Source organism: Cervus elaphus, chromosome 14 (genome assembly GCF_910594005.1).
Source record: "Cervus elaphus chromosome 14, mCerEla1.1, whole genome shotgun sequence".
Taxonomy (NCBI): Eukaryota; Metazoa; Chordata; class Mammalia; order Artiodactyla; family Cervidae; genus Cervus; species Cervus elaphus.
Window position 1 is genome coordinate 19,045,360 of NC_057828.1, and position 72,089 is coordinate 19,117,448.

Below are 72,089 nucleotides of genomic sequence, written 5' to 3' on the forward strand. Positions count from 1 at the left end.
CTTCCAAGGAGTAAGTATCTTTTAATTTCATGGCTGCAATCACCATTTGCAGTGATTTTGGAGCCCAAAAAATAAAGTCTGACACTGTTTCCACTGTCTTCTCATCTATTACCCATGAAGTGTTAGACCAGATGCCATGACCTTAGTTTTCTGAATGTTAAGATTTAAGCCAACTTTTTCACTCTCCTCTTTCACTTTCATCAAGAGGCTCTTTAGTTCTTCTTCATTTTCTGCCATAAGGGTGGTGTCGTCTGCATATCTGAGGTTACTGATATTTCACCTGGCAATCTTGATTCCAGCTTGTGCTTCATCCAGCCCAGCATTTCTCATGATGTACTCTGCATATAAGTTCAATAAGCAGGGTGACAATATACAGCCTTGACGTACTCCTTTTCCTATTTGGAACCAGTCAGTTGTTCCATGTCCAGTTCTAGCTGTTGCTTCCTGACCTGCATATAGGTTTCACAAAAGGCAGGTCAGGTTGTCTGGCATTCCCATCTCTTTCAGAATTTTCCACAGTTTATTGTGATCCACACAGTCAAAGGCTTTGGGATAGTCAATAAAGCAGAAATAGATGCTTTTCTGTAACTCTTGCTTTTTCAATGATCCAGCTGGTGTTGACAATTTGATCTCTGGTTCCTCTGCCTTTCCTAAAACCAGCTTAAACATCTGGAAGTTCACGGTTCACATATTGCTGAAGCCTGGCTTGGAGAATTTTGAGCATTACTTTACTAGCATGTGAGATGTGTGCAATTGTGTGGTACTTTGAGCATTCTTGGCATTACCTTTCTTTGAGATTGAAATGGAAACTGACCTTTTCCAGTCCTTTGGCCACTGCTGAGTTTTCCAACTTTGCTGGCATATTGAGTGCAGCACTTTCACAGCATCATCTTTCTGGATTTGAAATAGTTAAACTGGAATTCCATCACCTCCACTAGCTTTGTTTGTAGTGATGTTTCCTAAGGCCCACTTGACTTCACATTCCAGGATGTCGGGCTCTAGGTGAGTGATCACACCACTGTGATTATCTGGGTCATGAAGATCTTTTTTGTACAGTTCTTCTGTGTATTCTTGCCACCTCTTCTTAATATTTTCTGCTTCTTTTAGTTCCCTACTATTTCTGTCCTTTATTGAGCCCATCTTTGCATGAAATATTCCCTTTCAATTGTTTCTTTCAATTCTGTTTCTTTTATCTCTGCTTGGATTTTTATTATTTCTTTCCTTCTACTAATTTTGGGTTTTTTAACTCTTCTTTTTCCAGTTGTTTTAGGTGTGAAGTTAGGTTGTCTATTCAATATTTTTCTTGTTTCTTGATGTAGGATTTTATTGCTCTAAACTTCCCTCTTAGAACTGCTTTTGCTGCATCCCATAGGTTTTGGGTTGTTGTGTTTTCATTGTCATTTTTTTCTAGAATTTTTTTTTTATTTCCCTTTTGATTTCTTCAGTAACCTGTTGGTTACTTAGAAATGTATTTTTTGATCTCCATGTGTTTGTGTTTCTTACAGTTTTTTTCTTATAATTGAAATCTAGTCTCATAGTGTTGTGGTTGGAGAAGTGTTATGCCCGATGTTCGAATCCCCGAGCGGGAAGAGAGAAGGCCTCCAAGACAATGCAACTCGCAGGAAGGGAAATTTATTACTGACTCGAGCCAGGACTCTCCGCCTGCAACCAACGCAGTGGTGCGAGTCAGGGAGCCCCGAGCCCAAGCTGTTACACAAATTTATAGGGTGAGAAGCGGATTGCTTACACGTTTGCAAAGCAATTTCATTGGTCAATACTTTCATGTGCGCAGGACTTTCCTGGGGGTTTCCGCCCCGTTCCTAATTTCCTAATTGGCAACCAGCTGTCAGTATTAAGTGAAAGCTAATTGGTCCTAATTGGCTAATTGGTTGTATCCAGGTGGCCTGATAATCTTACCAAGTAGGAAGGCCTACTCCTAATCTAAGCTGCGTTACTTCTGCTCGCCTCACAAGAAGATGTTTGACATGATCTCAATTTTCTTAAATTACTGAGGTTTGATTTGTGACCATGATGTGCTCTCTCCTGGAGATGTCCCATATGCACTTGGGAAGAAGGTGTATTCTTCTGCATTTGGATGGAATGACCTAAAGATATCAATGAGATCCATCTCATCTAATGTATCAATCATTTAAGACTTCTGTTTCCTTATTAATTTTCTGTTCTGATGATTTGTCCATTGGTGTGAGTGGGCTGTTAAAGTCTAAAGTCTCCTACAATTATTGTGTCAATTTCTCCTTTTATGTCTGTTAGTGCTTTTCTTACCTATTGAGGTGCTGCTATGTTGGGTGAATAAATATTTACACTTGTTATGTCTTCCTCTTGGATTAATCCATTGATCATTGTGTAGTGTCCTTCCTTATCTCTTGTAATCATCTTTATTTTAAGGCCTGTTTTGTCTGATATAAGGATTGCTAGTCCAGCTTTCTTTTGCTTGCTCCATCCTCTGTTTCAGTCTACATGTGCCTTTAGGTCTGAAGTGGGTTTCTTGTAGACAGCACATATATTTATATATGGGTCTTGTTTTTGTATCCATATAGCCAGTCTGTGTCTTTTGGCCGGAGCATTTGATCCATTTACATTTAAAATAATTATTGATATATATGTTCCTATTGCTATTTTCTAAATTGTTTGGGTTGATTTTGTAGATCTTTTCCTTCTTTCATATTTCTTGACTAGAAAAGTCCCTTTAGCATTTGTTGTAAAGCTGGTTTGGTGGTACCGAATTCTCTTAACTTTTGCTTGTTTGAAAAGCTTTTTGTTTCTCCATTAATTTTGAATGGGATCCTTGCTGGTTACAATAATTTTGGTTGTAGATTTTTCCCTTTCAGTACTTTAAATATATTCTGACATTTCCTTCTGGCCTGCAGAGCTTCTGCTGAAAGATGATCTGTTAAACGTATTGGACTTCCCTTCTATTTTGCTTGTTGCTTTTCCCTTGCTGTTTTAAATATTCCTTCTTTGTGTTTAGTCTTGGTTAGATTAGTATGTGTCTTGGCATGTTTCTCCTTGGGTTTATCCTGTATGGGACTCTTTGCCTTCTTGGACTTGACTATTTCCTTTTCCATGTTGGGGAAATTTTCAACCATAATCTCTTCAAAAATATTCTCATACCCTTCCTTTTCCTCTTCTTCTTCTAAGACCCCTATAATTTGAATGTTGCTGCATTTGATATTATCTCTGGTGGCTCTGAGACCATCCTCAGTTCTTTTCATTCTTTTGACTTTATTCTGCTCTTCAGAAGCTATTCCCACCATTTTCTCTTCCAACTCACTGATTTGCTCTTCTGCTTCAGATATTCTGCTGTTGATTCCTTCCAGAGTATTTATAATTTCAGTAATTGTGTCGTTTGTCTCTGTATGTTTATTCTTTAATTCTTCTAGGTCTTTGTTAATTGATTCTTGCATTTTCTCCATTCTGTTTTCCAGGTTTGTGACCATCTTTACTGTCATTATTCTGAATTCTTTCTCAGGTAGTTTGCATAGTTCCTCTTCTTTTATTTGGACTTTTGTGTTTCTAGTTTGTTCCTTCATTTGTGTAGTATTTCTCTGCCTTTTTATGATTTTTTTAAAGAAACAATTTTATTTTATTTATTTATTATTTAACATAAATAAATGTTTGAGGTATCCTTTCCCCAGGCTTTAAGGTTGAATTCTTTCTTCCTTTGGGTTTCTGCCCTCCTAAGGTTGGTCCAGTGGCAAGTATAAGCTTCCTACAGGGTGCGATTTGTGCTGAGTTTTTGTTTGTTTCTTTTTCCTTTGATGAGCAAAGCTGAGTGAGGTAGTAATCCCATCTGCTGATGTTTGGGTTTGTATTTTTGTTTTGTTTGTTGTTTAGGTGTTCCTGCACAGGGTGCTACTGGTGATTGGGTGATGCTGGGTCTTGTATTCAAGTGGTTTCCTTTGTGTGACTTCGTCACCATTTGATACTCCCTAGGATAAGAAGCAGTGGCTGTGCTTTGCTGGAGCAGCTGTGAAGAGATAGCCCACGTCAGAGGTAAGAGAAACCCAAGTAAGATGCTAGGTGTTGCGAGAGGGCATCAGAGGGCAGACACACTAAAACCATAATCACAGAAAACTAGCCCATCTGATCACAGGACCACAGTCACGTCTAACTCAATGAAACTAAGCCATGCCGTGTGGGGCCACCCAAGACGGTTGGGTCATGGAGAAGAGGTCTGACAGAATGTGGTCCACTGGAGAAGGGAATGGCAAACCACTTCAGTATTCCTGCCTTGAGAACCCCATGAACAGTATGAGAAGGCAAAATGATAGGATACTGAAAGAGGAACTCCCCAGGTCAGTAGGTGCCCACTATGCTACTGGAGATCAGTGGAGAAATAACTCCAGAAAGAATGAAGGGATGGAGCCAGAGCAAAAACAATACCCTGTTATGGATGTGATTGGTGATAGAAGCAAGGTCCGATGCTGTAAAGAGCAATATTGCATAGGAACCTGGAATGTTGGGTCCTTGAATCAAGGCAAATTGGAACTGGTCAAATAGGAGATGGCAAGAGTGAATGTCGACATTCTAGGAATCAGTGAACTAAAATGGACTGGAATGGGTGAATTTAATTCAGATGACCATTATATCTACTACTGTGGGCAGGAATCCCTTAGAAGAAATGCAGTAGCTATCATGGTCAACAACAGTCCAAAATGCAGTACTTGGATGCAATCTCAAAAATGACAGAATGGTCTCTGTCCGTTTCCAAGGCAAATCATTAAATATCACGGAATCCAAGCCTATGCCCCAACCAGTAACGCTAAAGAAGCTGAAGTTGAACGGTTCTATGAAGACCTACAAGAACTTTTAGAACTAACACCCAAAAAAGATGTCCTTTTCATTATAGGGGACGGGATTGCAAAAGTAGGAAGTCAAGGAACACCTGGAGTAACAGGCAAATTTGGCCTTGGAGTGCAGAATGAAGCAGGGCAAAGGCTAATAGAGTTTTGCTAAGAGAACGCACTAGTCATAGCAAACACCCTCTTCCAACAACACAAGAGAAGACTCTACACGTGGACATCACCAGATGGTTGACACTGAAATCAGATTGATTATATTCTTTGCAGCCAAAGACGGAGAAGCTCTATACAGTCAGCAAAAACAAGACTGGGAGCTGACTGTGGCTCAGATCATGAACTCCTTATTGCCAAATACAGACTTAAACTGAAGAAAGTAGGGAAAACCACTAGACCATTCAGGTATGACCTAAATCAAATCCCTTATGACTATACAGTGGAAGTGAGAAATAGATTTAAGGGACTAGATCTGATAGACAGAGAGCCTGATTAACTATGAACAGAGGTTCATGACATTGTACAGGAGACAGGGATCAAGACCATCCCCATGGAAAAGAAATGCAAAAAGACAAAATGGTTGGCTAAGGAGGCCTTATAAATAGCTGTGAAAAGAAGAGAAGCTAAAAGCAAAGGAGAAAAAGGAAAGATATTCCCATTTGAATGCAGAGTTCTAAAGAATAGCAAGGAGAGATAAGAAAGCCTTCCTCAGCAATCAATGCAAAGAAATAGAGGAAAACAACAGAATGGGAAAGACTGGGGATCTCTTTAAGAAAATTAGAGATACCAAGGGAACATTCCATGCAAAGATGGGTTCGATAAAGGACAGAAATGGTAGGGAACTAACAGAAGCAGAAGATATTAAGAAGAGGTGGCAAGAATACACAGAAGAACTGTACAAAAAAGATCTTCATGACCCAGATAATCACAATGGTGTCATCACTCACCTAGAGCTAGACACCCTGGAATGTGAAGTCAAGTGGGCCTTAGAAAGCATCACTACGAACAAAGCTAGTGGATGTGATGGAATTCCAGTTGAGCTATTTCAAATCCTGAAAGCTGATGCTGTGAGAGTGCTGCACTCAATATGCCAGCAAATTTAGAAAACTCAGCAGTGACCACAGGACTGGAAAAGGTCAGTTTTCCTTCCAATTCCTAAGAAAGGCAATCCCAAAGAATGCTCAAACTACTGCACAATTGCACTCATCTCACATGCTAGTAAAGTAATGCTTAAAATTCTCCAAGCCAGGCTTCAGCAATACATGAACCGCGAACTTCCAAATGTTCAAGGTGGTTTTAGGAAAGGCAGAGGCGCCAGAGGTCAAATTGCCAATATCCACTGGATCATCGGAAAAGCTAGAGAGTTCCAGAGAAACATCTATTTATGCTTTATTGGCTATGCCAAAGCCTTCGATTGTGTGGATCACAAAAAACTGTGGAAAATTCTGGAAGAGATGGGAATACCAGACCACCTGACCTGCCTCTTGAGAAACCTGTATGCATGTCAGGAAGCAACAGTTACAACTGGACATGGAACAACAGATTGGTTCCAAATAGGAAAAAGAGTATGTCAAGGCTGTATATTGTCACCCAGCTTATTGAACTTATATGCAGAGTACATCATGAGAAACGCTGGGCTGGAAGAAGCACAATCTGGAATCGAGATTGCTTGGAGAAATATCAATAACCTCAGATATGCAGATGACACCGCCCTTATGGCTGAGAGTGAAGAGGAACTAAAAGCCTGTTGATGAAAGTGAAAGAAGAGAGTGAAAAGTTTGGCTTAAAGCTCAACATTCAGAAAACTAAGATCATGGCATCTGGTCCCATCACCTCATGGGAAATAGATGGGGACACAGTGGAAACGGTGTCAAACTTTATTTTTTTATTTTTGGGGGCTCCAAAATCACTGCAGATGGTGACTGCAGCCATGAAACTAAAAGATGCTTATTCCTTGGAGGGAAAGTTATGACTAACCTAGATAGCATATGAAAATGCAGAGACATTACTTTGCCAACAAAGGTCCGTCTTTTGAACTGTGGTGTTGGAGAAGACTCTTGAGAGTCCCTTGGACTGCAAGGAGATCCAACCAGTCCATCCTAAAGGAGATCAGTCCTGGTTGTTCATTGGAAGGACTAATGCTTAAGCTGAAACTCCAGTACCTTGGCCACCTCATGCGAAGAGCTGACCCATTGGAAAAGACCCTGATGCTGGGAGGGATTCGGGGCAGGAGGAGAATGGGGTGACAGAGTATGAGATTTCTAGATGGCATCACCCACTCGATGGGCATGAGTTTGAGTAAACTCCGGGAATTGGTGATGGACAGGGAAGCCTGGCATGCTGCGACTCATGGGGTCGCACAGAGTCGGACATGACTGAGCGACTGAAGTGAACTTAACTGAACTGAGGGTTAGTTCTCTGGTAGTTTAGGGTCTTGGAGTCAGTGCTCCCACTACAAAGGTTCAGGGCTTGATCTCTGAATGAAGATTCCACAAGTGGTTTGTTATGGTATTAAGTGGGATTAAAACAAGTATCGAAAAATGAGAAACAAAAGACAAACCCCAGAAAAATGGCAGTTACAAAATCAGGCAAATAATAATTAAAATAATGGAATATACACATATACATATACACCCATAATCAAAATCCAAACAGCCCAACAAAATTAAAGTATAGTAGATTAACCTGGCACACAAAGGAAACCAAAAATTGCATCTACCAGTTAAGAACAAAACTAACTAAGGCACCAACTGGAAAACAAAACTAAAGCAACATGCCAGTTGGGGAATAAAGCAATGAAAAGAAAACTAACAAATATGTTGAGAGAAAAGGAAAGAAAGTATGAATAGATATGCAAAATTAAATAGAGGTAGATGAAGATTTATATACATTAAAGGTTAACTGCAAGGGGAAAAGAACAGTAGGAAAAGCAAACAAAGGAATAAATGTAGAAAAAATAATAATAGGTTAAAAAATTTTAAGAAGAGAAAAGAAAAAAAAAGTTTCTATACTGCACAGAACTGAGATAGCCCAACATAGAGGCATAGGTTTATAATAAAAATAAAATTGTAACTGGATATACACATATACATGTACACCCATAAGAAAAATCAAAACAGTCCAACAAAAATATAGTACAATAGATCGACCTGGCTAACAAAGGAAACCAAAAATTATATCTACCATTTGAGAACAAAAACTAACTAAAGAACAAACTGGAAAACAAAATTAAAGCAAAGTGCCAATTGGGTAATAAAGGAATGAAAATAAAACTAACAAATATGTTGAGAGGAAAGGAAAGAAAGAGAAGAAAGAAAGAATAGATATGCAAAGTTAAATAGAGGTAGATAAAGAAGATTTATATATATGAAAGATTATCTGCAAGGGGAAAAGAATAGTAGGAAAAGCAAACAAAGTAGTAAATGTAGAAAAATGATAATATGTTTAAAAATTTTAAAATTAAAATTAAAAAAAGGAGGAGGGAAAAAAAGAAAGAATAACTCCACAGAACTGCAAAAGCCCAATGTAGAGACAGAGGTTTATGACAATAAAAAATGTGACTGAGGATAAAAAGAATAAAAGCTCAAAAGCTTAATTAAATTTCATAGTACCAATAAGATCAACAACTACAACATAGTGGTGGGAAAGGGAAAAAGAAAAAAGAAAACAAAATCAAAAAGAATCTACAGAACAAGTAAAAACATAAGAATAATAGATGTTTTTCTTGAGTCACTGCTGTCAGAGTCCTTTCCCTCGCTGGGAGTCACTGTCCACCTCACCTCCCTAGGACGCCCTCCAACACTGTGCTGGTCTCTGGACTGCTGTGGGGGCAGCTCAGACTCTAATCTGGTCCTACTCCTGTGTGTTCTTCCTTCCAGTGTCCTCAGCTATCAGAACTAGTACATTTTCTTTTGTGGGAGCTCTCAAGGTCCTTTTATATATCCCATAAGGACAGAGTCTGCCTAGTTTATTGTGTGGATTTAATCTGCATCTTGCGCAGCTGGTGGGAAGGGTTTGGGTCATCTTCCTTAGCCACACATCCCCTGGGTTTCAACTGTGGCTTTATTTCTACCTCTGCATGTGGGTTGTCCACTGGGGTTTGTTCCTGAGGCTGCCTTGGAGGACTTGGGTTTGCCCCTGTGAGGACCAGGTGTGGAGGTGATGCAGCTGCTTGGGTCACAGGGATTCTGGCAGCAGCAGGTACTCAGAGGAGTTGGCCGCTGTTGGCCCTTTAATGGACCGGAACCTGGTGGTTCTGAGAGTAAGAGAGAGAAAGAGGCTGCCATCCCCTGGTTTACGCGGAAAGCCAATAGAGCCCTGTTCTTAGGGCTCGCGCCGCTGCACGTAGGCACTGGGCACCCTCTCAAGTGGGTGAAGGCACAGTGCGCCTTCTCGAGAGGCTCTTAGAAGCCTGGGCAAGAAAGTGAGCTCAGCGGGCCTCCACGCTCCAAGGAATTAGCCAGAAATAGGGAAAGAGAGAGAGAAGAAAGAAAGACACAGGGACCAAAGTTCTGATGGAGCAAAGGTGTTTTAATCAACATGGCGTGGGCATATATACTGTCTTACAAGGTGGTTATTCTCAGCAAAGATAAAGATTAAAATTCCAGACTTACAAAACCTAAGATGATCCCTATCAAAGAGAGAGAGTTGCAAACAATCACCTTTTACCATTTGGCTCATAAAAAGGAAGAGGATACTTGTCACTGTAATGAGAAATGCCTGGATTCCTCAACCCCCGGGAAAGGTGTGCCTCTCCTCTTAATTCCTGAATATTCAGGAATCAATAAGGGCCAGAGGGTTCCTGACAGATCCAAAACAGCACACAGGAAGCCTCTTGTTAAATGCTTCCTGACAGGCAGCTAAGGCAGCAGGCCATGTAGTGCTCTAGAAGGACAGGGCAACCGGTATTGGCCAATACGCTCCAGTATTCTTGCCTGGAGAACCTCCCTGAGACAGAGAAATCCACAGGGTTGCAAAGAGTCCTCTGCACCAGTGAGAACTGAGCATGAAGGTGGCTCAGCTGCTTGGCTTGCAGGGACGCTGGCAGCCCAAAGTGTGCAGGGACACGCACTGCCTCTGCCCCGGGAGTTATAGCCCTATCTGAGTCTTTTTTTGAACCTCTTGTAGCTGGTGATCAGAAGGCCTCTTTGGCCAGTCTTTCTCCGTAGCTCCGCCCTTCAGTCACTTACAGGGCTCCCTTGCTTGGAGTCCTTCTCTGTTGTTCAGCACATCAGGCACAATGAGGGCCCCCCTGGCTGGGGCCCTACTCTGTAGATCGGCATGTCAGACACTTAAAGGGGCACCCTGGGTGGGGTCCTACCCCAGCATTCAGTGCGTCAGGCATTTGATGGGCCAGCCTCTCTATTGTTCAGCTGCCAATGCTGGCTGTGGGGAGTGAGAGGCTATGGTGATGGCCCCATCCCCTTGCATGACTCAGCAGTATCACCTTGCTTCCATGGTTGCCTGGCTTTCCTCCACAGGCATTTCCCACCACAATATCCTCCCTTACATCCCCTTGAGCAGAGCCGTCTCCCCACAGTCAACAGCAGGCCTCGCCCTGGGATTGCTCCACAATCCCTAAACTCCAGCTCCCAGGCGCTGCATCTTCCAGTGGACCTGCATCTCTGTCCGGGGTATGTGTGGCTGCGGCAAAGATTGCCTGATTCTCATTCCATCTAGGCTGCCACAGATCAGCTCTTTCACTCCCAGCCCTAAATGTTTCTCCTCTGACTCAGACAATTGCCCAGATGTGAGGATCAGACCCCTGCTTCAGTTTCCCACGCACTGAGGGCTGGTCCAGTCCTAATGACACTCCTGTTTTTCCCCCTAGTTCCTTTGTCCTACTAAGTTTTGCGTGGGTCTGTGTATTCTTTTCCACTGGCCAGTACTCCTTCTGCTGTCAGCTGCGTTCTGCATGCACTTCTGTGTCCGAAGGTGTATTCCTGATGCATCCGTGGGGAGAGATGTGCTCCACGTCCACTTACTCCTCCACCGTCTTGTTCTCCTCTCAATATTTTTACTTTTGATTAACTCACTTTGTAATACCTATGCCATATTGTGGATAATTAGCATATTTTAATTTTAAGATTTCTGTACATGATTATTTCATGTCAGTTTTGAGACATCCAGTAGTAATGACTACAGAGGACTATGCATTTTTTCTTTATTCCAAATCTCCCATAATTTTATTTGAATGTAGTTATTATTTAAGCAGAAATATTTTTACAACTCTGATAACCATATGGTCAAAAAACCTTGTCACAATGGATATAATGTACTCATAATAGAAATGAGGAATTGTACAGACAGAAGTAATATGCTTAATTTTAAAAGTTGAAAATTTGTCAAAATGTTTAATTTTAGTTAATAATTTATTTATTTATGGTCATGCCATGCAGCATATGGGATCTTAGTTCCCTGACCAGGGATCAAACCTATGCTCCTTGTATTGGGAGCATGGAGTCTTAACCAATGGATTGCCTGAGAAGACCACATTTAAAATTTTTATCTCAAGTATCTATAAACCAAGAGCATACAGTAAAAAATAAAGTATGCATACAAATGGCAGCAGATGTTAGTAATCATTATAATAGAGAAAATGAAAAAATCACATTTATTGAAATGATTAATTCATAAAATTTAATATTTTGCCATAATATAATAAGACATTTTTATTTAGTGTCAGAAACTTCTTTCACCTTCATAGTCAGTCTCATCATGTTTGCAAGCCATTCATTCCATATATCCCAATCCTAATCCCTTTGATTCAAAATCATGTCCACTCTTTGACAGATTATCATTGTTTCTTATTGGTATGTTTGATGACTCATTCTTCCCAATTCAGGTTCTGCACTGAAACATGGGCAATTTTGTAAATCCAACACCAATCATGTCATTCCTTTTTTTAAAACTTTCTAAAACCCCAATCTTTCATCAGATATTTTCCAAATTTCTAAACATAGTTTAAAAGGCCTATAGCTGTGACTCTAGGCTTATCACTTTTTCCACACTGAAAGTGTACCTGGTTTTGCATTTACCTTGCTTTTCTTTAGAATCAGGGACCATTGGGCCTTCCTCTGGATGTGGTCACCTCCCAACACTCCCACCTTCCTCAACTACATAAAAGAAAAAATCTTTTCAGCCTTAATTTCATTATTTCCTTGGGAAATCTGTGTCTTTTCATTGAGAGTTGATAGTAATATTTCTATGTGGTCACATGCTACTTCTATCTCATGTAGTCCAGTGCCTTCTCAAGTATTACCTGCTTGGCCCTGAGTTGGGAAAAAGCCAAGTATTTTATCTTTTTCCTTTATAATTACCTTTATTTTATAGTGTATGTATTACTCAATGGATTATATATGAAAGAAAATTAAATATAGTCGCAATTCAATGCAGATGAAAATCATAAACATTATTATTAAGTGTGCATGCTAGTGGCAGAGCAAATAAAAATAGGAAATGAGAAAACCATCAGAATCAGAATCTATTAGTCTTGAGTCTGAAATTTATATCTTTTGTTTAACAGCTCTTTCTGTCATTTTGTGTATGTGTTTCAGATTATTCCCCTGTGAAAAAGAGATAATTTCTACTACTCTGTTACTGAACATTAAATTGAGTAATATATAAAGTAGAAAAACAGCTCACCAAATATAATCATTCATTTTAGAAGTGTTTATTGATTTTCTACTCTTAGAGAATCAAATAGTTTGGTTCAGTTCAGTTCAGTCGCTAAGTCGTGTCCGACTCTTTGTGACCCACCCCATGGACTACAGCACACCAGGCCTCCCTGCCCATCACCAACTCATGGAGCTTTCTCAGACTGATGTCCATTGAGTCGGTGATGCCATCCAATCATCATCTGATCCTCTGTCGTCCCCTTCTCCTCCCACCTTTAATCTTTCCCAGCATCAGGGTCTTTTCCAATGAGTCAGTTCTTCGCATCAGGTAGCCAAAGTATTGAAGTTTCAGCTTCAGCATCAGTTCTTCCAATGAATATTCCAGACTGATTTCTATTAGGATTGACTGGTTGGATCTCCTTGCAGTCCAAGGGAATCTCAAGAGTCTCCTCCAACACCATAGTTCAAAAGCATCAATTCTTTATAGCTTTCTTTATAGTCCAACTCTCACATTCATATATGACTACTGGGAAACCCATAGCTTTGACTAGATGGATCTTTGTTGGCAAAGTAATGTCTCTGCTTTTTAATATGCTGTTTAGGGTGGTCATAACTTTTCTTCCAAGGAGCAAGAGTCTTTTAATTTCATGGCTGCAGTCAACATCTGAAGTGATTCTGGAGCCTAAAAAAATCGTCTCTCACTGTTTCCATTGTTTCCCCATCTCTTTATCATGAAGTGATGGGACCAGATGCCATGATCTTAGTTTTCTGAATGTTGAGTTTTAAGCCAACTTTTTCACCCTCCTTTTTCACTTTCATCAAGAGGCTCTTTATTTCTTCTTCCCTTTCTGCCATTAGAGTGGTGTCATCTGCATATCTGAGGTTATTGATATTTCTCCTGCAATCTTGATTCCAGCTTGTGCCTCATTCAGCCCGGCATTTCACGTGATGTACTCTGCAATCAGTTAGTAATATACTATTATACTAGTACACTATACTAGCATATGATTGGTAGTATACTATTGTGCTATACTAGTATACTATTAAGTAGTAGTACACTAACTACATTGCAAAACTCTCAAGAAACTCACAGAAAGGTGTAGAGAAAATATCAATTTGTCTCTTGTCTTTCTGCACTTTTACTTCAACTTAGGGAAGAATTTGCTCATACAACTGTTTGAAGTCAAGACTAGGCTAAAACCATGTTCTTTTATTTGTCTTCATGTTGCTAAATCTCTAAACTCAATCAATCAATCTCTCTCTGTCTTATCTTTTCAATTCCTTTCACTTTTATTCATTTCTTCTATCCCTCCTCAGTTGACCTTACTGCTTGTCCCACCATGGGCCCACAGAAATTGTATGCACTGCTTCAAATTTCTGTACTACACAACAGCACCAAAGGAACAAAATCCAAAGATTTAGATCCAGGCTTAATGAAACATACCAACTCCTTAGCTCCATTAATTATATACAAATTATCTTCCCCATTTTTTGGGAGTTTTGTGGTATTATACTATGTTTTAGCTAAATAATAAGCATATAATGATAGTATTGCATTATTAATTGGTAAATTAATAGTTTCAATAATTGAGTACAGTATCAATCCTCAGATTCTGTTGTTTCATGTAGGAATTGCTGTCTTTGTAACCTCACTGACAGCAGGTGTGAAGGTATAGGAGGAACTGAGATAAATTTCTGGACAAATGTCAACTAATACCACATCATCTCTACTTCTCAATGGAATAAACTGAAGCTTGGCTGTGTCAGTCACATTAGGTGACTTTTCAAAGCTGTTTAACATTATTTGGCTGGCTTTGCTCCAACACCACTCTTTTAAATGCCAGTTTTAGGAGTTGGCATAAAAGTAATAGAACTTGGTCCAAGAATTATTTGATTTGAGATTAATTTAATTTTTAAATAATCTATACAGCAGAATGATATTTTGCAGTAGATGTTTAGAAAAGTGGTAAGTTCATAACCATATTCAGAGAGCAGATTTCAAATAGTGGGCTTGAGCTCAGATGCTTCATGCATTGAAATGTTTTCTCTCAAACAAGATGGCTAATCTGGACAACAACATCTGCCATAAATTGCATGGCATATTACCACTTTCCTGGCCAGAAATTGTTATCATGAAGTTATTGTCCTTCGTTCTGTAAATTATTGAAGAAATGCTTGAAAGTTGTAGCGATAAAGCACGTTGACATCTGGAGTTTTGTGAGGCAGGATAAGTTGAATCATGAGGTTAATGGACTTCAAATACATGTTCTGAGAAAAAAAGTTGGTCTTTGAGACTAATTGGATGATCACAAGAAGGTATAAGAGGCACAGATGTATTGCTCAAATGACACTTCTTATTAGCTGTATTGTTACTAAAATATAGCCTCTGGCTTGACTCTTACGTGTGTGTGTGTGTGTGTGTGTGTGTGTGTGTGTGTGCGTGTGCGCGCGCGCGCTCAGTTGTGTCTAAATCTTTGTGACCTGATACATGGACTGTAGCCCACCAGGCTCCTCTGTCCATGGGATTTCCCAGGAAAGAATACTGAAGCTGGTTGCTACTTCCTCCTCCAGGGCATCTTCCCAATCCAGGGATCAAACTCACACCTCTTGCATTTCCTGCATTAGTAGGTGAATTCTTTACCACTGCTCCACCTGGGAATCCCATGACTCTTACTTGCTAAGCTAGTACATTATCAATAATGTTTCTACAGCACGAAGAGGTCAGTGATTGATATTGGCTTTACTTACTTAGAAATAGAGCCTTGTGATAAAGCTCTTAGAGGAATCCCTGTGAAATATGGCAATTAACCATGCTTGTTTACAGTGAGAATGAAGAGGGTGGGAGAGCCTTTGGGGAGCACCTAAGTTCTCAGTATGACTTGCACATAAACAAACCCAATTTCCAAATGCCAATGGTCTGTATGCCTATCTGTGTATGAGAACAGGAATTGTTTCTCATTTCTCTATCTGCAAAAAATAACCTCAGGTAGGGCCAAATATTAATTAAATATATATCTTAAAGTATATGAAACACAAACAGACACATCCTTTGGAGTTCATTTCATATCGCTATGTAATACACTTGTAGCAATCACCTCCAGGCTTCCCTTCCAGAATCTAGAAGCTAGCTCGCTGTTCCTAAACCAAATAATTTTTAATATTTGTGTTGAATAGTCATGATCATATCAAAAGTAAAATTGGGATATAATTCTTCAATATTAGCAGAAACATTGCTTCTTTAAAAAAGCAGCATAAAAAAAAAAGCAGCATAAATGATCGGTCCTCTTAATTTACCTGAACATTTGCAGTTAATGTACAGTAAAATTTGTGAATATACTGTCATAGGAGTCAGAGAATCAAGCACTCTGTAGAATGTGGAGTTTTTCAACCTCAGCATTATCTAATGTTTATGATATAAATATCACACTGTGAAGCAGTCTATTAGGCATTATTTTTTACTTGTAATGACATATTTGAGAATTCTGATGACTGTATAATGAAGTTATTAATAATGCATATTATTCATAATAAATTCAACCTTTACTCTCTAAGAATATTCCACTTTTTGACATTTATGATTTCTTATAAATGATGATTTACCACATGAAATGCAGATTTTGGCATTCTGATTAATAATTTTTCTTCTTGGATTCTTGAGATCAGATATTTAAAAGATGGTAAGAATTACGATAGTTTACTAAGATATAAAAACATGTATTAAGCATTTAGACTTGTGCTTATTCCAGCTGGTATTTGTTTGCCCTATAACACAAAATCCAAACAATGTTTACATCATTGTATGCTATCTTCACTAGCTCAAATCATAGGACACAGGATTGTTATAAAAGTTAAGAAGTAAAGATATAGAGTGACCTATCTCTAAGCATAATAAACATGATTTGCATAATTTTGTAAATTTATATAATCAGCTGAATTTTATGTAAGAATTATTTGACCTATTTATATTTCTGTTGTTATGTTAATATTGGCAAACATTATAGCTGCTAATTTTTCTTTAAGAATATTGCCTATGAGATATATTATATAGCTATTCTTTAAGAAATAATCTATAGATGGAGATTTGTTATAAAATAAGGAAAACAAAGACATAAATTGTACGCTAGTTTGGTCAATAAAATAATTAGAAAATTATAGAATTTAGGCTGAGGCTAACAAGTAAATATGTTAACTAAGGGCTATAGTATTTCTTACTATCAAAACATTATTCTAATAACATTATATATTTTTTAAGAATTTAATCATCATGTCAATCTTTCAGTCTAAAATTATTATTAAGCATGAAATTTGCATAAAGCCAAACAACTAGTAAGTTAAGTATTGAAACTTGAACCCAGCCTCTCTTCAAATCCATACGTTAAGCATTAGAAAGTAAGAAGATGATCAGTAACAAAATCAAATAATAGTAAAAGGGAAACAGGCTTATGAAGAAAGAAAAATAACTAAATGAGTATATACTTACAAATATCATATTAGTAATATTGAGAACCTAAGAAGATTTGGTAATTTGCAATATTATTAGAGATAGCATTAAAGAGGTAACATTTTAAAGTACGAATACATTTTGGAAAATTTAAAATAAGATCAGTGGGACTAGCTCAGAAAAACAACACTTTGCTAAAAAATTCTAACATGTGTTTTATATTAGTTTGATTGATTCAGACCTTGTAAGCAGAAATAATAATCAGTAATAATACTGATATCAGGTAAATGAAATTCAATCAAAAATGTTAAGATGAACAGTTAGAAAAATTTGTATTGATTAAAACCAGCTATTTTAGAATGAAAGAATCATATATGTCTATACAAATAACAAATCAACATACTATATGAAGAGTTACAACTCTTACAGGAGAGAAGATTCATCCAATTAAATAGTGACACTTTGACACTCCATCCTTATAAAAAAAAGGCAAATTAAAAAAAAATATTCTTTTAAAGTATACACAATTATTAACCAAAAAATAACCTTGGTGTGCTCCCAATGAATCTGAATATATTTTAAAGATTGCAATTATACAGTGTAAATTACCCTGAAAACAGTAGAAATAATTTGGAAATCAAGAAATAAAAGAAATCAAGAAATAAAAAGAAATCAAGAAATAAAATCAAGAATAAAGAAATAAAGAATGAAGAAATAAAATCAAGAAATCAAGAAACCCTATATATATGAAATAAAAATTGGAAAAATATCAGCAAATTCAAAGAACAAGACCAAAAGCTGTCTTATTGAAATAACTGCCAACCCATGTGGTCTAATGGACATTTATACAACCTTGCACCTGAAAATAGCAGAGTGCATGTAGCTTATAATTTCACGCTGAAGGTTTACCAACATAAACCACATTCTGAAGCTTAAAACTAGTTTAAAAAAGTGTAAACAAGTAGACATCATACAGAGTATGTTTTCTGAGAACAATGAAATTGAACCAATATTCATAACAAAAAGACATCTGGGAAAATTCCCAAATATTTGGAAAATAAAAAGATTCTAAGTAACTCATAGATCAGAATCACACAGGAAATTAGCAAATATTTTGTGGAATAAAAGCTAAAGCACAATATATTAAAATTTGTGAAGCATAACTAAAAGAGAATTAGGAGAAAAAGATTGCACCATGAAAAATGTTTATCAGAAAGGAAAGAAACTCTCCAGATATTCAAGAAACACATAACACAAGTGAGGCACAATTTTCCAGAGAAGTGGGGAGAAAAATGAAGAGAGGGAACACATTTCCACTGGTTTTAAGAGATCAGGATAAACTTATTTTTAACCACAATAAGAACATTATAAACCAGGAAAGGTCTACAGTATTCTCAGTCTGAATTTAGAAGAAAAAGCCCTGAACAATATTGTTTCAACTAAATCCACAATGTTAGATTTATTTCAGGACTGAAAGTTTGTTTTCAACATGAAAATCAATGTACAATTCACCATGTAAACAGAATAAATAAATACATAGCATTATATCAATAGATGCAGAAAAATCCTATGATAAAAAATTCAACTATATTTTATGATTTATAAACTCTCAGTGAAGCGGCATGGAAGAAACTTCTACAGACAGTAATGTCCTTGAAACAGGTACCGAAACTTTTTCACTTTCCTTCCTTTAATGACTGCTTCAATACCTGATGCACCCTAAGGGATTAATGAAATATGCTTTAATGAGAGAATAGCATTGAAACAAGTATACTATCAAGGGTGAAACAGATCACCAGCCCAGGTTGGATGCATGAGACAAGTGCTCAGGGCTGATGCACTGGGAAGACTCAGAGGGATGGGATGGGGAGGGAGGCGGGAGGGGGGATCGGGATGGGGAACACATGTAAATCCATGGCTGATTCATGTCAATATATGGCAAAAACCACTACAATATAAAATTAATAAAATAAAATGGAAAGGAGCTGGCGATGAAAAAAAAATAAAAACAACTGGACTATAAAAAGAAAGAAAATGTAAGCATGGCAAACTTTTTCCAAAAATAGTTAGAAAGAAAAAAAAATAATAAGATGCTAAGATGTGAACCTTATCAAGCCACCATAATTTAGTGAGAAAGTAATTTTTCAGTAGTAGAAAGAGGAAACCTGGGGACTCACTGATAAAGAACCCTCCTGCCAATGCAGGAGTCATGGGTTCAATCCCTGGGTTGAGAAGATATCCCTGGAGAAGGAAATGACAATCTACTCCAGTATTCTTGCCTAGGAGATCCCATGGACAGAGGAGCCTGATGAGCTATAATCCACGGGGTCACAAAAGAGATGGACACAACTTAGCAACTAAACAACAAAGACAACAGAATAGGAAAAGAAAAAGAATGCAAAAAGGCATTTTAGTGAGAGAACAAAGGAGAGTTTCAAGGACTGTTCTCATCACTGACATAGTGAAAAAGGAGTTTCCTGTTCAGGGACTACCTTCCACACTGCCATTAACAAGTTTTCAAAGAAACCCCCAGAATGACCCCACAATCATCATCACTGCATCTCTGATGTCTACCGAGACCATTTCAATATGTCCTCTTTTCCTTGTGGACGTTGGTTACTGTAATACGCCCCGCACTTCTCAATCATTGCCCCTCATGTGCTCCCAGTGTACACCAAGCCATTTGGTTTTCTCTCCAAATGTCCCATCTGTAAGCTCTTTCAGTGGGACTGCTGGAATTCATGTTCCAGCACTAAATTAACCCTCTCTGTCTTCAACCCCAGTTCTGAATATTCTGTGCATTGTTTAGTATGGACAGAAATTCAGCTCACCCCTGACTACCAAGAGGTCAGTTCTTAGCCCTCCTCTCTGTCTACATTAACTTGGGGAATACCCATTTCAGTAAGTATAATTATATTTTGCCTGCTAGATCAATGACCCAACACAGATATTTGAAGATTTCAGAAGTGGTTGTGGGTCTTTACGGTAGCACATGGTAAGTGCTGTCATCTCTCATATCTTCAAAAATATTCACTGATTTGCCCCATTACTCCTTTGGATCCCGTACCATGGTTCTTTGCTCCTCTGTATAGCAAAACACTTTTCCTCAGAAGGGTTATTTGTACTCAGTTCCCCAGTTCCTGACCCCCAATCCTTCAAGTCATTCCAATTAGACTTCAATTTCCAAGACTCAAACAAAGTTTCTCTTATCAATCTGACTCTATTGAGGGGATTACAGCCACATAGTAATTTGAACAGAGAAAGCTTAATAGTGAAAAATTGTTAGTTATAACAGTGGACTAGAGTAACAAGGGTCTAGCTATTGAGAAGTAAGAAAACACTAAATAATACAGAAATAACAGATATAAAGAGCAGCCAATACCTCTAGGACTGAGAAAGGGCACTCAAGATACCATCCCCCCACCACACCCTCAGGACTGAGACCTTCATCTTGTTGGAAAAGGCAGGACCTTGGCTCACAGGATGGCAGGGAAGTTGCTATGATGCTGCAGTGGCAGAAATTGATGAAATTCTGTCTTCATTAACTTTTTTGCAGTAGGCCCTCCAGGATGCTGAGAAAAACATTCAGACGGAGGTGCCTCACATGGAGAATAACCATCTCTCAGAGGACATACTGAGGATAGCCACCAGCCCTTGGGTCTTGCGGGCTGTTGTTGACTGCAAAAACAAGCCCTGGGAAAGCTGTGTGCACCCCAGGAGACTAGTGATAGAGAAAACCAAGTGTGATAGAGAAAACCAGAACCAGAATCAGAAAGTTTATTTTGTTAACAATTGTCTCATTTGTGCAGGATACAAAGTTTAGTTCTTACTATTACTCATTTTAGTTTTTCGGGAGAAATAAATGCATACCCCGGCCTTCCCTTGTAGCTCAGTTGGTAAAGAATCTGCCTACAATGCAGGAGACCCAGATTCGATTCCTGTGTTGGGAAGATCCCCTGGAGAATGAAATGGCAACCGACTCCAGTATTCTTGCCTGGAGAATCCCACGGATAGAGGAGCCTGGCAGCCTACAGCCCATGAGGTCGCAAGAGTCGGATCACCATCAAGAAGAACTGCATATAATTATGTTCATTTAGCTAAAGCAAACAAAATCTCCAATTACAGTGATGAGTCAATCAAAATATTGGTTCCTTTAAACCATCTGAATTTTTATCCCACTGCTTGAATTTTTGTTTCTTTAATATCATGTGACTAAAACATAAATTCATTTACAAATACCCAGTTCCTGAGAAATGGACAAAAAGGTAAGGATTTATTACCAGCTAAAAGAATGACTGAACAAATCCATAAATAAATTTATAAAGATGGCCTACATACATATGAAGTTTGATGTAGTCCCACCAGTAGTCATAGGTATAAATTTAAATAGGCACTTGTCCATACACATCAAAATAATAGAAAAAGAAAGACACACGAAAAGCTCAATAGAGACAGCCACCGTCTCTACTGCAGTCCTCTTAGGAAACACGCTGGTGACGTTTTTTAAGAACGTTAAAATATGTTCATAAACTTTGATGCTTCAATTACTATTCCAGGACTCCAAAATGAGAAAATAACTTAAACATGGACAGTAATATATAAAAATATCATGGTTGTACACTGTCATCACAAAGCTAACCAATGTCAGTATCTTTAAATTAGAAAGACAAAACACCCGATAGTAGGTGTGTCTTCAAATCTTGTTAGTATGCAGCTATTAAAAATAGTATTTTGCATTGTGTTAACTGAAGTGGAAAATGCAAATAAAATAATTTTTAAATGTTCAGGTATTTATTAATTAACACATGTGACTTGATTCAGGTTTAAAGATGCATGCACATAATCTTCAACTCAATTACCTACATAAAAAGGCACACTGGAAATCAAAACAGTTAATCAGTTATATTTTGTTTGCATTGTCCCTTGTTCTTTCATTTCTGTATAAGTGTGTGTTACATGCATAATTACACAGTATACTTAATGAACTTGCAATGAAACTGTTAAGTACCCTCAGTACATTTTGGAGGTGAGAAATATTACAAATTTTAGGCCACAGTGGTTTTATTAATGTACTTTCTATATGCATATATTTTCCCTTGTTAAGTGTTAATTTGTTAGTTTTTATTTCAAAATATTAGGAGATAGCCCAGATTTTTCTGTTAACCCACTATAAATAATGTTACAATGAACACCTCTGTACATATTTTACCATGGGTTCTGAAAGATAGTCTCCCAGAACTGAAATTGCTGATCCAAAATAAATGAACATGTTAAAATATGATCACTACATCCAAATTGTCCTCAGATATACTGTTAAATTTATACTTTTGTTAATTTTATACAATAGTACCAGTTCTTGTTTGCCTACATCCACACTAAGATTAGATGCTGTCAATCAATTAATCCTTATCTATATGAGAATAAGTGAAAGCATTTCATTGCTTCCTCAACCTAAATTTTCTGAAGACTGTGATTCCAAATATTCACTGTCATATGTGAATTCTACTTGCAATCTCATTGAATCACTGCACAATTCAAGAGGAATATAGAAGGAAACGAAAATTTTTTTCTATAAATATGTCTTCTTCTTGTATAACTGTTCTAATTAGGAAAGAATAAACCTCAGGTTTACCAGGATAATACACTGTCTTTTTCACAACAGCAATGCAATGTGACTAGAATCACACTTATAAATACCTCCCATGACAAAACAAATGCCGTATGTACTGCGATCATTCATTTTGCATTGACAAATCATTTTTTTACCAGCTACATATGGTCAATTTCTCTTTTTTATGTTGTATCTTTTTCAATTGCACCTAGGAGTCATTTTAATATAGATAATTGAATTGCAGTTAATTCTCCATCTGGTGTTCCAGATTGGTTACTTACTACTGCTGATTTGAGGCTGATATTTTTCATTTATATTACTTGATCATTTTATTCACTGACACATCTCTAACAGTATGTGACATTTACAAAGCATATCATGTGAGCACAGTTTAAAATTCCCAAAGCACAATTCCCTTTTGAAGCACTTGGAGGTCTTACACAAACCCTTATATGATTTTATTTCTGCCTTTTAAATTACTATAACTTATAATTTACTTGTGAAGTATAATCTTAAAGGAAACTTATAAACAGATATTTAGAAACTAGCATGTGATGTAGTATTTTGATGTAGAGTATGTTATAGATCCAGCAAATGGTCTTGATGAGTTGGTTTATCTGAAAATTATTTATGAAATCTGATCAGAAAACTGTAATTTGAAAATAATGCATCATTAGATATAGACCTAGTACCATGGATTCAACTGTTCTACTAATCAATCATCATTTTTAATGTTTGAACAGTGAATTACAGTTTTAAAGTACTTTCACTTGATTTGTATAAGGTAAGTTAGGGATCTTGTATTTTGGTGAAAGAATTATTTTGAGTCAGAGAAAGGTTAGTTTACTATCAACTTTTTTAATAATTTGGAAATTAGATACTCTTTTCACATTTTAGTATCACAATTGTGCTAACTATACTTCCATTTTAAGGTTTCTTTGAGGACTCAGTGACAATTGTTAAAAATAAATGGAATATGTATTTGTTATTTCATTGCTTTCTTTATTTTTCCCATTTCAGGATTCATGAATCAAGTCTTATAGAGTTTGAATTACTTGCCAAATTCAACATGTTTCAGAATCACCCAGAACCTGTTTCTCATTCTAGAAACTGCTGTGTAAAAGATGGCATAGATTATGGACAGTAAGCATTATTGGGACCAAGCTGCTTATTTTACAGCAGAAAAATCTGAGTCACAGACGTAATGAATTAACTCAAACACAGGCCACTAGACTTTGACAAGGTCACAAATAATGATTATAATTTAGTGTTGTGTTTTGAGATATATTGATGTTGTAAATATAAAAAGGATACTGAGTACATAGTATTGAATTAAAATGCAATAGGTATTAAAATATTGAAGGATATGATTAATTTTATTTTATGATAATTTATGGGAAATATTCTATTTTACATTTACCCTATTTGAAACTGTATACCTATGTATTTCCTTCACTGTACCATTAGCCCACAATGAAGCCCTCCCCCTAGCTAATTTAAATTTGCAGGATAGCCTTTGAAAAGTGTCTATATTGTGTTTATATTATATCAAGCATATATAAACTAAATTTCTCTAAACCAGGAACTCTTTCAAACATTTAAGCATATTATATGTAATTTTGGCTGAGTCCATTTGCTGTTCATCTGAAACTATCATGGTGTTAATCAACTATACCCCAATACTAAATAAAGAATTGAAAAAAAAATTGTCTTGCTTTCCTTGAAAATATATGGTATTCAGCAGAATTATTGATTTATTATAATATTCTCTGAATGAATAAATGCAACAGAAAGCCAAGTCCATTTTTGTTTTGTTTCTATTTTTTAAGTCTTAAATGCATTTTATAAGAGCTTAGCAATAATGTCTATGGTATCATTATGTCACAAATAAAACATCTAAAGGTACATGTATTTTCTTTAATATATTATTTTAATTTTCATTTGCTAAAATAAGTAATACGAGTAATTTCCATTCTTATTTTTCATCTGAAAGCATCATGGCAATTAAGAACACATTAGTAAGCACAAATGATTAAGCGTACACACACATATACTGATACACAAATGTTTGCCATTTGTGTGTGGAAATATCTAAATTAACTATCATAAGATAAAGCAAATTATCAGAGGCTACATTTCTAAGGAGTTATTTCTGATTACCTCTTTGAAGGGCTGGACATATTTGTGATTCGTGATGAAATGACCACATGTGAGCACTATATACCTTTGAAAAAGATTCTGTTCACTGATTATTAGGGATATTAGTTAATGCATTTCTGATGTCAAAACATCAGTATTTCTGCTTTGTACACTTACCTTTTCCTCATTAATCCTGAAAGCTATCCATCCTCAAGGGTGTCTTCGAGCAGTGTTTTCAAAGGACTTGGAGCTTGTGATAAGATTTCCATAGAAAAGGTCATAAAAACACCTGCATACCTACATCACAAAAAAAGAGGTAGAAAATATTTATAAAGTAAGAATAGAGGAGTAACAGGTGAATTAATTACTCAAAAATAAAGGGAGACAACATCTTTGAAAATGTGACTTCCAATATTGCATTATGTCATACCTCTGGATACTCCTGTCCTTGACTTTCAGTTATCCTTACTTTTGTTGTACTATGCTAGTTAATGTATACATGGTTTTTTATAAATAATCGCAATATTAAATTGCATATTTCTCTTTAATCTGAATTTGAGAAAGTGTATTTAAAATATATAAGGTTATATGGCAAATTATTATTTTTCTAAAGCTCAGACTGTCATAACTTAGAACAGTCATGGATTAGCATTGTAATAATTTGGCTATGATCAGAATGTGTTACCATTTCCTCCTCCAGGGGATCTTCCCAACCCAGGGATTAAACCTGCATCTCCTGGGTCTTGTGCATTGTGGGTGCATTCTTTTACCTGCTAAGCCATCAGGAAAGCTATGCTAGATGGACTAAATTCCCTAAAATTCTATCCTTGGGTTAGTAGTGGCCACAGGGATGGTTTGCATAATTAAAATGGGGCTTCAAAGCATCAGAAACATTCTTTTTACACCAGGAAGTTCAGTGCCAGGTCTTGTACTATAGAAGTCCAAGGTTGTTTTCCCTGCATTTTCTGGGTTTTCTTCCTGTCGTGGGCAACAGCCAGACCTTCTCTGCCTCTAGCTCCTGCTGGAAGTTTTTCACTGTTTTCTTCCACTCTGGGGACAGATGTATGCTTAGTTTCTTGACAAAAGGTTCTCCTGTAGGTCGCACATCTTTGAAATTGGAGACTTGGAGGCAGTGAGTAAACAAAATGTGTCCTAGCTCATTTTCATGAGTTTCTAGTTTTTTAGCCCACATCAGTCTTTTCTTCCCCCATTATCTCACTATCTACCCTGCTGACTCAGGCCCAACATCAAATGCAAAAGAGATAGTTTTGTATAAGCTGATCAATTGTTTCCCACAACTGCATAAAACCAATCCTTATAATAAATCTATATATCTACAGGTATATAGATGGATATGGGCTTATATGTACATGGTCTTCCCTGACATCTCAGATAGTAAGGATTACAATGTCATTTACCAGGGTAGCATTGAATTTCTATGAACCCAAATAAATTATTTGTCTTCTTGAAGTTGCTTCTTCACTTGTGATGATTATATTATTTTTTTTTCTTCTCATTATGATTCAGTTCAGTTCAATCACTCTATCATGTCCAGTTCTTTGTGACTCCAAGGACTGCAGCAAGCCAGGCTTCCCTGTCCATCATCAACTCCCAGAGCTTACTCAAACTCATGTCCATTGAGTCGGTGAATCCATCCAACCATCTCATCCTCTGTCATCCCCTTCTCCTCCTGCCTTCAATCTTTCCCAGCATCAGAGTCTTTTTCAAAGAGTCAGTTCTTTGCATCAGGTGACCAAAGTATTGGAGTTTCATCTTAAGCATCAGTTCTTCCAAGGAATATTCAAGATTGATTTCCTTTAGGATTGACTGGTTGGATCTCCTTGCAGTCCAAGGAACTCTCAAGAGTATTCAACATCAAAGTTCAAAAGTATCGACTCAGATTTCTTTAGAGTCCAACTCTCATATCTATACATGACTACTGGAAAAACCATAGCTTTGACTAGACAGACCTTTGTTGGCAAAGTAATGTCTCTGCTTTTTAATAAGCTGTCTAGGTTGGTTATATTTTTTCTTCCAAGGAGCAAGCCTCTTTCAATCTCATGACTGCAGTCACCATCTGCAGTGATTTTGGAGCCCCCCAAAATAAAGTCTGTCACTGTTTCCACTTCCATTTGCCATGAAGTGATGGGACCAGATGCCATGGTCTTAGTTTTCTGAATGTTGAGTTTTTTTCACTCTCCTCTTTCACTTTCATCAAGAGACTCTTTAGTTCTTCTTCACTTTCTGCCATAAAGGTGGTGTCATCTGCATATCTGAGGTTATTGATATTTCTCCCAGCAATCTTGATTGCAGCTTCTGCTTCCTCCAGCCCAGCGTTTCTCATGATGTACTCTGCATATAAGTTAAATAAGCAGGGTGACAATACACAGGCTTGATGTACTCCTTTCCCAATTTGGAACCAGTCTGTTGTTCCATGTCCAGTTCTGACTGTTGCTTCTTGACTGCAAACAGATTTCTCAGGAGGCAGGTCAGGTGGTCTGGTATTCCCATCTCTTTCAGGATTTTCCACAATTTGTTGTGATCTACACAGTCAAAGTCTTTGGGATAGTCAATAAAGCAGAAATAGATGTTTTTCTGGAACTCTCTCACTTTTTCGATGATCCAACAGATGTTGACAATTTGATTTCTGGTTCCTCTGCCTTTTCTAAATTTAGCTTGAACATCTGGATCAATATAGTTCACTATTAATGCTTTTTCATTCAGTGTATTCATTAAAAGCCTTTTTATTATGTGATTCCTTTGGCTAACATTAACTCATTTGAAATGCAAACATAATTCAGTCTTTCATGGGACAGAGAGCTGAGATGACAGTTAATCAATGATTGAATTTATCCTTAAGTTTTTCAACTGTCAAGGATAAAACATGTCAATCAGTGAGAACAAATGTACTGTCAGTTATAATTACTTGAACAAAAAAGTCACAAGTGTTCCCTCATCTTCCAAATATTAAAGCTAAGTTAGAATTATCTCTATTGAGTGTTCAGTTCCAGTGTCCTATATATTACTTTAATTAGCAAAAAGAAATATTAAGTTACATCTACCTCTCAGACCTATCCACTGATTTTTATATAAGCATTTTCTTGTCCTTGACTTAGTAGTAAGGAGATATTTATCCTCTAATTGTACCAATAGAGTACAATTCATGAAATGTACTAATTCATGAAATGATGAGAATGAAGATAGTCATGAAGCTTGGAGAGAAAACACTGCCACTTACTACTTGAATAACCTTGGGCATATCACTTCATTTTCTAAACTTCAACTTTCATATTTAGGCTATGATGATGAATAAGTTAAAATTCAAGGGTTGTTAACAGTATAAACACAGCATATCTATGAATACATCTCACAAAAGTATTATTCAGAGGAGGAAAAATAAATGTTTGAGTGCAGGAATACTTTTTTAAACCCAATAATTTAATATAGTTCTTGGTATTAAACAAAAGGTATTACAAAGTTAAGTTTAACTCATCCTTTGTGTAAGGATTAAACTTTATATTCATGTTCCAAAGAAAGGCAACCAAAATAAGACAACAGAAAATTGCATTTCATATTACAAATTTTATCTAAACAGATATACACACATGCACATACAAACTAGGAACATGGAAATTTTAATAAATAATGGAATGTTGTGACCTTAAATCAATTCTTTTTTATAAACTTTAAATACTTTGGATTTTTTTGTATTGCTTTTATTTAGCTGCTTAATTTTGGAGAGTTTTCTTGACGACATATATACTTCAACAATATCCATTACTAAAAATATTTACTTTTATAAACATTTCAGTGTAGACAGCCTTATCTATGCTGTGAGTACAAGCATTCTAAAAAATGTAACTCCTTGAAGTAACTCACTGAACAATTTGCAACCTTGAGATGTGTAATTCATCATGTCAGAAGCCAGGTACTCAGTCCCCCAGGGCCCTGGGGCCCAAGGTTATGAGGATGTGAGTTTTTGAGTACTGTAAGGAGCCAAAGGATTACAGAAATAGCCAGGCGTTCTCCATCTTTGCTTCTAGACAGCCAACACATATGGTTCCTGTCACAAGGCAATTTTTAGTAATCGTTAGAGCCTTTCAAATGGAAATTCCCTGACCTTGAGCATAGGCAGTTTGGCAACATCTGTACTTGTTCAGAAAGATCTTTGAGTAATTTGAAGTGACTCAAAACACTGTTAACTTGAGGCAAATTTTCACGCATTGCTAAAAAAACAGAAATTAAAAGTTAATGAAAGTTAGCAGTTAACATGGAAATCTGGGAAAACATATCTTCTTTAATAGAGACGACATTAAGTGTTACACCCGTGGAGAAAAAACAAGATAAAGAGGAGCTGACATTTGTGCTAGAGTACAAATTACATAATATCACTTGGATGCATACCTTTGTTTCTTCTTTGCCTGGAAAACCAATTTACAAGAGTTCTCTCTGTAGTGATGCGGCCAGGTCTGGGGTTAAGAGCACAATCAAGCAAAACTTAGAGCTAAGTAGAGTTACTATTTCTGGGCATCTTCCCTTCCTCATCCCACCTCATGACTCCCCTTTAGCTGTAATTTCCATGAATTCCGACGGTATTCATGAGATAAGAACAGATGGTAGTCTATACATATTTTAAGTAAGAACTTTTAAAAGAAAGCAATATACCACTGCCCCATAATTGTAGAATTATGCAAAATTTCAAAGCATGCTTAAAATAAATTTCAACAAAATTTAAGTTTGTCTCTTTTCTGCCTTTTTTTTTAATATTAAAATTGTTTTGTTGAATTCTTGTAGCTTTTGCCTCTCCCATAAAGTTATTAGCCCATATCTCTTTATAACCAATGATGGGATTTTCTAGGAGATGATGATTGGAGAAGCTGGACTAGGATTTTTGCTTTCTGTTTAACAGACACTTATATTAACTATTTCATCTTCATGTACCCTTTAAGTCATAGGGTGTAGCTTCAGTCACTGGCATTGGATGACGCGCTAATGGATGCATACTCTAAAGTTATGTTGCCACAGGATATCTTAGATAGCAATTTGTGTGTCCTTATTTCCAGGAATGATTAGAAAAAGGTAATAATTAAGTATAGCATTCTCAGCATTCCAAAGAGAAATATAAGAATTTTAGTGTCTAAATACATCCTAAAAATAGAAGAACACAAACATATATTTGGATGTATGCTCAGTTACTCAGTCATGTCCAACTCTCTGATACCCCATAGACTATAGTCCACTAGGCTCCTCTGTCCATGCAGATTTTCAGGCAAGAATACTGGAGTAGGTTGCCATTTTCTCTTCCAGGAGATCTTCCCAACCCAGAGATCCAACCCACATTTCTTGCACTGAAGGTGGATTCTTTACCACTGAGCCATCTGGAATGGAATATAACCACAACCAAATTATTCAAAAAAGGAAAACAAGGAAATATCCACAATTGGAAAAAAAAAAAAGAGAGAGAGAGAGAGAAAACAAAGAGCAAATGCAAACTGGCTTTGTACTTTTTTATTTAATTATTCTAGTGTATTATCCAGTTTAAAACTGAGTATTTAGGAGAGTTGGATCATAAAGAAGGCTGTGCATGGAAGAACTGATGCTTTTGAACTGTGATGTTGGAGAAGATTCTTGAGAGTCCCTTGGACTGGAAGATTGAATCAGTCAGTCCTAAAGGAAATCAACCCTGAATATATACTGGAAAGACATGCTGAAGCTGAAGCTCTGATACTTTGGGCACCTGATGCAAAGAACTGACTCATTGGAAAAGACCCTGATGCTGGGAAAGATTGAAGGCAAGAAGAGACAGGGACAACAGAGGATGAGATGTTGAATGGCATCACCGACTCAATGGACATGAGCTTGAGCAAGCTCTGGGAGATGGTGAAGGACAGGGAAGCCTGACATGCTTCATTCAAGGGGTCCCAAAGAATTGGACATGACTGAGCAACTGAACAACAAAATATGGAAATCCTAAGAAATTAGAGAAGTAGGAAAAACTCTAATGCCTTTTATTTTCCCTGTACCAAATACAATTCTGCAAACGCAGAAGAGAGGGAACATCAACATTCCTGGGCCATTTTTGGCAATATTTTACTTTTATATTGAGAAGGACAAAGTTGAATTTTATTGGACTAGTGGGTATAGTTTCATTAAGTGACCTTACAAGCTCTTCACCCATGTACTAACACAGATGAGGCACTATGTCTTGAATATTGAAACCATAATGTAACATAAATGCTATTACTTTTTTTTTTTTTTCTAGGGACACAACTTAATAAAGCTACTGTCAACCAGCTATACCACACACATAGATAAACATATTTCAGGACTGGTAAATCTAGCAAAGCTTTTGCACAACCATCTGTATTGCCAGTATTGAAGATTCATTCTTGCAGTGTATTCCTTATCACTTCAGTCTAAATGTTGAATACATTTTTCTAGCCTGCATTGACATTACTCTCTTACATAAACTCTTAGGCGATTAACTGATAATTTAAAGCCTGTGACTGCACAAAGCTCTAGCTTCCTGCCTGGGTGAAACAGCCACACTGTGTAGTTATAAGAGTAGGAGAAGAACTCAATACATCTTTACAGGAAATGTGTTTTTGATGAAAATGATATATTTAATTAAAAACAAAATTTCCAAGTTTCCATCAAGTTTTTAAATGCTTCATCTAAGCAATAAATGATGAATTAAAGTTTTCTGCTTGTAGGACAAATTAAAAAATATTTATGAGAAAAGATTTATAGAGGTTATGTAGACCAACAATATAAAGGGATATTAAATCCATTTCACAAGGCATATTTTACTAGTAAAAATACATTTTTATAATGATAATTTCAAATTATTTTACTACTAAAATCAAATTGAGAGGAAAAACTTTATCCAGGTCCTATGAGTCTTACAGAGGAATTTTTGTGTGAATCGTTGGGAAGATTTTTAAAAATATTTTAAAAATGATTTTTAATAGTGATAAGGCTTCTCAGTGGTGCAGTTGATAAAAAATCTGTCTGTCAATGCAGGAGATGCAAGAGACACAGTTTAGATCCCTTGGTTGGGAAGATCCCCTGGAGGAGGAAATAACAATCCATTCCAGTATTCTTGCCTGGAAAATTCCATGGACAGAGGAGTCTGGCAGGTCCATGGGGTCACAAAGAGTCAGACACAACTGAGCACATATGTACACATAAGGTGCACTTATAAAATTTACAATCTTAACCATTTTAAGTGTGCAGTTCATAAGTATATTCACACTCATTGACTCCTGCACATCCAATCTCCAGAACTTTTTTTTTGGCTTCAAAAATTGAAACTCTATGCCCATTAAGCATCTCTTCATCCTCCCTTCCCCATAATCTCTGGCAACCATCCTTCTATTTTCTGTCCCTATAAGTTTGACTACTATGTTCCTCAGATAGTTGGAACCATATATTTTTCTTTTGGTGACTGGCTTCTTTCACTTGGCATAATGTCCTTGAGGGTCATCCATGTTGTAGTATGTGTCAGAAGTTTTGTTTTTTTTTTTTTCCTTTTTAAGGCAAAAATAATAATTTTATATACACCACATTTTGTTTATTCATTCATCAGATGGACATTTCAATTGGTTTCACATTTTGGCTATTGTGAATATTATTTCTATGAAAATAGTTGTCAAAATATAACCTTCAGGCTCTAATTTCAATTTTTATGGGCATATACCTAGAGGTGGAATTGCTGAAGAATACAGAATTCTATATGTAAGTAGGATGTCTACTCTTAAGAAAACAGAAAATGACACATGTTGGCAAGGATTTGGAAACATTTGATTGTTGTACATGATACATGGGGATGATGCTGCTGCTCTTGAAAACAAGATCAGTTTCAGGAATTTATTTTTTTCAGATTTTTTTTCAAAAATTTTGTACATGTACAATCATGTCATCTGCAATCAAAGATAGTATTATTTCTTCTTTCCTAATTGACACACTTTTCCTTTTCCTTTCTTTTCTTTTTGCATTAGATGAAGTTGAATACAAAATATTGAAAAGAAATTATTTGATCTTATTAAAAAAATATTGTATGTGATCTTAGAGGGAAAAAGAAAAGCTTAAGCTACTCATAATGAAATTAGCTGTAAGTTCCTTCCAGATATTCTTTATCAAAGTGAGGACACTCCCCTCATTGCTAGTTTACTGCGAGCTTTTATCAAGAATGTGCACTGGGGTTTTTCAAAGAATATTTCTACCTCTACTGATAAGATCAGGCGGTTCATCTTCTTTTGTCTGTTGACATGATGGATTGCCTTAATTGATTTTGAACACTGAATCAGCCTTGGAATTTGGGGATAAATCTCGCTTGGTTGTGGAGTATAATTCCTTTTATATTTTGTTGAATTCAACTTCTCAATATTTTGTTGAGGATTTTTGCACCTAATTCACTAAAACATTGGCCTGTAGTTTTTGTTTTTTTTTTTTCCTGCAATATTTTCATCTCATTTTGGTATTAGGATAATGCTGGCCTCATAGAATGAGTCAAGGAGCAGTCCTTCTGTTTCTAGCCTATGAAAAAGTTAGTAGGGAAATGGTATATTCACTTCTTTAAAAATTTTGTAGAATTCACCAGTAAATACAATAGGAACTAGTTCTTTCTATTTTGATAGATCAATTTCTTAATAGATATTGGCCTATTTAGATTGTATATATCTTCCAGTGTGAATTTTTGCAAATTGTTTCTTTCTAGGAATTGGTCTATTTCATCTAGGTTATCAAATCAGTGGGCATAGAAAAGTTCGTTATATTCTATTATATTTTTAATGTCCATAAAATCTGTTGTGCTGCTCCTTCTTTCATTTTTATATTAGTAATTTGTATCTTTCTCTTTTTTTGTTCTTATTTGACAGATATTTACATAGATATTTACTGATATTTGCATACTTGACTGATATTTACAAAGAACCAGCATTTATTTGATTTCATTAATCTTCTTTGTAGATTTCTTATTTTAAATTTCATTGATTTCTGCTAAACTTCTTATTTTCTTCTGCTCACTTTAAAATTAATTTTTACTTCTTTTTTTATTCCTAAGTTGGAAATTTAAATTACTAATTTTAGACCTTTCTTCTATTCTAATATATCACACAATGCATAATTTTAAGTGTGTTAATTACTCAGTCCAGTCCCACTCTTCAGACCCCATGGACTGTACCCCACCAGGCTCCTCCGTCTGTAGAATTCTCCAGGCAGGAATACTGAATTGGTATCCATTTCAGGGGATCTTCCTGACCAAGGGATCAAACTTGGGTCTCCTGAATTGCAGACAGATTCATTACTATCTGAGCTACCAGGGAAGCCCAATGCAATGCATATATCATAAATTATATTTATACATTTCCTTTCAAGTACTTCCTTTCATGCATTTTACATATCATAATAAGTTGTGTTTTTATTTTCACATAATTCAAAATATTTAAAACATTTTCTTGAGATCTCTCCTTTGTCCTATGTGTAATCACCTAAACTTTAATCAGGTTATTATCATTATTATTTTATTGTTGAGTAGTAGAAATTCTCTGTGTATTCTTGATATTAATCTCTTATCAAATATATGCTTTTCAAAAATTTTCACCAGTTATACATGTTGTATTTTTATTATATTTATTGTTGTATTTTTTGATGCACAGAAGTTTGTAATTTTGACATAATCCAATTCATCTGTTTTTACTTTTGTTATATGTACTTTTGGTGCCATATCCAAGAAACCATTGTTACTGAATCCTATGTTCATGGTCTTGGCAACCCTATAACATTAAACCATATATGCAAGGGTTTATTTTTAAGCTCTCTATTCTGTTTTATTGGTCTCGTGCCTGTCTTTATGATAGTTTCACTCTTTTTATCATGATATCTCTGTAATATATTTTGAAATCAGAAAGTTTGAGATATTTTATTTATTCACTCATTTATTCATTTTATTGACCATTTTGGCTACTTGAAGTCCCTTAAGATAGAGTTTTCTATTCATCAAAAAGCATCCACCATTGAAATATTAATTGTAGTTGCAACATCTGTACATTGCTTTGAGTAGAATGATATCATAACAATATTAAATCTTTCAATCTAAGATCATATGATGTCCTTCTACTCATTAGTATCTTTTAAATTTTCTGTTAACAAAACTTTGGAGTTTAAAGAATATATTTTCTTCCTTTGGTTAAGTTTATTCTTAATTATTTTATTTCTTTTGATGCTATTGCAATTGGAATTGTTTTTTAGAATTTCCTTTTTGAATATTCATTGTTAGTAAATAGAAACACAACTGATTTGTGCATATTGATTCTGTTTCCTGTAACTTTGTTAAATACGTCTAGTAGTTTCAATAGATTGTGTGTATGTGTGTGTGAGCATTTTAAGATTTGGGGAGAATTTTTAAAGAAATTTAGAATAATCTCATGGACAGAGGACCCTGGTGGAATGCAGTCCATAGGGTTGCAAAGAGTCAGACATGACTTAAGTGACTTAGCACACACACATGAATGATGAACTTTAGAAGTCAACTTATGAATGACTATTTTTATAATCTTCCTTATCTATTTTCAAATTTCCCTGTCTCTAACATTATTAGATTCCTATTATTGTGCATTCCCATGACTTAGAAGTGTAAAGTTTACAATATCTTCAAACTTCATTTATGTAGCTTTGATTTTTTAATATCACATCTTTATTTTAAATTTTTGTCTCTCTAATTAGAAAATTACAGATAAGCTAAATATAAAATAATAATCACTGAAGAATCTGAATGATATTTTGAGCTTTACAATTGCCAGTTTTCCTATGATTATACACAGCAGAATTTTTCTTTCTCAAAAACCAAATGTTTTTAAGTATTTCATAAATGTGATTATAACTTTATCTTATTATTTGTGTTAGTTATAAAACGATATATTGTATGAAACCACCACAACATATGAAGCTGCTATATCACTGATGATCTTTTGATTATTTATGTTTGCTATCAGTAAACAGTGATATTTTTCTTTCACATGTACTTTTATGCATTTTAATGAGACTGACTTCAATGAGGACTCTATTTATCATCTGGCACCAGTATACTACCAGACTGAAAGGGGAGTCATGGTTATTTTTTGTCCTAAATTGATATACAGTCATTGTAACTTCAGATTCTGTATACTTTGAAACTATCTTTAATGTGACATTTAGATAAAAATAATCAAATGTCATTTGGGGGTAAGAATGAAGGGATATTTATTATATATGGAGACTCATAGCTTTCAATTATGAAGACTTGGTTTCCCTTTCAGTAGACGAGATCTAAGTTGGAGAACAGGGTCAGCTCTGAAAACTGCAAAGGATGGATTTTTCTTAACCACCATTGACTTTCTGTTCACCATTCTTGATCGTTTGGTTATATGGGTAAATACACAGGTCACATAGGTCATAGCAGCACCTCATTGCTGACTCTAGCCTTGTGGACCACTGTGGTCAATATAACCACTTTTCCTTTCATTTCAGGTCCTCTTGTTACCAAGCTCAGTCTTACAGCACAATCTTTATTGTCGACAGATGACCAACAAATTACAGTCCATGTTTAGCTTCTCAACAGTGCTGGGACACTCTGTCCATCACGTTTCTATAACACTAGTGAAGTGACTGACTTCCTGAGGATCTGTCAACTGGTTCGTTTCCTGTTCTTTTTTTTTTTTTTTTTTTTAGTTGGAGGCTAATTACTTCACAACATTTCAGTGGGTTTTGTCATACATTGATCCCACTCTCACAGACTCAGCCTTCGGAGTTTATTGTTCTTTCTCAAAACTGTCACAGTTATGAGGTCTTCTGTCTGTCTGTCTCTGTCTCCGGTGCCCCCTGCCTCTCTCTCTTCTATATCCTATATACTACACATTCATACACAAATACACACACATATAAAAATATATGTGTGAACCTGTCCCAAAGCTTAATAGGGGCTATTCTCATTCCTATAGTTAGGTCTGGCTGCATGTACTCTTTCAAGGCTGCTAAATCCTGAATCATAGTGATCAAAGAAAGGAATATTGGTGAAAGCAACAAACTCACACACACACACACACACACACACACACACACACAAATAATATAGCCTGTGAAATGGCAACCCACTCCATTATTCTTGTCTGGGAAATCCCATAAACAGAGGAACCTGTTGGGCTATAGTACATGAGGTTGCAAAGAGTCAAACACAACTGAACACATGGAGTATATGCTTGGTGTGCTAGGGAATCTAACTTTTAATACTACTAGACTAACAAAGCATCTTAAGAAACATTAATTCACTACTTTAACACTAATATTATAAAAATCAATTTAAAACATTAAATATTCCCTACCGCTAAAAAAGAGAACTTTTCCCTTTGTTCCTTTTCTTGGAGAATTTCCTTGAGAAAATTTGCAAGTGTAAATTCTTTTTCTGCTTCTTTAATATGTAAGTAAAAATTAATACTTTTTCAAAGCTGAGCAAACAACACCTTACTAGTTTTTACAACTCAAATGCCTTCTCTTTGAAATGCTAACATTAAAGAAGATAGATAATATCCTCTTACTGGAACTCTCCGCTTGTCCTAAAGACCAGTGAAGGTTTTCTTTTTTTCTTTTTTTTTTGGTTATTTTTAGATAAAGGCAATTAACTAGCACAGATGGCCATCCTATTATCAGGTGAAATTCAGATGAACTATATATAGCAAATGGTGTTGTCAAGTCATCTTATATGAGAACATGTTATCATTTACCTTGAGGACATGCATGTAAAGGATTGTATCTGCTTGTGATGAGAGTGATATTTCATTCGGTCTTTGCAATCTCATTAGCAGATTGCCTGTGATGCACATAACTGTCTAACTTAGGGCTTATTCAACGATAAAAATGGTTTCTTTCTTTTCTACTTTTGAGGAGAGGGTTTTCTAGTTTGTAAGAACTTTTTATTTTTAATTTTTCCCTGAATAGAATGGCAGTTGTGTATGTATGTATGTGTATATAAAATTACATATATAAATATAAAATATGTGTGCATACATATATATATATATATATATATATATGATTTGTCTAGGAGGCAATAATAACTGATGGTTTTGACAATAAAGTTTCAATGTACATGTCTTGTCAGTAAGAAAATTATTTCTGCTTAATATCAGTAGTTTTGTACACACTGCATGTATAAATAGTATAGTAATAATATGAGTTTAAAGTATACAATCTAAATAAAAGTACAAAAGTTAAATGTGTGTATATATTAGCAAACTATTATGTATAAGCAAAAGAAATAATAATAGTGATATTCATAATTATATTAATATTCTTCAAATTTTCTGTTAAAATTTATACAGAAAAAGCACAAACATGGATAGACAAAGCACGAATTTTTGAAGGTTATATGTGTGATTGTATACACAGGTCATGTGTGTTTGTATCTTGTCTGCACAAGAATATATTTGAAGATTTTATGTTGCCTGACATAAATTATTACTATTTATGATCATCATTATAACTATCATTATTGCTGTTATTATCCTTGCTTACTATACACAAAGATAATGACAATAATCAGAGAGTTAACAAGTAAAATAATTTGTTCCCAAATTATAAACCAAATATATTTTAGAATGGGAAGTTTTGTTGACTCTAACGTACACTACTTTTTCCCTTGTCACCTGTTACAGAAGCGTGTTTCTATACTTTCAAGTGTAGTTTGATAAGCAGAACAATCCCCCCTAAATCTTAACTCCTAGAACGTGCAAATATGTCACCTTATATGTCAAAAGATACTTTTAAAGTAAGGATTTTGAGATGGCAGCATTATACTGAATTATCCAGGTGGGTCCAATGAAACCACGTGAGTTCTCAAAAGGGAAAGAGGGACAGGAGAATCAGAGTCAGGGAAGGTGGTGTGATGGAAGCACAGGTCAGATTCAGAGGGAGAGATTTGAAGATGCTATGATGTTGGCTTTGACCATGGAGGAGCCATGAGCCAACAAATAGTGGTATCTGACTGAGCAACTAAGCACAGTGCAGCAAGAAGCTAGAAAGGGCAAGAAATCAGATTCTTTCTGCAAAAGGAAGGCAACTATGCAGACATTTTTATTTTAGCTGGGTGAAAGCCATTTAGACTTCTGACCTCCAGGACTTCACGAGAAATTTGTATCATTTAAGCTCCTGCACTTCCTGCACTTGTGGTAATTTGTTCCAAAAGCAAAAGAAACCTACTACCTAGGTGGATAAATATCATCCATGTACATTTTTCATGTACTCTTCTTTCTTTATCAACAGCCCCCTTGCCTTGGCAGGCTCTGCCCAATAATCATCTCACTTTCTTTAGCTTCCATTTGGGGGAGCCCATTGGAGAGCAGCAACAGGAGATTCTGAGCAGAATAGGAAGAGGGGATTATTCTGGAAAGCGGTTATTCTGTCAGCTCCACTTTGTCAGTTCACCACACATGGGCTTTATTCTTCCATTGAAGGCCAAGGCTTAGCTTACATGGCCTGCTTTTCATAGCTCTTTGAGTTTTGCCTACCACCTAACCCCTCTCCTTTCCTCTTCAGAGATAAAAGACTTCCCTCACGTGACTGGACCATGTCCTCCATTAGCCCTTAGGTAGTTTCACTACCTTTTGCTTGAACCCTTATAGAAGTCCTTCTACTGAACAGAGTAACCCATACATCTGCAAAATCATAGTACCTTCAAAATGTTCAACCACTGTCCTCCACTGTCATTACTGACCTTCAGCATTCATAGCTTGGAATAAACTTGCCTGAAGTTTCTTGCAATTCTTTTCTCTGCCTGGAACTTGTATTCCAGATATAAACTATTCTATTCTATTTAATACTGATTTATACTGATATGAGTAAATATATTTCCTATACATGCCTTTTTCTCATTCCAGTCTGGATCTTCCTCACAGTTTTGAAACAGGAGAAACGGATTTTAAGATCAGTTCTTCTACCATACAAAGTAAAACTGCTGCCGCTTTAAAGCAGAGGTTTATTTTCCACTTTGCTTCTTGCCAAATGAAGTTCTTGGACCAGTTTATTAGCTTTTTTTCCTCTACTCTGCCAAGTAATGAGACTCAAATAACTATGTAAATTCATTAATCTCATAAAGCAATTAGTGTAAAATCCAATGACTGTTAAATTATTTCAAAACGAATTAGTTACAACATAACATTTAATTTTCATGATAACCCTCATTTATTTACACAATATGATAATTTCGATTAAATAAATGCAAAGATGTAATGTATTACACAGAGCAGCTGAAAGCTTGTTCATCCCTTGTAAAAGTGCCTTCTATGACCTATGGTGAAGTGAATTAATGTATAGGAGACATTTAGTACACCGTCTGCCAAAGAGCAGGCAATCATAAATTGCACATTCCTTCATCTTTCATGCACTGTAGATAGTCACCATGGCTTGTTAAGAATGAAGTGAGATTCCATTCTAATGTACTCTAAAGAGGTTTCACTTCATTTAACTCCTGTGTAAAAAAAAAGAAACAAGAAAACCTCCAGAAACCCCTCTAATATTTCTCTATCTCTCTGAGTTTTTAACTGATGATATTTATACCACTCTAGGACTGAAGACGATGTTTATGGCCCAGTCAATTATAAAGTGTCAATAGAAACTCCCTAGGCTCTAGAGCCATGAGAAATAAATGTGTGATATTTAAAGAGACATGGAGTATATTTGGATGAGACGTGGGAATAATCCAATGTGGGGGTCAATTTCTTTTCACCATTTGAAGCAATCTTGCATGTCTCCAATTAATCAAAATATTTGTTAAAACACTTCTGCTCTGATACAGATTATGAGGGATATACTATTATAGCAGCTTAGATTGTAGAAAGATTATGATTACAATGCATGATTAATACGAAGAGCCACATACATTCATTGAGAAGAATCGGGAATAAAATTTAGCCCTTATGTAAACAATAATATAGCATTTTAGGTCTTAATTTCCTCCTTTACTATATGAATTATAGTGAGTGAGAAGAATGTGACCATGATCACATACTTACTCACAACTGTCATTCGCAACTGACATGACTATAAAAACTTACTAGAGTAATAATACATATAAGAACTCTGTAAACTAGAGAGCAATTAATAAATTTTAATGCTGGTTTGCTATTTTTGCTTATAAATACTGGTTTGCTATTTTTAAGAAATGAATTGTCTTAGTTCACTGAATAAAAAACTAATCTGGAAACATTTTAAAATGAGATGTTGGGTTTTGATTAGGGCTCTTTGGTTTATTTTTAAGTATGGAATTTGACTGGAGAAAGTGGATTGTAGATTACAAAAGAGTAAAAAAATTGCAGCTGCATAATAGTTTCCTGTTTTCCATTAAAGAATGCTTTATTTGAAAGTTATATGTAGTTCTGTTTCCAACGATGATGAAGCAGTATGCTACAGCCTTCTGCTGTGAGCAGCTATAAAAACCAGAGATCACAGTGGCCATGTTCTAACACAGTCCAACTTTCAATACAAGAAGATGGTTCTTGAAAGAAGGGAAACAGGTGAGGGAAGTTCTAGATTTCTACTTGGGTCAATTTCCAAACCACAGAGCAGACTAATACAGTCTAATTAGAAAACAGTAATACTGCTTAGTCAAAAGACAGAAATAGAAGAGCTGATGAGGTAATCAGAATTTGCAGGACAGGGTCCTGTAGAAAGGAAACTTTGCGAAGAAAAGAGCTCAGGAAATCTGCATCGACATCTTCTCCAGTCATGGTTGAATATTAAACTGCAAGAAAACAGTCCTATGAATCCTGCCTGAAAACAGCCACCACCAGCCTTTGAGTTGAGTGAAGATTCAGGAGGATGAATACAGTTAGGAGGAGTTAGAATTCTGATCAGGAAGGGTGGAGTGACCTCAAGGAAAACATTCAACTGAGATCCAAGAGAGACCATACTTTAGGAGGAAGATAAGCTAGCCCTTATGGGAAACTATGTCTTCCAGGAGAGTTTTGGAAAACCTGGACACATTTTGAGATTGCCGCGACCTGGAGGATGCTATTGGCATGTGGTACATAGAGGCCTGGGATGCTGTTATACATTCTACAATGAACACAAGAGCCCCTAGATGAAAAATCTTTCAGACCAAAATATCACTGTTGTAGAAGATTTGTTCTTGAGACTGGAAATGCTGCAGTAATAGAAGTGTTACTCTAGACATATCCGACAAAGGAACAAAATTCAGATTCTTAGTGATGCGTCATCCCTAATTTCCTTTTCACAACAAAAATGGCTGGATGCGTGAGGAAGCAGGAAACCATTGCTCAGTCAATTATAAAGTGTCAGAGATCACAGTGATTATAAACTCCCTAGGCTCTAGAACCATGATAAATAAATATGTGATATTTCAGTAACCTGCTCTAGGGTATTTTGGCCTAGCAGCCTAATCTAACTAAGACAGGAAATGCAATTTATTTTCACATTAAGAGTACACACACCCACTCTCTATATACATATGTGTGTTTGAGAGCCCAATAGCACTGAAAGCCCGATGACACTAAGGAACTCTTCTAAGTTTTATTCATGTGATTTTTCTCTGAAGCAGCAAGTGGCAAAAATCATCTTCAAGATGAGAAAATGAACTACTCAGATAAGAGTGTTAGGCAGGACTCATCAAATCCTGCTTGCAAATATCTGTTTAACCCTAGTATCACTCAGTTGCACATTATACGAAGGGAAATAGAACAGAATATCCCACTGAAGAGCAGACATTCTGTGTTACCCCTTCCCGTGTGTGTGTGTGTGTGTGTGTGTGTGTTAGTTACTTCAGTCATGTCTGATTCTTTGCAACCCCATGGACTGTAGCCCGCCAGGCTCCTCTCTGTCCATGGGATTTTCTAGGCTGGAGTGGAGTGCCATTACCTTCTCCATACCCCTTCCTCCTCACTCTTTGAAATTATCTCACAATAGAGCCTATTGTTGAAATGTTTCAAACTAAATTTCTAATGACTCACCTGTTGGGCTTAGGTGGTGGGCACCACCTCAGGGTGGTGCAGACGTGATAAAGCTTCTATTTCATACAATCTCGTGTGGGTACATCTCTTTCTCTCTCCCTCCCACTCTCCCCATAAAAATTCTAAGGGGCTGAGTAGGAGTTCTTAGCATTGCACTTTTTTATTTCTCTCCGTATAGCAATGCAAATTTCCTACTGATTCTTCTAAAACTGAACCAAATACTTTAGAAGAAGGGTGTTCCTTTGCTTTATTTTTTGAATTACTTAATTCCTACAGTAAGAGGAGTACTTATTCCCCACAATAGCTTTTCTTACTGCTTCCTACTTATGAGCCAATTTAGGTAAATTAACCCACTAATCTCTTGATGGGGTTTCTCCAAGACCAAACCTCCAAAAAAATCCCCCCAAAACAAAAACCAAAACTCAAGTCTATAATTTTACAGTAATCAATAAAATTTGTTAAATGACAGTAGAAAAAAATATACTTCAAATTTCATTATTGCTTCTTGTATGTAGAATTAATAATGCAATTGAATTTTAAGCTGGCATGATTTTGCAATGTAATAATCATCATGATAAAATATCATAGACACACATATATACACACATAAACATGCATGCATGCATTTATTTTTATAAAACTATCCTAAAGGAGGTAAATTGTTTGCAGAGCAAATGTGAGAAGTTTTCACTTAGTGTGGGTGACTTACTCCAGTCACTGCAGCTCAGCAGTGCACTAGGCATAGCTACAGGTCAAGTTCCTGCAGCGCTTGAGGATAAAATAATATACTATTTTATTTAAACTCCTTCTACGTTAAGTACAGATGAATTAGAAACGTTTAGGAGAATTCCATCTTATGGTAAAGCATGTCTTACTGAGGTGGGAGTTAACTAGAGTTTTAAGAGGTTGATAGGAGAGAACAGATATGCGTCCTCCTCACCAGTTATATGAATCTATGAAAGGTTTCCCTTGGCAGAGGAATCTGGTTCTTTTAGTAGGTACCAATAGATATGTACCCACATAATCACTTTTTCTTTGCTAAAGTAAACATAAGAAAGGGAAAAAAGAAATGGCATTCTACAGGGAAGATGTTTTTGAAGCCCCTGTCAGAAATAATAGAAAGAAACAAACGTGTCCCTTACCCACTTCACTTAGACTCAGTGGTCAGGATTACAAGGTGAGCTGCAACGTTTACAAGGATGATAAACTCTGTTCTCTTAGCATCATAGTGTCTAATGAGAAAGAGAAAAATGTGAACATAGAACTGACAAGGAACGTCCCAAAGAATGATGAAAGCAATAAAGCCATTCTCTTGTAGAAACTTGGAAAACTAAGTTCAGCTAATGACATCAGCGGGCCGTATGGGTTAGGGCGTGTCGGTCTCAAAACTACTTGACAATAGAAACTTTATGTGAACCATAAGAGAATCACTTCTCTGACAAGACCATAGCAGACCTAGTGGATTTTCTTCTATTCTCTTCCCTTTATTTCCTCCTTCATTTTTCTTTTCAGAGCTATTGTTTCAAATAAAACAAATTTAGCTAATAAACCTAAACTACTTGCAGCATGATCAATTAAATTGTGTGAATTCTGGAATTTTCCAATTCTCAAAAAAAAAAAAAAAAAAAAAAATCCTAGGATCTACCAAATTAGATTTGGCCTTATATACTTATGATTTCGACTTCCCTGGAGGCTCAGACAGTAAAGCGTCTGCCTACAATGAAGGAGGGTTCAATCCCTGGGTTGGGAAGATCTCCTGGAGAAGGAAATGGCAACCCACTCCAATATTCTTACCTGGAAAATCACATGGATGGAGGAGCCTGGTAGGCTATAGTCAGTCCGTGGGGTCACGATTTCATATTAACAAAATGCCAGGAAAATTGGAAATAGATTGGACCACCAAAAGCACCCTGTGGGGTAAAGCAAAAGTGTTACGAATACAGTGGTGTGAATAACAAAAAGAACACAAAAAAATTATGTGAACATCTAGTCATTCACTCATACCATACTTTTGATTGTATATAATGAGTGTTAAAATTGCAATTTTTTGGCTCTTTTCATTGCAATGTTCCTAAAACATGAGATCTTCATAAGCTTAACATATTAGATTATAGCAATTATTTTCATCATCCTTACCACTTTTAGTAGGTAGCAATACATGTGTATCCACATAATCATCTTTTTCTTTGCTAAAGAAAACATAATAAATGGAAAAAAAGACCTGACATTCTACAGGGGAGACATTTTTGAAGCCCCTGTCAGAAATGATAGACACAAACAAATGTGTTAAATACATTACCATTTGTTAATGTATTTAAATAATGTAAGAAATTATCAACTATATACTGAGTATTCCATAGGAGAATGGAAGAGGGAAATTCGACCTAACATGGAAATTCAAGAAAATCTTTCTTAAGCTATGATGCTTAGGTTGGGTTTCAAAAGATGACTGAGAGGTAAGAAAAAACAAAATCTATCTAAGGGAATGGGCCTTGCTGATGCCTCAGATGGTAAAGAATCTGCCTGCAATGTGGGATCCTGGGTTTGATCCCTGGGTTGGGAAGATCCCCTGAAGAAGAGGATGGCAACCCACTCCAGTATTCTTGCCTGGAGAATCCCATGAACAGAGGAGGCTGGCAGACTACAGTCTATGGGTTTGCAAAGAGTCAGATATGACTGAATGACTAAGCACAACAACAATCTAAGGGAATAAAATAGTTTATTAAATGTTTCACAATTTTATAATGTTTGATAACCTAATATTACATAAAAAGTCATTTCAATTTATTTATTTATTTTTTGGTTACAATTCTGCAGTTCAAATTGCAACATCTTCAAGTAGATTAGTTCACTTTCACTCCAGATGGTAACAGCTAGGTTCCCTTACGTGTTCAGGAGTGGTCTTGGATGGCTGGTACGACAGGGTCCTCTGTTCATTCTTTCTTTTTCTCCAAGAGGCTGCCCTATGATTTAGCACATGGAGACAAGAGAATCCCTAGGAATAAGAACAAGCAAGTCCTGATACACAAGAAGTTTACTAGCCTTTGTTAAAGTCATGTCTCTAATGTTGAAAAGCCAGAATCTATACAGAAAACAACATAGAAACGTGACTCACGAGGGACAATTATTAGTATAGACAATCTGCCACATATGCCTTGACAAGAGAAGGGGTCCAAGTGGTTGCTACTTAGAGACTAAGTTGTGTAGGGATTTGTGTGTTAAGATAAGGGAATAGACTTCAGCCTTTAATGATCTGAAAGTCATTGAAATGTCTCTAATAATAATAATATTACACCCCCTATATAATGAAAAGTCCTTGAAATATTCTCCCAGATGACTCATTACAGGAGAATATATGAATAAGCCCTCTATTTTTTTGAGAGTAAGACTTACATTAGTTTCTTTGTTCAATAGAATAAAACAGTTTTGTCCTTGATGGTATCTCACATCAAACGTATTTCAAATTTTATCTTTCTGTCCACTTTACATTTGAGAATTGTTAAAGACTGAATGTTCATGTCCCCCCAAAATTCCTGTGTGAACTCATCCCTAGTGAGATGGTGTTTGAAGGTGGGGCATTTGAGAGAGGATTAGGTCATGAGAGTTGAGACCTCATGACTGGGATTGACACCTTAGTCAGAAGAGAACCTAAACAGATCCACTATGTTTTCGGCTGTACGAGGACACAGTGAAAGGAAAGCAGACCATGAACGAGGAAGAGGGGCCCCATCAGAATCTCCCAGCGTCTGGATCTTGGATGTCTTAGTCTCCAGTTACAAGAAATAAAGTTCTGTTTTTTTGTTTTTTTTTTTAAGTTCTGTTGTTAAAAAAAAAAAAAAAAAGAAAGAAAGAAAGTTCTGTTGTTCATAGGCTACCCAGTTTATAGCATTTTGTTGTGGCATCCTGAGTAGATTAAGACAGTCATCCATATGTTCCCAGTATGATTACCCACCTTAGATTTATGTTTTGGAAACTTTTATGAGTCTCTGCTTTTGTGTGTGAACATGCAGTAGCTTGAGTAGCCTCAAAGTTTCTTGACTGATGCCTACTATGTATGTGCACCCTTGTCTCTGTTGCACATAAGAATAGGTTATAATGCCACTGGTTTGAAAGTAGCTTGACATAGAAATGAGTGAATTTCCATTTACTATCGTTTAATTTCCTGTCCTCTCAGCACAGCTGGAGCCATCATCTGTTTTACTGGCCAGCTGTCTCCATACCCATCACACACACTAATTTTGGGCTAGCAACTAATAGCCAAGGAGGAAGAACAATAGATATGTCACAAGGACACTTTTGATTCATTTATCCTTGCCTATTCATTAAGAGGTTTTTTTTTAAGTCAAGTATGTTCTTTGAATTCAGAAACACTTCCATGTCAAACATCATTCTCACTCTACAATCCTTTGACTTGAATTTGCTTTATTAAAAATATTAGAAGAGCAATTTTAAAATCAAATACCTTCACAATGAGTACTAAAATGTCACTCTCTAAACTATTAATAACAAGGACAAATTATTCATTTCATTTTGAGAGTGGGTTAATATCTAGTTTAGAACCCAAGTGTCTATTTTTCTTTCCACACGTAAAAACTAAAAAATGCATACTTTTTTAATCATTAAAACTAAATGCCTCTCAAAGCTTTGTAATATGTTTCAAATTATTCATTTCTAATGTTGAATTACTATATTATCTTCTTATAGTTGAATAAGCAGTAACATTTTGTTTGACTATAACTTAAAATACTCTTTGTGTCTCATATTTCATTAATTACTTCACACTGTAAATTTCATACTATGCAAACTCTTTAACAAGAAAGCTTTATGTCTTTTTAATTATTTATAGATTTAGACTTCCTTGGTCCAGCAACTTTTCTTAGTATACAAGCTTTTGATGTAAACAGAAAAGATTATAGGTATTTTATTTTTAGTATCTGTTAAGGTCCATCTAGTCAAAGCTATGATTTTCCAAGCAGTCATGTAAGAATATGAGATTTAGACCATAAAGATGACTGAGAACTGAAGAACTAACACTTTCAAATTGTGGTTCTGGAGAAAGAAGCATAAAGATCGCATCAAACTGTGGTTCTGGAGAAGATTCCTTGGACAGCAAGAAGACCAAACCAGTCAGTCGTAAAGGAAATCAACCCTAAATATCCATTGGAAGGACTGATGCTAAAGCTGAAGCTCCAGTACTTTGGCCACCTGATGAGAAGAACAGACTCATTGGAAAAGCCCCTGATGCTGGGAAAGATTGAGGGCAGGAAGAGAAGGGGTTGGTGACAGAGGATGAGATGGTTGGATAGCATCACCACTCAAAGGACATGAGTTTGAGCAAACTCCAGGAGATAGTGAAGGACAAAGAAGCCTCGTGTGCTTCCCTGTCCATGGTGTCACAGAGAGTCAGACAGAACTTAGTAAGTAAACAACAATAACAAAAGTGCTTTAATCTAAATTTGAGATTAACAAAACATGGTATGAAAAAGTCAAGCCCAACGGAATGATTTCATAAATTATATTTCATTTATGATAAGATTTTTCTAGAAGAAGCTCCTTTAAGCACATAGGTAAGAAGTTGTATATAATGCACATTAAGTTTTGTACCTTAAATATATGTTTATTGGTCAGTTATACCTCAATAAATCCGGAGGAAGAAAGACATCATGAGGAAAATCATACAAAAATCTTATAAATATATGTGAAAAACTTTTAAAATATGAATAAACTTTAAAAAAGAGCAAGCTACAGGAAAAACTCGTAGAATATTTGGCCATCATATAATGTCCAAGCATAGATAAAACTAAAAATGTAATATATAGACATACATGTGGTAGCACATTAAAGAAAATAAATTTTTAAAATAAAAATCTATAATAGGGGTTAGCTTCTGGAAGATAAAAGTGTGATGTACTTGTGAAAGCCATATTGTGTGGGATTCCAAGGAACTGGTCCATTTTATTTCCTGAATACAGAGGGTTTAGTCTCCTTCTTGGAAATTTCCATGTCTTGTCTTTATTACGCTGTATGGTTTATATAACAATTTTATTCATTATATTATATAGTATATGTAACAATGTTAAAAATAAAAATTGCTTTAAAAGCACAATCTGTCCTGTAATTAATCTTTAAAAGAAAAACTGTAAAAGCATGGTAAAAAGAATAAAATATTACACCTATAGCACCTACAGCAACTGCTTATCAAAAAATTAATAACATTATGAAAAACATGTGAAGTATAAACAAAATATTCACCAATCAAACCTGGTTGGGCAATATTTAGTGCAAAAGAAAATTGAATTTCCTTAAAAAAATGTATAGAGTAAAAGTAGTATGTAAATAGAGAAGATACAATTCTAACTTGATATATCCAATACATGGCTTCAAATTTTTGTGTATATGAAGTATATAAAATAAATTCTGATGGCTTATATATGTACATAATTTAACTTTTGACATATATGACCCAAAAACTAACAGCATTAGTCAACAAAAATAATGAGAAATGACATAAAGGATTTGAATTAAACAATAGAACTTGGTTAAATCATACCTATGTTCATGTAAAACTGTCAAGCCTAAGTGATGAGATTATGTAGGTTCTTATGTCCATTCTTCAGTCAAGTAATTATCCCCTTTCATAAAAACTGATATAAGCATTATATCTACAAGAAACATTTATTATGATATAAAAAGTAGCCTTTTCTTTGCAGAGTGATATGTTCCCTGGTCATCATTTTAAGGTGGTTTTCTTTTCTTTTCACTTGCATCCATTCATAGAGCTCATGTCAATTGCATCCTCCTATGTATCAGATCTGTAAGGGCTGCTACAGACACAGCGCTGAGTAACAATTTACTCATACTCTCAAGCATCTCACAACATACTTCACATTCTCATAAGGTCACTGCAAGCTCTCTTAGACAAATACATAAGCAGTATAAAAATAAGCATAAAGATTGCATTGCTAATAGAATGGTAGTGAGCCAAGAGTTTCATATTTTTCAACTATAAAGCTCAAGACTGGCTAAGATAAACATGTTAAAGGATTACGGTTTCCTATCTATCTCCACTCCCAGGAACAGGTCAAAAACAATTACATTCACTAAAATTGATAGAGTACTACCTCTCTACTTACTTAGATCATTGTTACACAGTATCTGAACTAGAAATATCATTCTGCCTCTTGGCTTTATTTTTAACTATATTCTATTTGACATCATTAAATCCACAGCTCACAATTAAGTTCCACAATCATGTTGCTTATCACTTGGAAGGTTTGTACAAGAGATAAATATAGAAAACTTTCATGGTCATTAATTAACTGAAGAACTCTGCTGTTCCTGAGGTTCTGTGTTGTATGCATTGACCTTGAAACTCTTACTGATTGAAGAAGTGAAGGAGTGTCAAATAGAGTTTATTACAGATTTAGTTACACCAGTATCCCTACATAACTTTGTGGCTTGGTCAAAGGACCTATATGAAGGATAATATGAAATTACTAAAATAAAGAAAGAAATAAGTAGTAGAAATGTCCCTATAGAAGAAGAGGTAATACATATTTAAGATAGCAATTAGTATGAAGGAGAACAGAAACCAAACATTTATGAATGCTGATGAAATTAATCTTTGAAAGGAAACCATAGCCCAACCCCAATCCAGGGCGATCTCATCTCAAATTCTTGAATTACACCTGTAAAATTTCTATGTAAGTTCACACTTACAAGTTCCAGATATGCATATCTTTGGGGCATCTAGCATTCAATCCACTACAGTAGCTAAGGACGTGTATAATGTAATACCAGAGTCAGTAAAATGCTGTATATATATTTTTGTTTTTAATAACTACTATTATTTTGTTTTTAATAACTATTACATTTATTTTATGTTGTAATATTCACTCTAAATCTAAATTTCAGAGCAAAATAATAGTGGAACAGTTATATATTTCTAAAATCACCACATTTTGGTTGTTGCTTGATAATCCTTGGACTAGCTCTAGTGTACTTGCTTCCAAGAAAGCGCCCCAAAGATATTCAAGTTTGGCTTCTCTATTATCCCAGGAAACCCCTCTTCTAAGTTCCTGCCACCTTATTCTATCTGCCTGTTAGTGGGTGGAGAGTAATGAACTACATAAGAGATATATTTTCCTAATCTTATTTTATGAGGATATTTCATCTGGTCAGATATCAGCACCGCTTATTTTACTTTAACCCCCAGTTCATGGCCTTTAATGCTTTTAGTGAAATGCTACTATTGTTTCTTTAAAAAAATGTTTTGGGGATCATTCATAACTGCAATGTTAAAAGAGATCTCAGGGAGAAGATGCAATTTAAGTAGAAATTGTTGGAGAGAGGTGTGTGTGTATATGTGATTCTTACAGAAGAAAATTGGAAAAAATGTGATTTTTGTAATAGTATTTATGTCTGTTTAATTATGTACTTTGGAGGTAGCCTTTCTGTAAAACTATTGACAGGATTGCTGTTACAATAAGTATTCTTAGCTTCAAAAAAAAAAAAAAAAACAGAACAAGTCCAGTTACTGTGAGAGAAATATCATTTGCTACTTCTGCTTCTTATATTCAATCACCAGCATGCATATAGCACATATCATTAATAACATATTTTTAGTGACAGACAATCACCTTTCCAGTGGATTATGTTGTATTAAATAGAATAGTCAATATAGTCTGGGGTAAGACAATAAAGGTATGGCTGTCCCTGTCTAATGAAAGCAAAGTCCTTCTGACCTTTCTTACAGAGGAAGCAGCTCCTGTATTGTCTCCTTTTAATATTGTATCCCATGATGCATATTAATTTGTTTCAGCAAAGTCACTGCATATAGGATAACACAAACATTTGAATGTTACTGTCAGGGGAGTTTGTAATTCCCTTGGTTCTGTCTTGGCACAGCAAAAATCTGAAGCGACAGACAGATCAGTGTTACAGCTCAGTTTTATTTGGCAAGCCAAGGAAAATACATCCTCAAGGTGTGAGGTTGGGCTGACCCAAAAGATGTGAAAAGAGAGGAGAAGTTTAATTTTGGCTACTCTTTTTATGTTTTTTCTCCTTCCCCTGAGCCCACCTTATGCAAACTGGGCTAGCCAGGTGGGCTGTTTGTTTCACCTGAGGTTCTCACTCCAGGTCCTTGGACATTCCTTTGTTCTATTTTCATGGGATTTTCCCTATTTTGTCTTTTAGCCAACATCATTCTGGACTTCTTTTTCCTGTTCTAACTACAAAACATTGCTATAAAATATTTTGGTTAGGAAACACTCAGTTCACTTCAGTTCAGTTGCTCAGTCGTGTCCAACTCTTTGCTTCCCCATGGACTGCAGCACACCAGGCCTCCCTGTCCCTCACCAACTCCCGGAGCTTACTCAAACTCACGTCCATTGAGTCAGTGATGCCATCCAACCATCTCATCCTCTGTCATCCCCTTATCCTCCCGCCTTCTATCTTTCCCAGCATCAGGGTCTTTTCCAATGAGTCAGTTTTTCACATCAGGTGGCCAAAATATTGGAGTTTCAGAATCAGTCCTTCCAATAAATATTCAGGACTGATTTCCTTTAGGATTGACTGGTTTGATCTTTCAATCCAAGGGACTCTCGAGAGTCTTCTCCAACACCACAGTTCAGAAGCATCAATTCTTCGGTGCTCAGCTTTCTTTATACTCCAACTGTCACATCCATACTAACTACTGGAAAAACTATGGCCTTGACTAGACAGATCTTTGTTGGGAAAGTAATGTCTCTGCTTTTTAATATGCTATCTAGGTTGGTCATAGCTTTTCTTCCAAGGAGCAAGCATCTTCTATATTTCATGGCTGCAGACACCATCTGCAGTGATTTTGGATCCTAAAAAAATAGTCGCTCACTCTTTCCATCGTTTCCCCATCTATTTGCCATGAAGTGATGGGCCTAGGAGACTCTAGATACAAATTTTATTAAAGGGCATTTTTCTCTTGAGGATTTTTATATTCAGTTTCCTACCACCACAGTTCCTATCAGTCAAACTACACTGAGAATCATTTGGTCTCTTCTGCCTATTACAGTAATGGTCAGTAGTTACCCATCCTACCTTTACTATACTGCTTCTTTCAATCTAAATCTCATCTCGCCCAGTGGTATCCAGGGCTCATTTCAACGGTGGCATCTCTAACCACCATCTTTCTTCTCCACTCTCCATGTCACATCTTTTTTCTATACTTTCCTTTGCAGTATTTCATTATTCCCTTTACATTAGTTCTATCATAATGACTTCCCATGACATTGACCAAGAACCAAGCTTCATAAACTAATTTTCAGTCAATTAACCACATAAATCAAGCATATTCAATTTGGAATGTTGGAGACATGCAACATTATAAATTTTACATGTTCTGGTGTTGTAATTTGGCATTGGGCTAACGAGCTTAAACTCCACCCCCATATATATTATACAGGTTTCTCAGATTGAAAGGCAGCTTGGTAATGCAGTTGTCTGATGTATAAATTGTCTCATCTTAAAATAGGCCTCAATATTCTTCACAAGGATGCCTTTCTGATTATTGGTATAGGGACAAAGAAATGAAAAGGGACTTGAGGAAATTAGTATCTCTTGCTTGGCAAGTCTCAGGTGTAATTACTACAATATATATGAGCAAATTTAATATTCTTTCACATAAGTGAAGAGGGAATTATCTCCTCTGACAATGGAATTTCAAAGAATTACAAGAGGTACAATACTTACAATTCAAATCAAATGTACCTTCTAGTTCCCACTTAATTACTTAATATTGATTTAACTCTAATTTTTAAGTCTGCCTTGAGATTTGCATTTTAAAATCTGCCGCTTTTTTTTTTTTTTTTATTTGCAATGATTGTTTCTCTAGTATTACGTTTTCTTCAAGTTCTCTGGAGACATCAAAAGCAGATATGACATCTCTTGTCCTAGCCCTGGAAGTCTTTGTTATTATTCTTTGAATTAAATTGAGTGTTTGCTTGACATTCCTAATCTTTCCTTCAGTCAGCTCATACAACTAACCACAACTAATTGTAAGAGAAATAGAAAGACAATGATATTGTAAGGGCATACATTAGAGGAACTAGGCCTTATACAATTATATTTTATATCATTATGGGAAAAATGGGAATAAATACAATAAAATCTGAAATGAGAAGTTGGTGGTGGGGAGAATTAGAAAAAAATACCATCCAGACTTTTTAAAGCAATGGTGTAGATGAACAAGCTAGAGCCTGGAGGCAAATTTGTAGCAAGGCTCGCTCAGCTACCAGAGTGGGACTGTACATGGAAGACATTGAGCTAGTCTGTTAGCCTTTTTGCCTGCTTTTCTGGTAGTATCCCTGAGTTACTATCAGTCAGCAGGTCTGGAATTCAGAAGCAGGCATAGATATGAACCAGTAAGTTATGAAATGTATATGGAGCCTTGTACCTCCTATGGGTTTTATTTCACTATGTCCTTCCATGGTGCCTGCTTCATTTTCATCTTCTTAATATCATGTTTCTCTTTTACTAACTCCACTCAGATTCATACTGAAAAATGGGATTCCAGATTAGTCAAAATGGCACACACTAAGCAATCATGTGTTCAGCGTGCTCAGTCATGAGGCTCCTCTGTCCATGGGGTTTCCCAGGCAAGAGTACTGGTGCAGGTTGCCATTTTCTCTTCCAGAGGGATTTTCCTGACCCAGGGATGGAACCCACATCTCCTGCATTGGCAAGTGGATTCTTTATGACTAGCACCACCCGGGAAGCCCTAAAGAACCACAGTAGGTGATAGATCATGTAATTACACTGTCACTACATTAAACTGATTCTTGTTTTTTTGTTTTTTTCACTGAAAGCAACTCTAGTAAAGAGAACCCTCAAGCCTGGTTAACCACATAAACCCAACAAGTCGTAATGAGGATCAGTTTTCTGAAACATTCCCTGGAAACTTTCTGGGTATTTTAAAGACAAGTATAGCAATAAAATGTAAGAAACATCATTCGTATTAAGAAAGAGACGCAGAGTCAAACAGAGTGTTGGAGTACCTCAAACATTAGCCTGAGCCAAAGCCACCAACTACATTTTGGAATTATGAACAGAACCTACAAGTAAGGTGAGCTTGTAGAATATAACATTCTTTCAAAGGCCATGGAGATCTGGGGTTATGGGAGGATGGATTGTCTTATAAAGAATAGACAATCTAGAGGAAAAGTTGTCACCACTAAAATAAACCAGAGATATATAAAATAAAAGACAAAAATTCCTGGCTGTCCCTTTCTTTTGTTCCTCTGGCTATCAATAGGAATCCCTGTTGGACAAATTTACATGGAAAACTTAAGCAGGGGATGCTGGGAAACAGTTTTCAAGAGAAGGGCAAGAAATAGATGGGAATGTCTGACAAATGATGATTGATGTACCTCTAAACACCAAATAATATATCAGATATTATAAGGGGAGTTATTTGAGTGGATACATTAAATTTATTTTATATATACCTAGTTGGTTTGCCTTAAGGAATTGTTTACTAATATACTCTCTAAACTTTTAAGAAGCTTTTGTGAGTTATAACCTCCTAGAAATACAGAAAAATACTCTCTTGGACTAGCTTAACTTGAAGAATATGAAAGTTAAGTAGTCCAAGAAAATAAATGTGTATAATCTATTAGTCATACAGATATAACCACCTATTGCAGTTAGAACAACAATTTGGATTTCAAATTTTAAAAGAATTTTCAAGTTTTTCATGTGCTAAAATGCCTATACAGCGATGTCATGAAGTGGATATATACTGCTTAAAAATCTCAGGCAGCAATGGGAGTTTTGTTTTTTTGTTTTTTTTTAATACTAAAAGTTCTGGTGGTTAATACACATGACTGAATTTCCAGTTTAGACCATCTCAAATAAAACATTGCACTGTGCCTCAGACCACAAAGTCTTCCAATGAGGAAATGCAGCTTAGATATGAAGCACTCTGCAAATAAACTTGCATTTTTTTCTGTTCCTAGGTTGAACAGCTGGGTCCTTTTTAATAGAAGTTATTAAAGTTACTAAAACTTTTAAAGAAAAAGTCTGGATTTAAAATGCAACCTTTAAACATATATATGAAAAATGTTGCAACCATTCTAGTGGGAGCAGTGTAAAATACATGCAAGCACATGAGTTGATTACATAGAAGGATATTATAAAGAAAATATTAGCAGTAACAACTTTTATTGCAGTTATTTGAACTGTCTTTTATTTCAACTCCTAAAACGGGACTGCCAATTGATACTGTATGTTCATAATTCCACGAGTCTGCAAATATAGCAGTTACATTTAATTTGTGTATGTATGCTCAGTTCTGTCTGACTCTTTGCAACCCCCTGGACCTTATCTCGCTGGGCTCCTCTATCCATGGAATTTTCCAGGCCAGAATATTGGAGTGAGTTGCCATTTACCTATGGTAATCTTTATATATTCAGGCTAGAATGTAAAAGTCCAATTATCATATAGTAATTTATTTTCCCAACAAGGTTCTGATCAAGAGATTGTTTCTAATGTAAAAGGATGATCTTATTACCTGAGGTTTTCCATGATAGGTGAAGACAAGAAACAGATACTTAAAATCAAAGAGTACTCAAACAGCCTCTCAACATAAAGGTCCTTTAAAAAATCACAATCTTATATGAGTGTATATCTCATTACATTTACATTGTAACACTGTAAAGAAACAAGAAAATGTACAGTTTGATGTGTTTGACAAATGTATATGGTGTTATAACCACAGCAAATTCAAAATGTATGTATATCTTTATTATCCCTGAAATTTGTCTTTGGCCTTCAATTCTCTCCTCTCCTCCCACTCCCTCTGTTTGCATTTTTATGAAGTCACAGAAATAGAATCATTTGCTCCATCTGGCTTCCCCACTTTATGTAATTCTTTAGAGATTCACCTCTGCTGTGTCCTGATATCAGTATTTTGTGGGGTTTTTTTTTTTTTGTATTTTTATAACTATTTCATTGTATGAACACTCTGTGTTCTCTAACTGATGGATATTTGGATTGTTTTCAATTTGGACTGCTTTGAACAAAACTGCTATAAGCATTTGAACAGAAAAAAAAGCGTTGTTTAGACATATGCTTTTATTTCTCTTATGTGAGTACGTAGAAGTGGAATTGCTGAGATGTATGGTACCTGTATGTTTAATTTTACAAAGGACTGACACACTGCTTCCCAAAGAAGCTGAGCCATTTCGGGTGCCCACCAGGATAGATGAGCTCACCAGCCCTAACAGCACCTGCTGCTATCAGTCCCTAAATCTAGGGATTCTGATGGGTGAGTTACAGTATTTCATTATTGTTTTAATTTGCATCTCTATAATGACTGATGCCATTATAGCATCTTTTCATGTGATTAATTTTGTACCCATATTTCTTTTATAAATGACTGCTTTAATATGTTACTCTTTTAGAAAGAACTGGGGGCTCTCCCCTGCTGGTACTGTGGTTAAGAATCTGCCTGCCAATGAAGGGGACACGGGTTTGATCCCTGGTCCAGAAAGAGATCACATGCTGTGGATAACCACAACTACTGAACCTGTGCTCTAGAGACCCAGAGCTGCAACTCCCGAGCCCATGAGCCACCACTACTGAAGCCCACGAGCCTCAACACTGCAGGCTGAGCTCCTAGAACATGTGGTCTGCAATGAGAGAAGCCCCCACTCACCGCAAAGCCCGGACACAGCAAAGAAAGCTGAGCAGCAAAGACTCAGTGCAGCCAAAAAGAAAAATAAAAAATATATATATAAATAAAAATTAGAACTGGGTTTTTAATTGTTGCGTTGTGACATTGCTTTGTGTATTTTATATACAAGATTTTTATCAGAATTTTTGTGCAAATATTTTCTGCCAGATTGATAAATGTCTTTTTACTTCCTTAATAGAGCTTTTGAAAACACTAAAGTTTTTAACTTTTAGGAAATGCAATTGATTTTATTTTATTTTGGGATTAACACAATTTCTTTCCTCTAGGAAAGCGTCCCTTAACCTCACTTCTCAAGGTTTTCTTTGACAAGTTATTTTGCAATTTTCATATGTTTAGCTTTATAATTAGATCTCATGTTAATGTCAAGATAAATTTTGCATACAGTATAAAAAAAGACATAGATATTTACTTGTTTGCATATAGATATAAATTTATTACAGAGACTCTTCTTATCCAATGATTTACTTGTGCATTTTTGTTTCAATTCCATGTGCTATATAGGAATGGGATTATTTATGAAATCTATAATCTGTCTCATTGATCTTGATGTTCATTTATAGTAATATCATACTCTAAATAATGTTTTACCTAAAATGCAGATCATGTTATTATATTATTATTTAACTTTTTATCAAATATTAAAAGTTGACATTTTAGTTCAGAAAATATAATTTAGCCTTGAGTGCAGCTTTTTTTTTGTTTATTTTATTTTATTTTTTCATTTATTTTTATTAGTTGGAGGCGAATTACAATATTGTAGTGGTTTTTGTCATACAGTGACTTGAATCAGCCATGAATTTACATGTATTCCCCATCCCGATCCCCCCAGCTTTGATTACAATTGTTTTATCACAAAATTAGAATTTAATTTATACTGACTTTCAAATGGCCCATTTAGTAACATCAGTAACCTATCTATGCATAATTGAGTATCATTCAGGAAAATGGTTTAACAGCTGTGTTTTCTAGAATAAAGAATGAACTCAGTACTCATAGTTCAGGAAATTTAAAAAGTCTTTCATTTTCAAAACACATAGCAGTCTTTTAGCAAATATTTCTCTTAGGTATTTTTTGCTTTTTTCAACTTCCAAACTGCAAACTGTGAGAAACTATTTTCTTAATAAATAAGTTAAGGAAACTATATTTTCTAATTTTATTTAGTGACACAAAATACTATATTTTTCAGCTTTTATTTATTGACAACTAAAAATGTTTATGTTGCCAAAATTTCTTATGCAATTTTGCATATTCCTAATTTTAATACTCTTTTCCATGCAATGTTTGGATCAATGTGATTTATCACAATTTTATTGCACATGATTTCAGAGTAGATCTTCCTGATGACTTTTTGAGATGACACAGTTGACATATTTGAACAGTTTTATTATAAAGATAGAACTTGTATATAGAAAAATGCACCCATACTAAGTGTACAATTCAATGATTCTAGTCAACTCACAGAGTTGTGTAGACATCAAAACAATCCAGACTTGAAGTATTTCAATGACAAGGCTTCCCATTGTATTTGTTCTCAATCCATTTCCACAAGCACCCTAATCCTAGGGCAACCATGGATGTGCTATGTCTCTCTTAAAAATTTCTTTAAAAAAAAATTATTTTTTCATAAAGTTCATAAAAATGTAATTATATGATACACAGTTTTGCATATAGGTTTTTCATGTAGCATAATTTTTATCCATTTTAAATGCTGAATAATATTCTATTGCACAGATAAATAATTTTAATCTGGTTTTCAGTATACAAAGATATTTTCTTCGATGAGCTATGCTTTAAGTAAAATAGGCTAAGATTGAAAGTATGGTTTGGAATGTCAGCATATCAAAAATCCCAGAGAGCATTATATTTATCAGGTAAGCAAATCAAATCATTATGTTTATCATACAATCTCATCTATATTATTGATTTTTATTTAAAACTTTATAAACATTTTAATTCAAAAAAGCTATGATCTCCTAAAAGTTACCTACTTATCATTTGCACATAAAATTAATAGCTATTGTAGTTTGCCATTGTTATACCCAATTTAAGCCTTAACTAGAGAAACCAAGCACCTAGTATGCCCAAAGAAAAATCATGCCCTATAAGCCTCTGAAAAAAATTCAGCCTTTCTTGGTAATTAAAACAAGTAAATTAAAATAATGCAATGTATGGAGGAAGGACACTCTGATTTCAAGCTATAGTAAAAGCTATAGCCATCAAAGCAGTATGGTACTGGCATAAAAGGAGACACAAGAAAAATGGAAAAGAATTAAGATCCCAGAAATAAACCCATGCATATATAGTCAACAAATATTTGACAAGGGAGCCAAGAATACACAGTAGGGAAAAGACAGTCTTTTCAATAAATTGTTTTGGGAAACCTGGATATTCATATGCAGAAGAATAAAACTAGACCCTTACCTTACACCACTCAAAAAGCTAACTCAAAATGGATAAAGAGTTAAATTTAAGGCCTGACATCATAAAATTATTAGAATAAAGCACAGAGAAAAACCCTTTGACATGTGTTTTGGCTGTATGGTTTAGTTATGACAGCTACAGCACAGGCAACAAAGCTCAAATGAGCAGGATAATCAATCTATGATTCTACAGAACAACAGCAAGAAAAAAGCAATCAACAAAATTAAAAGGTAACCTATGGAATGGAGAAAAAAATGATATATGTTATATGATAATGTGTGTGTGTGCTCAGTCATAGCCGACGCTTTGTGACCCCATGGACTGTAGCTCACCAGACTCCTCTGTCTATGGGATTTTCCAGGCAAAAATGCTGGAGTGGGTTTCCATTTCCTTCTCCAGGGGATCTTGCCAACCCGGGGATCGAACCAGAGTCTCTTGCATCTCCTGCATTGGCAGGCAGATTCTTTACCACTGAGCCAAGTGGGAAGCCCTTATATGATAATATGTAATTATATAATTGTGTATTTATATAATTGTGTATATAATTACACAAGTGTAATTATAAATCAGATGCATTCCAACATGGTTACTCTATCATTCAAATCTTTTTGAAGTCAGGATCCTCATACACTATGTTAGCTATGGAGATACACACATTTTAATAAGACCTCTTATGAGAAAGTATTATTCTCCTGCCATTGGCTGGGATCTTGAAAACCTAATTCATGCCTTTTTCCTCTGTGATGTACTATCTATTTTAGCGGATAATATAGACTAGCTATTAAAGTGTGAGCTTCACTTAATTAGTTTTTCTTTGATATCAATTTTGTAAGTAGATAGTAAGAGAGTAATCCTTAACGTGTCATATAATATTTAATGTTTTGTCTTTTTTCCCACTTTATTGATAGATAACTGACATATAAATAAAATGGCAAGCAAATTGAAGGCGTATTTTCATTAATAGTATATAAATGAGAAAGTTGGCACTTCAGTAATTGATATTATCCTTTAATCTTATGATTTGTATATCATTACAATATCTGCCTAGAGTCTGAAAAAACAAAAAGTCATTTTGGAGGTACATAGTTTAGTTAAAAATTGATGATGTTTTCTTTTAATTTAACAAAGTCACAAGTGAAAGTAAAGGGACTAGCCCCATATAAAAAAATATATATATTTCACTTTGAAAATTACACATTGTATTTTAGGGAGATTATTATGCTTGTAAATTTGGTAATAAATTATAAATGTAACAAGTCTTTTTTCAGTCATTAAACCAAGTTAAAAATAGTTTCACTGTTAACCTAGCAAACAATTTGGAGAAACATAGGAAAAACTACTACTGAATGATTGTGAAATTAAAAAGTGTAACGCCACAAGTGGTTGTCTGGATAACTAGGGCAAAATTATAGTTTCTGTTTTGGGACTGGATCTCTTAACTTAGAGTATCACTTAGAGGCTTGAATACGGACCTGAAATGAAGGAACAAAACTCAAACACATCTGGGAAGTCAAAAGAAACCTTTGTGATAAGACAAGAGGAAATGAAATGGCACTCACAGGACTCTACTGAGACCAAAGTGATCAATACAGTAGGAGGATTATGTAGTTATATTCATAAAATAAATATTTTTGTTTGACCATACAACTTAATACCCAAATATCCTAACTTCAACTAACATTTTCTTATTACCCCAATACTTTCAAAACTACTTTATGAAAACTTCGGGAAAGATGGTCTTTGAGGTTTACCTGGCATTAGGCTATGAATTGTTTATGTACACACTTAAAATTATTATTAACTTATTAGCAAATATATAAAATAAATTTTAAAAATCCCAGCAGTTCTCCAAAGCTAAGTTAATAGGGAGTCATGCTGGTCATACTTTAGAAATAAAGATTTTTCATAAAATTGGATTTATAAAAAAATAGAGATTCCTAAGTGAACTTCACATTATGATAATATTTTTAAAGAGTTGATGTCTTTAAGTAGAAAATAACTTCATGCGTGAATGGAAATCTCTTAATAGACTTTGGGATCAAATAAGATTACAAATTGGATGACCCTCTTCAGAATTTGTTATGGCCAATCTTTCCATTTTAGCCATTTTGATGGGTTAAAAGCTGTGGGGTTTTTTATGTTTTTTGTTTTTTTACATATTTTTTAATTCTCCTCTAAGACTGTTTTATTTATTGATTTTTTTTTTTTTTTTTTTGTGGCTGTGCCAGTCACAGCAGGAGGAATCTAGTTCCCTGACCAGGGACTGAACCAGGGCCCCTTTCATTGAAAACACAGTCTTAGCCACCAGACCATCAGGGAAGTCAATAGTTGCATTTCTTGACAGCTTCAAATTTTGTTACTTCAGTAAAAAAATGGTGCTGAATATTTTTTCATATACTTATTGGCTATCCATATATCTTCTTTGGGGTGAAGTGTCTACTCACATACTTTGCCCATTCTTGATGAATTGTTTTATCTCACTTGAGTTTTGAGGGTTGTTTATAGATTCTAGACACAAGTACTTTACCAGATATATGATTTCAAAATATTTTTCTCAGTCTGTGGCATGGCTTTTAGTTCTTCTAACTCTTCTCCAGAGAAGCAGTTAGTCTGGATTTCATTATTTCTCACACTGAAGCAGGGCCCTTCTGAGTACTGTACCAAGAGCTCTGTGAATTATTAGATATTCCAATCTGCTAGCTGAAACTGACAATATTCTTAGTGTGTATGTGCCATACACCACTCCTTATAATCATTCCAGGTCGTTTCTATGTCTGGTCTTATGTGATCTTCAAAGCCAGTCATTCTCTAGTGAATTTGACATATAGTTTACAAACAGCATTGGTTTTAGGTATATTGGGCTTCCCTGGTGGCTCAGAAGGTAAAGCATCTGCCCGCAATGTGGGAGACCAGGGTTCAATCCCCAGGTTCAGAAAATCCCCTGGATAAGGAAATGGCAACCCACTCCAGTACTCTTTCCTGGGAAATGCCATGGACGGAGAAGCCTGGTAGGCTACAGTCCATGGAATCTCAAAGTTTCGTACACAACTGAGCAACTTCACTTAGGTATACAACAAATGGATTTGATGCATGTATGTATTGCAAAATGATGAGTTAACATCCATCACCTCACATAATTACATTTTTATACCACAATAAGTTTAATGTTCATCTTTTTCTGTTTAGCTTATGTCTTAAACTATGATCTAATTAAGATCTTTATAAGATCTTTTATATCTTAGCTAGTGTAACACCTCAAGTTACACCCATGTTGTCACAAATGGAAGATTTTTTTCTTTTTTAGAGCTGAATAATATTCCATTGAATAGATATTCTATGCTTTCTTTATCCATGCATATCTATCAATGAACATGTGTTCTTTCCATATTTTCACTATTATAAATAATGCTGCAATGAACATAGTACAGATATGTTTTTGAATCAGTGATTTAATTTCCTTAAGAAAAATACTCTGAAGTGAAATTGCTGGAGCATATGATTGTTGAATCCTTAAAATTGGCAATGAGTCAAGAAAAGAATCTGAATAAATTTCCGACCTTGATATCACAGCATCCCTACTTTTTGAAAGGCAACAAGTTATATCTTACTCAACCAACCAATAAAGTCTTGTTTGAGTTTTAAATAGGTAACATGTACTTCATTTGACATTAGAAAATTTTACTTTTATTAGTTTTTACCAATCCACTCACTCTGAGTTAAAATTCCTTGTTGTGGCTCCTTTAGGTCAAGAAGGTCTAGAATTGTTTAAAGAAAGTGCTGTAGATCCATTACCTAACTAGAATTTAATATGAATTAAAATACATAAAACCTTAAGTTCAGATAAAAAAAATTAAAAATGGGAGATATGTCCCCAAATACAATAATACAAAAATTTTTCTTGATTAATACATGTGTCTCACAGTTGATTTTTTTAAAAAAGCATAAAGGATATATATGAAAGGAAAAAAAAATAGTGGTATCAAACAATCAAAACTGGATCTTTTTTCATAATTTGCTTGCAGGATTTGATAAAAGGAAGATGTGAGTGTATAATACAGCACAGTTCCCTACAATCAGTTAAAGCACATAGGGAAACTACATTTGCTATATGACACTATACCTTTAAACTTTTCTTTCTGGGATTGCCATAATTCAGTTTACTTGAAAATTTCTTTTTTTCTTGACTAAATTCTTTTTGATTTATGTAGACATATTATAAAATTACTAAACCTTATACAAAGTTTGAAAAATTTAAATTGAAGTACCCTCTGAAGAAAACACACTGTTCATGTGAAGCAAAAATAGTTTACCTTATAATGTCAAAGGTGAACTCAAGATCTAAGATTCTGTAAAGAATGATGTGATGCCTACAACAGCTCTTTTCATGATAATTTATTGGTACAGAGAAGAAGAAAAATGGATCAAGTCTGTACCTTGTTTGAATGGCATCAGGTTTCATTCTTTTACTGTAGTGTTCAATTCCTTCAGGTCATGGGGAAGTAAAATGAATAATAATTGATTTTCAAGGTTGCCAGCAGCCACTAATACTTCCAAGTTGGCATTCAGATATTATTGTATTTTACATTACAAAATCTTAAATAAACAATGAAGAAAATTAAATTTTGACCCAGAATGTTACTTCAGGGTAACAAACACAATATTTTGATTCTGTTTAGCATCTGTTGTTTTTGACAATGTATTAATAGATCTTAAAAGTCTTCTAATAACTTCTGCCAACTTAGTAAATAAACTAAATGCTGGTAAATAATAGTAAGTCAAAATGAATTGAAAGAAGAAAATAAAGAGACAAATAAAAATATATTTTATCAATGATAGAAACTTTAAACTTGTTGCAAAATATCTAATTTTAAATATTTAATTGTTGGAGACAAAATCTGAATAAATTAATGTAATAAAATATGTACCAGTGAATATTAAACTGAAAATATCAGGACTCCTATATGGAGTTAGACACAGCTATGGTTACCATAATGTGAAAAAAAAAAACAACAGTTTTTCACTTTTTTAGTTTTCAAGTGAAACAGAAAAAACAATATAAAAGTATACTTTGATTAAATATATTTTCAATCATTAAAAATATTATTTAGCTTGGTTCCTAATTTGAACTCTGAAACTATAATCTCTGTAACCTAAGTGATTAAAAGTTTAGTCTTTTCTAATATTGAATTAGTTATATAACCACCCCTCTCTTATTTCTACAAGTGGAATATTGTAGTGATCTTCCTTTAAAAGGTGCATGCATTTCTTTAGAAATGAATAACAGCACCACGTTACTGAAAAGCCAGACACTGTTTTCTTATATTCTGCTTACTAATGGTATTAAATAATAGCATACTCTTAATGGAGTGAAACAGATTTTAGGTCATTTTAAAAGGTTTTGAGTCAACTATATATAAAAATGGTGGTGTTTTTGTAGCTGTCGTTTAGTCACTAAGTCCTGTATAACTCATTTGTGACCCCACAGACTGTAGCCCGACAGTCTCCTCTATCCATGGAGTTTTCCAGGCAAGAACTCTGGAGTGAGTTGCCATTTCCTTCTCAGGGGATATTCTAGACCCAGGGATCAAACCCACAACTTCTGCATGGCAGGTGGATTTTTTTACCACTGAACCACCAGGGAAGTCATAGACAAATACTATAAAACATATTTTATGTATTTGTCAGTGTTTACTAAGATTAACTTTTTTATTCATTAAATGACAGAAAACACGTGGAATAACTGAGGTAATAATGAATTCCAGCACTAACCAGAGACAGAGCACACTCAGTTTTTCTCAGTGATTGTGTTTTTTCCCTGGTGGCCCAGATGGTAAAATATCTGCCTGCAATGCAAGAGACCAGGGTTCAATCCCTGGGTCAGGAAGATCCTCTAGAGAAGGGAGTGGCTAGCCATTCTAGTATTCTTGCCTGGAGAATTCCATGGACAGAGAAGCCTGGTGGGCTACAGTCCATGGGGTCCCAAAGAATGAGATACGACTAAGGAACTAACTAACACTTTCACTTTATACTTTTTAAGTAATTCTGGGTATGATTCTGATACTGCAGAAAGAGGAAGATAGAACTAAAAAAAGATGTGTGAAGGATACTGACAGTGATGAAGGCTGGACACACACATGCTGCTGTCCAAGCAGGTGAAATGATAGCAGGGAAACTTTTTTTTATCATCATTGGACATCAATAAACTGAAGAGAAATCCTCTCAGGAGTCATTTAAAAATGTAGGCATTGCAGGTGTCCCCTGATTTACAATTCAGAAATGATCACTCATATTGTCTACTTATATGTCTACAATACTTGCTTTAATCACTTATGATAAGACAGAAATAGTAAAATTAATTATGTTCTCTTGGTATCTTTTGATCTCTCTCTCTCTTCCTCTCCTTTTCTACCTCTCTCTCATTACTTTCTGTGTAAAAAAAAAAAATGTGACATATTCACAAATAAATTTACTCTTCAGTTACTTACTTTTCTTATAAAAAGACAAAGTGTTACTTGTAGTCATGGGGTAGGATCAGAATCGCTACTGCCACTCCCACTGTAAATAACTAGAATGAGGAGCAAAAACATAGACAACTACAGGTTCCAACCTTTGCAAAGAATCAATATAAATTTAAGATTGTTGAGAGAAGGAAATTGTTGATTTGGACTTCCAGTGAGGGAAAGGACACAGAGTGAGACAATGACAGAGAGGACCATAGAAAAAGGAGCTGTTTAGCAAAAGGGCTTTAGGAAAGCTCTACCTAGGGACCCACTGGAGTCTTTGCCTAGATACTAATCTATGCATCTATGGATGGAATTTCCAAAATGCCAGACAAAAATTAATTTCCAGGTTAAAAAACAACTATCAAGGAGCTGTAAGTTGAAAGAATTACCACAGCTCAAAAAGGACTAGAAACTGTTGGACATGCCAACAGCCAAAGTGCAGAGACTTTGTTAAGTGTAGGGGCCATTCAATAGAAAGCCCAGAACAGTCTCATCAGAGTAAGGGGGCTGAATGGGCCACAAAGTAAAGACTATTCTGGATTGTCCAAAATAATAAAAAATAAACTTTCAGCTGTGAAAATTCATGTTTAAATAATTTAAATGCTTATCAGTAAAAACTGCAACTTTCCTTAAAAGAGCACAACAATATCAAGTATTTGGCAACATAAAATTAATCACTTTTGACATCAAATGAATGTATGAAACGTGAGGTAGCAGAAAAATATGACCCATAGCAAGAAGAAATATCAGATTATATGGACAGAAATGAAAGTTTTAAAAGTTATCATTAATATGCTCCAAAATTTACATGAGAACATGTATATAATGAAGAGTCTATAAATAGGCAAAAGTTTTCCAAAGATAAAAAGGCATGTGAAATGGATATTTCACTGAAGAATTAATAATTAGTCAAACTGGAGATCTAACAATGAAAACTATGAAATAAAATCATAGAAAGAAAGAAAGAAAGCTAAAACACACATATATACATGCATACATGCACAGGGACAAATATCAGGTGGGTTTTGGAACAAGAGTAAATGATCTGATATATATGTAACTGGCATACCAGAATGAGAATAAAGACACTAAGAATAATTGAGAAAATAATACCCAAGTGTTTCCAAATGAAATAAAAATGATAAACTCATCATTCCAAAAATGAACAACAAAATAAAGGCTTATATATTAAGATCTAAAGGAAGCAACATTGAAAATTAAAAATATTTAAAATTTATATTTTCTCTATTCTATTCAACTATTCTTGATCTGTTTTTTTCTAGTACTGTACATAAAGTATCCCATTTTCTTAGAGTACCATTATTCTAAATAAATACTTTTGTATCTACCAATGCTAATCATTTGGTCAACGATTCCATGTTTTCCTATATGTGAGTTGGTTTCAGGCCTAAGCATTTTAATTGCATCTCACCATTGTTTTATTATTTACTCCTTTCTATAACTGCTTAAATATTTATCTGTTTATGCTTCCGCATGTTGCTATCTAGTGGCTAAGTCATGGCAAGGCTTTTGCAACCCCATGGACTGTAGCCCCTCAGGTTCCTCTGTCCATGGGATTTCCCAGGCAAGAATACTGGAGTGGATTGCCATTTCCTTCTCCAGAAGATTGCTCCAACCCAGGGATCGAATCCATGTTCTGCATTGGAAGGCAGATTCTTTACTGCTGAATCACCAGTGAGGCCCCTCTACATGTTAAGCAACTTCAGAGCATAGACAGCATGTTGCTCACTTTTTCTACATCCAGCTCCTGCTTTCATCAACACAAAGTTACAAGAAAGAAAATATGAAAGACAATGTCATCAGTTATCTAAATACCTAAAGGGTACCATTGTCTTTTTGTAGGATTTTACCCTTAATAGTAAATGCAGTTCCAAATTGTATTTAACTACAGGAGAGAATGATTTCTAGGAAATGGAAATAAATATTTAAAATCTAACCAAAATCCTACATTGAAATTATAGCAGAAAATGGTTGAACTGGTATCAACAATAAAATCTCAGATATATCATTTTCTTATCATGACAAAGTGTACCCTTCTGAACTATATGCCTGCTATTTCCTGTCAGTTCAAAAGAGGTCTCTTGACAGTAGGAAAAAAAATAACTGTGAAAAAGGGAGAGAAATATGTACACAGTAGCTATTTACATTGTCATGGATTATCTATCATTTTGAGAGTTTTGTGCCCTGAGCAGATATGCAGTTATAAAACATTACTGAATAGGACAGAAATGAGATAAAAGTGGCTTCAGCCCTTTAGTAGGGTGTAACCCAGGGCAAGTGTCTTGACCATTCTGAGCTGCCCATTAATAGTCTCAAGATTAGGACTGAGATATGACCAAACTTGCATGGTTTCATGGTTTAATGAGGACTCAGTTAAGTAACAACAGGAAACAATATTTGTGAAGTTTTATAGTAGAGTTTGCTCAATAAATGTTATTTGATTTTCAATATTAAGAGTGATATAACTGTAGACATAGTGTCACAGATGTAAAAAACCAAACTTATGGGGGAAGAGGGGAGAGGAAAAAATTGGGAGATTTAAACTGACATATACATACTACTGTCTATAAAATAGATAACTACTAAGAACCTACAGTGGAGAAGGAAATGGCAACCTACTCCAGTGTTCTTGCCTGGAGAATCCCAGGGACGGGGGAGCCTGGAGGGCTGCTGTCTATGGGGTCGCACAGAATTGGACACGACTGAAGCGACTTAGCAGCAGCAAGAACCTACTGTTTAGCATAGGGAACTATACTCAGTGCTCTGTAATGACCGATACAGGAAAGAATCCAAAAAAGAATGGATATGTGTATAACTGATTCACTTCGTTGAACAGCAGAAATGAACACAGCATTGTAAATCAACTATACTCCAGTAAAAATCTTTTTTTTTTTTAAAGAATGGTACAATTGCATATTTCCTTTTGCTCCACATCTACAGTCCATGGGGTTGCAAAAAATTGGACATGACTTAGCAACTGAACAACAACAGCAATCATAACCTACAAGGCAAGTCCTTCAGGCATTCTGGCAGATCCACTCAGTGTATTTAAATTCCTAGCTTCCTCACCTTCATTCCCATTCTCCAGCTGAGGCCTTGGGCAGACACGGGCTTATATTTGGGGAGGGAAGGGAAACCTTCAAGAGAAAACTTTTCCCCACTTTGACTTAATAACTACATTCCCACAGTCTTTTGGACTCTGTGGGAGAAGGTGAGGGTGGGATGATATGAGAGAATAGCACTGAAACATGTATATTACCATATGTGAACAGATCGCCAGTCCAGGTTTGATGCATAAGACAGGGCGCTCAGGGCTGGTGCACTGGGATGACCCTGAGGGATGGGATGGGGAGGGAGGAGGGAGGGGGGTTCAGGATGGGGGATACATGTACACCCATGGCTGATTCATCTCAATGTATGGCAAAAACCACCACAATATTGTAAAGTAATTAGCCTCCAATTAAAATACATAAATTTAAAAAGAATGCTTCACTACATTCCCCTGCCTTGCCCTCCCCAGGTTATATCACACCCCCATTCACCTCCCTACCCCCAGCTTGGGGTGCATAAAACTGCTGGAGCCTTTTGTTCAGGGCTTCCTGCAAAGCAGGGCAGAGCCCTTATCTACCTGGCTCCAAGTGCCATTTCATGGGGTAAAATGCAATTCAGGCCTGAGCGTTTCTCTTATTTCATTGTAGTAAGGGATTGAAGTCATAACTCTTTCATTTCTGCACTGCTGCTTTTACTGGCTACCCCAACAACTGGTAGCTCCCCACCCTCCAAGCTCAGCCAAGCTCCTGACAACTATTAAAATAAAAAAAAGCCAGAGGTATATATTTTTAAATTCTTATATTTAAATAAAATTTCTTTGAACAAAAGGCTTCCCAGGTGGTACAAGTGGTAAAGAACATAAGAGATGCAGGTTTGATCCCTGGTGGGGAAGATCCCCTGGAGAAGGGAATGGCAACCCACTCCAGTATTCTTGCCTGGAGAATCCCCTGGATAGAGGAGCCTGGTGGGCTCTAGTCCATAGGGTCACAAAAAGCTGGAGACAACCGAGGCGACAGCATAGCAGACATACAGGCACACACTTTAAACAAAATGCAAAAGGAAATGATTTGCATGCTCAGCGGCTCAGTTGTGTCCGACTTTGAAATCTCATGGACTGTAGGCCGCCAGGCTCCTCTGTCCATGGAATTCTCCAGGCAAGAACACTAGAGTGGGTTGCCATTTCCTTCTCCAGGGGATCTTCCCAATCCTGGGATAGAACCCACATCACCTGTGGCTCCTGCTTGGCAGCAGATTCTTTTATCTCTGAGCCACTTGAGAAGCCCACCCAAAACTACACAATGCATCTTACTTAATTCATGAATATCGTTATAAGGAGCATCATTTTTAGTACTGTAGTTTTAAAATTCATTTTAATAACATGTTACATGTCTTTTAACAACATTTATTAATAGAATGCAGTATTATAATAAGCATTCCTGTTGACTGAAATTTAGTACACTTATTTGGATTTTTGTAGCAATCATATATATTGGAAATATAAATGTTTTCCAACTTTTAAGAAGGCAAAAGCTTTCATATAAGGAACCCCATCTGTAAACCTCAAATATTTGCTTATCTATTGATTTGAGAAACTGATATTCAGTATAAAAAAATTAGTTGCTGTTCTTATAACCAAGTACATGGCTGTGAGGAAAGGCAGCAAATATCCTTTTTTTTTTTTCCACAAGATAAGTGGATTATCAAGGAAAGTTGGAATTCAAAACAACATATTCTTTTGATAAAACTTGCAAACCTTGTTCAAAGTCAAGAGCAGGAAAGAGACCCCTTGTCTCCATGAAAATAATGTAAAATAATTTGCTGCTGTGTTTTTGTTTGCTTGTTGTATTTAACCTTGTGTTATTAAGGGAATTAAAATTGCAAAACTACAGGGTTGAAGCTAAGGTTTTAGGTTTTAGGGCATTTCAAAAAATCTATTTGCGATAGGGTTCTGAATCCAAATATTTTTTCCTCTGTGATTGTTTTCCTTAAATTTCTCACTACAGAAGAACCTGAAAAAAAAAAAATGTGAACAAGAGGGTACAATATGTGCATGCATGCATGCTAAGTTGCTTCAGTCATATCCAGCTCTTCGTGACCCCATGGACTGTAGCCCACCAGGCTGCTCTGTCAGTGGGATTCTCCAGGCAACAAACTGGAGTGGGCCTTCTCCCAACCCAAATCCATGTCTCTCAAGTCTCCTGCATCAGCAGGTGGGTCCTTTACCACTAGCGCCACCTGCATACATATACAGTATGTGAGTCCTGATACTTTCCTTCCTCAGCTAGTGGGCTCACTAATAAAGCTGCATTTGCTGGAGACAGAGGTTGCATAGTTACAACAAGGCAGACTCATGGTCATTTTAAAACTCAACATTTTGTGCATCTTTATCCATGCAAAGTGTTAAAGTATTTCAATTAAATACTTTAGTGGGGAACTGTAAAAACCAATTTAGAAACCTAAATTGAAGATGTCTCCTTTGTTATTCAACATGTAACGTATTAGAACACACTTTTCTTTCCATAAAGAATTGATTTTTAATCAAATACTGAACATTTGTAGGGCTTTTATTTAAGCTAGCAAAGTAATTCCATTATTCTAATTGTATCCTACCTGCTTGAATTAATGAACCTAATTTCAAACCTTTTAATATATTTTAGTGCACATGTATTCATTTATGGTTAAATTATATGTATACAACTGAGTGATATTTTTAGAAGTCTTCTGATAATGATTTCTTCAAGGAAG

At 35.5% G+C, this 72,089-nt stretch overlaps 1 long non-coding RNA gene across 1 annotated transcript; it reads left to right on the forward strand.

Annotated features, from left to right (window-relative positions):
- The first annotated feature begins 26,398 nt into the window (after nucleotides 1-26,398).
- LOC122708081 lies at nucleotides 26,399-52,300 on the forward strand. Its single transcript, XR_006345000.1, has 3 exons — nucleotides 26,399-26,470; nucleotides 29,092-29,098; nucleotides 52,217-52,300. It is a non-coding gene; the product is annotated as an uncharacterized LOC122708081 (long non-coding RNA).
- The last annotated feature ends 19,789 nt before the right edge of the window (nucleotides 52,301-72,089 follow it).